The sequence below is a fragment of the Vipera ursinii genome (genome assembly GCF_947247035.1).
Source record: "Vipera ursinii genome assembly, chromosome: 3".
NCBI classification, from domain to species: Eukaryota; Metazoa; Chordata; class Lepidosauria; order Squamata; family Viperidae; genus Vipera; species Vipera ursinii.
In genome coordinates this window covers 167,610,161-167,682,249 of record NC_139516.1, presented here as the reverse complement: position 1 = coordinate 167,682,249, position 72,089 = coordinate 167,610,161, and the positions used below count along the sequence as shown (strand labels likewise).

Genomic DNA, 72,089 nt, shown 5'->3' with positions numbered 1-72,089 from the left:
TCAACTGGGAGACTGTAACCATCCTAGAGCAAGCCAAGTCTAAAAGCACTAGAGAATATCAAAAAGTCTGGCACTCTGACAAATCGGCCGTCAATAGGCACACAGACAAACATCTAAAGGTAAAAGGTAAAGGTTCCCCCGCACATGCGTGATAGTCGTTTCCGACTCTAGGGGCCGGTGCTCATCTCTGTTTCAAAGCCAAAGAGCCAGTGCTTGTCCGAGGACGTCTTCATGGTCATGTGGCCGGCATGACTAGATGCCAAAGGCGCACGGAACGCTGTTACCTTCCCACCGTAGTGGTCCCTATTTTTCTACTTGCATTTTTACGTGCTTTCGAACTGCTAGGTTCGCAGAAGCTGGGACGAGTAACAGGCGCTCACTCTGCTATGCGGCACTCGGGATTCAACCCGCCAAACTGCCGACCATCTGATCGACAAGCTCAGCATCCTAACCCACTGAGCCACCACGTCCCATCTACAACTGTTTAAAAGAGACAATGAACAAGCCAAAAAGGGAACAAAAAGACTAAAACATCTTTCCACCGGCAATCATCACCCAGATGGGCAGAAATTAACACCAAAATTAACATCAGACCAGCAATCAAGAAGTAAATAATACCCCAATCAAGGACCTGCCAAATAAGCTAACGATAAACAGTCCAAATAAAATGCCACTTCCAGCAATGTAAGCCACTAGAATATAAACTGAGAGCAAACCCCACTCCCTACTAGCACTGTTGATGTTACCTAGTTTGGGTAATGAAATGTCTACAATAAACCAAACAAACTCAGAAAGCACCAAGGACACCTCAAAAACAGATTTTAATTTTCAAATATAAAATACTGTTATAACATAGATATATCAACTTATTGCTCCAGAACCTACTAAATAATGATATAAAGGAATTTTTATTAGGACATTGTTAATAGTTACAATTTTTACATATTTCAATTTAACAAATTAGTTATTTTTTTGACAATAAACCAAAAGATCAATTTATACTCTTGTACTCCTCTACCAAAAAAGACCACTATATCAAACCTTACATTTATCTCACATAGACTACAACAAATTGTATAGTCCTTAAAATCATGAGTGAACTATTTATTTGATAATCAAGAAACAACAGTTAAAATAAAGTTTGGGGAAACTGAAAGTTCAGAATTGAGACAGGATGGCATCAAAGCTGTATACAGTCAGCTTTTTTAATGTAACACCAAATTTATTCTGAAAAATGCTGGAGTAGAAGAGATAGAAACTGGATTTAAAATCCTAGGAGAAACTTCAACAATTTCAGATATACTGATAATGCTACCAGTTTGGCTAGAAGTGAAAAATTTAATTGAAAGCGAAAGAAGAGCACATGACAACAATAACTTTAAGTCTTGATTGTGTTAACAGGTAATAGCAACTGACAGAGAATTAACATAGGAGCAGACTTTATTTTTCTAAGCTCACAGGGATGTTATATAATGTACTGCAAAAACTATGATTTTGTAACACATCGCTGTAAAGCTAGACTCTCAGAAAGGGGGGAAGCCTTTGAATTGCAGTGCTGAAAAAATGGTTGACATAGACTACAGCAAAAGTAAATCATACAAAACTAGATGAAGTTTTACTTCATTTACCAGGTTGCACAATGGAAGGTAATAATGAATCTAACACCTGCTTATTTTGAATAGATAATACAAGCAAAAGACAGATATTTGTGAAAAAATAAGTGGCAATAGAAAAGAAGCCAACAGAAGACCTACATTCATACCTTACAAGTTACTTATTGCCTCAAAACTTTGATTTTGCACGTGAAAAATATTGTAATACTTGCAAATATTTGAAAATATTTAAAAATATTTAATAAAAATATACAGTAAATTTGTGTTTCATTCAATAAATCTTATTCTAGATTTAAGAATTAAACTTTTTTGTAATTTTACATTAAACACTGGAAAATGAATCTAAAAGTCTTAAATTCACACCTGGTCTTCCTATTGTTTGGATTTTTGGGAATGAAAGAACATGGTTAGATTATTTTGACATTCACTGAGAACCCTGACTCTTATTTCCAGTATTTCACCGCATCACACACATTTCAAAGGTGACCACTGATCAAGCAATAGATAGGTATGATGTGGATATTTTTTGCTCTGAACAGGTGTACAACATCCAGTACTACAATTAGAAAATGTTGAGAACTCTGTAAAACTGAATTGTCCTACATTTGGGGTATTTTTGAAGATATGCAAAAAGAAAGTCTCTGCCCAAGCAGCCTAAGTAGAATTTAGAGAACTTGGATAAAAATTGGGTGAGTGCAGTTCAGAAGAGAAACGTTAAGTATCCGGATGCTTTCTTCCCCCCCCCCCATCTCAAAAGGCCTAATATTCCTCAAGAAATGGTGAATACAATTTGCTAAATGTGAAATTGACCGTGGAAGTTACAGCTACATTACTCCACACATGGTTTTTTTTAAAAAAAAATGTTCTCAAAGACAGAGCAAAACTTCGCAGCGTATAGCATCATTCGGGTGCTTCAAAATTCCCTGTAACTTTACGACTCCTAGGAAATCAGCCTATGAGGAGGTGCAGAAGAGCCATAATTAAGACGAAATGAACGGTCCAAAAAAGGGAGCTGCTTACCTTGGGGGATTTGAAAATTAGCAGGCAACTGTATTGTCGTTTGGGCGGGTTTGAGTCCTCCCGAGAAAGGGGCTGGCTGCCTCCCACCCATGTTGCTAGACTTGGGGAGCTGCTGAACCGGAGTCGAGGGGGCTAGTTTGATTCCTACTGGAGGAGGCAGCACTCGGGGTTGAGGAGCGAAGGATGGGACGCAACTAAGGGGAAGCTTGGCGCCCACAGGATTCAGGACGAATCTAGCAGGGCTGCCCGTGGGAATCGCCGCACAGGAGGCGGAAGGAATCGTTCTCTGAGCGGGCAGCACGGCCCGGAGCTCCTGGATCCCGTTAGCCGTGCACACGGGGGGATCCGGAGCATGTTCAGGAGGCCCAGGGGCCATGACCCTACCCGGGACGGCTCCTGCCGCCACCGTCGGAGTAGTCATGAAGGAGGAAAAAAGCACCGGAGGGCGCAGAACTAGAGCTTGCGGCGCAATCCAAGCTATTCCACAGCATAGCAGCCGCCCAAGGTACTCCGGGGCTGAGCAAAAGCTCCGCAGTTGGCGGTGCGGCAAAACCAGCAGGAGAGTTCCCAGCTCGCCGGCAAAGAACCACACGGTCACGCATCCGCCGCTGCTGCCGACGAGCCTTTTTCTCCCTCTTCGCAGGCATGCACGTGGGGATGCCCAGGCCGCCAGCCAGAAGGGGAAGGCAGGAGGAGGAAACAAGCGGCACGTGCCGCTGCGGGTGGTGCTATACGGCACCACCCTGCTCACCCTTCCCCAGATTAAATCCCCGCCCCGCCAGAAACTACGGACGCCTTGTCTCTAATTTATACAGCATCGCAGAGCGCAGGCGTGTACTGTGCACGCCTCCGGCTTTCTAGCACATGCACCCAATCGTTAGATTGGGCGGCCTTCATGGGACGTCACGGAAAGGAAGCGTTCCTCCCCGAAAGGCTGCTCTAGGCGGGAAAGTCGGTGGTAAAGCTTTTTTACTTTCGGCTGTGTTATGCTTCAGGGTCCCTTCAAGTTATTTATTGCTTCAGACCTTCTCTTAACAGGTAATGGCAAATTAATCAAGGGAAGCGTTTGCAAAGAACTGTTGATTCGGCGAGAAAAGAAATTGGAACGTTCATTTCATTCCGTGCTATATCCAAGGATAAATAAAACAGGGTCTCCCTTAATTTTAGACGTCCTCTGCTATTGAATGAACTCATGTTTCAAATTTTCACAATGCCATGTACCACAAGTCAATAGAAGCTACAGTAGCCATAACGATTTGTCAAAAATATAAGTTATATGTGCCCTAGGGAATTTTGCCTCCATACAGTTGCCCACTAATTGCTGAACATCCAGGGGCGTTTCTCACATTCCAGGGTCCCTATTAAGAAAGCAATGAAGATGAGCAATGCCTTGATATTATTGTGCCTTCTAGAAGAAACAAGCTCATCCTGGGCCACAAAGCAGCACAACTATAAAAGCTTAGTTCAGCCTGCTAAGGGACTCGGTGGCTCAGTGGGTTAGGACGCTGAGCTTGTCGATCAGAAGGTCAGCAGTTTGGCGGGTTGAATCCGTATCAGAGTGAGCGCCTGTTACTCATCCCAGCTTCTGCCAACCTAGCAGTTCGAAAGCACGTAAAAATGCAAGTAGAAAAATACGGTGGGAAGGTAACAGCGTTCCGTGCGCCTTTGGCGTCTAGTCATGCCAGCCACATGACCACGGAGACGTCCTCGGACAAGCTCTGGCTCTTCGGCTTTGAAGCGGAGATGAGCACCGGCCCCTAGAGTCGGAAACGACTAGCACGCATGTGCGGGGGAACCTTTACCTTTACCTCAGCCAGCTAATGGTCAACTTTTCCCCAACTTTATATTGCAAATGTGTGATTTAGTATGTTAAATTTAATTGGGGGTGAAGAGAGCTAGATACATTTGGCAACCTTATGGATTGTCCATTGAGTTTTCTTGACAACATTTTTAGAAATGATTTGCCGCTGCTTTCTTTCTACAGACAGGCCCAAGGTCAGCCAGCTAGTTGGCTTTGTGCCCAAGGCCATTCTAGAAGTCAGATTTCCCCACTTCTACTTCAGTGCTTCAACTGCTAAGTTAAATGGGCCTTTCTATAAAATTTCAAATTGATATTTTCTTCTCTAACCTTTTTTCATTTTATTATTGTAATACTTGCAAATATTTTGCATGCTACAAGAGTATACAAACATTTTGTGTTTCTTTCAGGCTCACACAAAAATGTATAAATCTGTTTCTACACCTAGCTCAGTTGCTAATTTCTTTTTAAAATTATAATATTGCATTATTTGTAGTCATATTAACAATTCAGCTTATGAAACAATTACACATTTAGTACTGGAAAACATTCTGAGATTTTTTTCTTCTTCAGAAAGGTGTCCATATGTATTTCATCTTCAGAGGTTTTTCTCATAAAAAATCATTTAATATATCTACTACTATAGATTACAACTAGTCTTGTATACAGTAAAAGTAATAGCGATAGCAAAACTCTGGGACTCAGCTTTTTGATCATTGATGAATGCACTTAACATCTGGAGAGGCTGATAATGTGCAGTGGCTGATAATTTGCAATGAGTAGACCATGCAAAGAACAAGACACAAATGGGATTTTGAATAGAATGAATATTTTTAATGATACAGAGAGCATTTTATGACTTACTATAGTTTTGGAGGATGTCAAAATAGAAGCAAATCAAGGTTAATATATCAAAGAATTCTGTAAAAATATGTTGCCTACTACAGACATAGACCCAAAGTGATATTTATCATAAACAGATAAGCAAGTAATGTATATTGCCTTTCCCAACTTCCTAAAAATTTGTAAATCTTCACCTTGATTATATACACCTTTGCAAACAAGACATTGGAGTATCTAAAAACAATAGTTGGTCTTTTACAAAAGAAAGAGCATGGTAAAACCTTTGACACCAAGATCTTATAATTTCCAATGTTATACCCATTTCCAAATCAAATAAAAAACCAAAAGTGTACATTCTTGCTTCCACATTTGAGAAAGCAGTGCTATATATGCACAACACTATATTTGTGTGTATATGGGAGGGTTGGGATATGGGAAAAGGAAAATAAGGCACAAGTATACACTTTAGGGTTGTGTAATGCTTCAGGCTTGATTCCAAAAAGGTGTTTCTGGAAGCATTGGGTTCACAGTGCTAATGTCATTTAACAAAAGATACAGCACTTTTTCAGTTTTTTTCTTTTTATTGTTGTAAATCTTGACATTTTATTGTTTTAGTATAATGATATCTGCATAGTATTAATTAAAAATATTGATATTTTGTTGTTAGATAATTTAGAGTTTTGGAAATAAAGGAGAAAAATATTCTGTCATTATAGTTTATTACAAGCATAAAAATATTTGACTTTATCAAAAATTGATTGTAACAAAAACCTGCAGATTGCATTAAAGTAATTTGTTATACAATAAAGGTTTCAATCTGATTAATGTTGTAGCCTTATATAGTACTGATATATATTACATATACTCTAAATTTATTTTAAAAAATCCCCTCTCATGTGTCTTTCTCAATCTTGGTTCCACTACTAGAGGCCTGGGAGATTGAAGATTCTGTAAAGTACCTTAGCTGTCCCTAATATTACACTCTTTTGGACAGAGAGCTCTGACATTGTTCTTAGGATCTGTTGGGGCCATTCTCCAAGCTTACGGGTTATGACTCTCAGCCCTCCTACCATCACCAGAATCACTTTACTTTACTTTCCACAGCCTCTCTAGTTTCTTCTTCAGGCTTCTCATTCTTCTTCCTGATGTTGCTGTCACCTGGCCTACAATGACCTGCCTGTCAGTGTGGATCTGGATGTCCCACACTATCTTAGCTTTGTTATTCTTCACAACCTTCTGTGGGATCTCCCATCTGGACTTAGTAGGATCAAGCCCATACAGAATGCCAGTTACTTGGTTGCATCTTTGTCACAGCCTCTTTAAAGTATACCAAGTCAGTGGGCTCTAAAACTCAAAATATGGCATGGGTCCGGATTATTTACGGGAGTACCTTTTGCCAGCGTTAACTTCCCATCGTCCTGTGCACTCCCACAGAGAGGGCCTCCTCAGGGTGCCGTCGGTCAGGGAATGTCGACCGGCGGCCCCCAGGGGGAGAGCATTCTCTGTGGGCGCGCCTGCCCTCTGGAATCAGCTCCCTGTTGAGCTCCGGATGGCTCCCGACCTTCGCTCTTTCCGCCGCAACCTGAAGACTTGGCTATTTGAACTTGCCGGCCTGGACTGAGGGACTGGGATTTTAGATTTTAAATTTTAAATTTTACATTTTAGAACGTGTTTTATTGTTTAGGGCTACTTGGTTTAATTTATTTTAATTTTTGTATATTATGTGTTGTATATAGTGTTTTAATTGCCCTGTACACCGCCCCGAGTCCTTCGGGAGAGGGGCAGTATATAAATCCAAATAATAAATAAATAAATAAATAAATAAGCCAATAGCACAACAAAGGTCCCTAGATAACACACATGCACTAGCTTTCACAGAATTCATTGCTCACCAGAACTTTACTCTTCCCCATTGCTACCACACCTCCTACCACTGTTCCTCAAATTAGTACAAATAAGTCCTGATATTGGAGAAAAGTATCTCTTTTTAGATTTTCACCTTAAAATTGAATCTTGAGTTTAAAAAGAACCCTGAAACTTCCTTATATAGTTTTCTTATTAACTTAAATACAGTATACAGTATTAATTAAAAATATGATTTGTGCAGAAGATTTAGGCTGCCTACTTGTACAGCTTTAATGTATAAAGAGAAGTAACTTCACATATTGTTCTTTGCTATTACAATAAACATGAAGGTAGTAGCATGATTTAATCATGGTTTATTGAATAAACATTGCTCAGTCTATGAAATACTGTATGTTAAGGTGTAAAATATGGCTTTGCAATATGGCTTGGCTTTGCAAGGAATAACATTACATTGTTTTAAGGTGAAATTCACACAGGTTTGTGTACGTTTTGTAAGGGTTCTCAATCCATTCATTAACCTTGTTTTTTCTCGCACACTAACACTGGAAATATAAGTGCTTTGTGCAAGCTGTAAATCAGCTAAATCACCTAGTCAGCTAAAGCTGGGGCAGTAACAAAACCAACTCATTGAATCAGTTATATCATGCCAGCTGCTTCCCAAGATAATCATTCATCCATGAACATGGGGGAAGGTGCATGAGCAAGTGAAAACATGCATCATACCAAACGTGGCATCGACGTGAGGTGCAATCTCAGTCTGCTGCAGATGCCCATACATGTTCATAGAGAAAGCAAGGATAGGCAAGGTGTACGTCACCCAGAGTGACTTTCTTGTGAGATCGGCAGCTATACAAGTATGATCGATAAATGAACAATGGAAGTTTGCATCAGAACACAAATCACATGATTTACATATTTGTGCCCGATATCAAGAAGCAATTACAAAAGAATGAAGTTTGTGTTATGATGTTGCAATGCACGTTTTGCCATTTTTGTGTCATCACTATTTGCATTCATTCTTTCCCTATCTGAGACAAAGTGCTAGAATAGCCCTATGAACATTTTAGCATCATACATCAATACATTTTTAAATAAAATATTAAAAGGTCTGAGATAATTATGCTGTGGTTGTGTTTACAGAATGTGCTAAGTCAATATACAGTCTGTTTGGTTTTTCGTTTACATCTTTATTGAAGATGTTATAAAATTATAACATTATTTATTGAGGAAACCACAACTAATTAGATTTGCCTGCTACCCTAAGCAAATGCCAAAGAAACCATGTCACTATTTAGCATATTGTTTGCACAAGTCTTGTATCAGTCTTTCCCAATGTGCTCCCTCCATAACTTAATAAATATGTTTGCTAAGTATTATAGGAGTTCTAATATATTTGGAAGGCACCACACTGGTATAAACATCAGAAAGAACTCTTACAGTTATTATTGTTATATTATTTACTATTAGTAGATTCAGAACGATTTACTCCCAGGTAAGTATGTAAAAGATTACAACTTTAATTAGCAATTGTATTTATGACTCATAAAAAATATTCATCTTCTATCCATTTTTCCCCAAAGTCTATTATATCAGAATGAAAAGTTTTTGAAATCCAATACAAAAACCAAAAGATAATATACTGTATTTTGAGATTAACTGAGGTCAGTGGAATACTCATCAATGATCTTCATGCGGTCCTAAAAATAATTTTTAGACTATTTAATTTTAAAAAATAAATTGGTAAAATCCCATAAGATTATTAAATTTTATAAGATGTTGGTGTTTCTATCTAAAGCTTTGAAGTTTGGAACAGAAATACTGAAATGTCACTAGATTTCAAGCACAAACACCAAAATCTCACACAATTTGATGATCTTCTGAACTTTTGGCCATTTAGAAATATATATTATTTTTAATTGCTGTTGTTGTGTTGATGTGGTATCCCCCTAGGATCAGTTGTATTCTTTCAGACTGAGAATCATTTATGGAGAGCAGAGAAAATGCAAGTCAGTTACTGTGTTTTCACTGCAACAATTTATATCAAAAGAGGATCACGTTTGTCTTACCCCGTTTTACGGTGGTTCTCCTCCTACCTCTCAGGCCGTTCACAGATGGTGTTGGCAGGAGGGCAGAGGTCAACCCTGAGGCCCCTTGATTGTGGGGTGCCCCAGGGGTCGGTCTTCTCTCCCCTCCTGTTCAACATCTATATGAAGCCACTGGGTGAGATCATCCGTGGTTTCGGGGTAAGGTATCATCAATATGCTGATGATACCCAGCTTTTCATCTCTACCCCGAACCAACCCAGTGATGCCCTCGACGTGATGTCCTGTTGCCTGGAAGCAGTACAAATCTGGATGGGGAAGAACAGGCTCCAACTCAACCCGGCCAAGACCGAGTGGCTTTACGTATCGGCATCTCATGTAGTCCAGGATATTCCATCTTTGGTTATGGGGGGAGAGGTGTTACCTCCCATTGATAGGGTGCGCAACTTAGGCATCCTCCTGGATGCACGACTCAGTTTAGAAGATCATATAGGAGTCGTGGCCAGGGCGGCATTTGCCCAGGTTCGCCTGGTGCGCCAGTTGCGCCCCTATCTGGACCGAGATGCTTTACGTACGGTCACTCGTGCTCGTTACCTCCCGTGTTGTTGTTATTATTATTACTATTATTATTATTATTATTATTATTATTATTATTATTATTATTATTATTATTATTATTATTTAGATTTATATACCGCCCTTCTCCCGAGGGACTCAGGGCGGTGTACAGGGCAATTAAAATATAACATACATACAAACATACAAAAGTTAAAAATAGATTAAATTAAATTTAGCCCCAAACAAAATAAGTTAAATTATAAAATTTAAAACCCCAATCCCTCAGTTCAAGCCGGCAAGCTTGAATAACCAGGTTTTCAGGTCATGGCGAAAAGAGCGAAGGCTGGGAGCCATCCGGAGCTCCACAGGCAGCTGATTCCAGAGGGCAGGCGCGCCCTCAGAGAATGCTCTCCCCCTGGGGGCCGCCAGCCGGCACTCCCTGACCGACGGCACCCTGAGGAGACCCTCTCTGTGGGAGCGCACAGGGTGATGGGAAGTTGACGCCGGCAGCAGGTGCTCCCATAATGCTCTCTACATGGGACTGCCCTTGAAGACCACCCGAAGACTTCAGCTGGTGCAGAATGCGGCTGCGTGGGTTGTGATGGGAGCATCCCGATACTCCCATATTACACCCCTCCTGCGTGAGCTGCATTGGTTACCGGTTGCCCTCCAGGTGAGATTTAAGGTGCTGGTTCTTACCTATAAAGCCCTACATGGCTTAGGCCCGGGATACCTGCAGGACCGTCTGCTGCCAGGAATGACTTCCCATCGCCCTGTGCGCTCGCACAGAGAGGGCCTCCTCAGGGTGCCGTCGGCCAGACAATGTTGGCTGGTGAACCCCAGGGGGAGGGCCTTCTCTGTGGGGGCACCTGCCCTGTGGATTCAACTTCCCCTGGAGCTCCGGATGATCCCAGACCTCTGGTCCTTTCGTCATGACCTTAAGATATTTCTTTTCCAACAGGCCGATCTGGACTGATGATAAGGGGTTTTTTAAATATGGTTTTAAGGTTTTATTGGTTGTAGTTGGGGCTATAGATATAGTTTAATTTTTAATATTTGTATTTTTACTTGTATTTTACTGTTGTTAGCCGCCCTGAGTCCTTTGGGAGACGGGGCGGCATATAAGTCCCATTAAATAAATAAATAAACTCTAGAAGCAGACACTTGTTTGGAAATGTACCATATCCAAGTTTATTTACACTACGTAGTATGTTCCTAAGAAAATATGCTTGCTCCACATGTACACATATCTAAATGACTGTTTCAAACCTAATTTTGTCTGCTTTACTCTTTAGAAATATGTGTGATTTAGTTTTCAGAGTGAATAGACTGTCAGGCAGCCTAGCTAGAAGTTGCCTCTTCATTAGCTGCTACAGCAACTAAAGTGGCACCTTATAATAAGCAAGCAGAGCTGTGTAGCAGTTCAAAGCTATAGGAAAATTGATTTCTCTTGATGCCTAGACAGTGTGTTAATTATCATATCAAATGAGAATATTAGGAGTGTTGTTTATTCACTGAAAATGTGGTTATTGCCATTCTTACTGCCTCTCAAAAAGTGCTCTTTTCTTGATTCAGGCCTTTTTCTCCTGTTCTGCAAAGGTTTGCCATTAAACCAGGCATCTGACTAGATATGCATCTCAACTGATATCTTAGGAGAACTATAATTTTGGCAAAGGCACATGGAGTAGAAGTAACCAACCAAACCCTTATCAGAAGGGTTTGGTGTAATCTCACATTAAACTATCTTTTGTGTCTTTATTGTTATGATCGTTGAGGTAATGAATTGGACTTCATGAAGCACTCTTGATTATTTGAATTTAAGAGCACTGCTTTATAGCTAGTCTTTTTGCAAATAACTGACCTAGTCTTTTACTAGTAGTCCTAAACTTCTTGCTTCATCTCATTGGTCCAGGAGTGATCTGAGATTCAACTACATCTAGGCAATTTAGAACAGAATAGAAATTATATTGATTTAGTCATTTGACCATATCAGAAGTATAAAACCAGTACAAATATATAATTAGATCCCCAAAAAGCAATAGAACTTGTTCATAGTAAATCATCATCTATATTGTCCTCTTCAAAATGGTCTTTAATATAAAGAGTGAGGTCTTACCAGTGCTATACAGATTCATTCATCACAAAAATTAACACTTTTTTCATGGGTGTGCCAGTATGTTTTAGTTTTTAAATAAGAATGTAAGTAGGCATCCTTTTCTGCAAAGTAAACTTTACAGTCAAAAAAGAATTTGCCCAATGTCTTCAACAGCTAGTGCTCCACAATTACACAATCTTTCTTCAAATGTAACTCTGTGACACTTCCTGTATCTTATCATGGAGTCTAGTTGTTCAAAATGAGCTCCAGAAAAAGCTTTTCCAAGATGTTGAGGTGTATAAGTTGTTAATACTTTTCCAACTGGGAGGCTAATCTGTGTTCAGCCACTTCAAGGATTTAACATGTTTTAAGTGCTGCAATATTGTGTTGGGCATTCACATCAATGACTTTCTGTTTAAGAGTTTTATAAGTCTACAGATCTGGATTTGCCCAAGAAATGTGGAGAATCCACATTGTGAGATGGCATTTGGAGGTTGGGTGGCCCAGCAGGCATGTTATGCAACTGCTCTTTGAAGCACAGCTTGGGTAATCTGTTGAGTCTAGGCAAGTTTTAAAGGCCGTGAGTAGAAATCAGGGACTAAAAATTGCATAAGAATTAAAGACATACTAGCTGTAGTAGATTTGTTTAGAAGAGTTCTGTTGGATTATATCATTTATCTTTGTTATACGCAACTGTATTCATTTATCTGGGAATTAATATTTCAGGGTCTTACCAGTGTTATACCAATTAATATTTCAGGGGGGGGTTACAGTTAAATAACATTGTGTTGTTCTTGTGCAGGCTTTGCCATAATCTTGTCCTAGGATATTTTCTATAAGATACAGTTGGTGCCAAGGGATTATTTTAAGTATGTGCCATCTTCTTCCTAATGAATGAGTAGAAACCTCTTTGAATTATATATAAATACAATTTTTTCCACCAACTTCAGATATCCTATAAAATAACTGCTCAGTTATTGTGTCCAGGTGATAATGTTTAACCTGTTTTAGTCTCACTGATCTGAAATTTAGGGGTAATTTGCTTTCTATCTGTAGTGCTCAAGAACTACAAATTCACTTGCAGTAATATAAATCCCTTTATCTGAACTACTGAAGAAAATCAATTACAATATAATTGTTTGTATTTCTTTTCTCCACTGGTATGGTACATCAAAATCTTTCATAATGAGAAAAAAATAAGATGTACAGGGTGTTTTTTTTTTGTAGCTCTGGGAACACAGTGAGCATGTTACAATTGCTACCTGATTACTGGAAGTGAAATTGGTTTCAAATAGTGGGTACGCAGAAGTGTAAATAAACCATATTAGCAATATGAGAGTTGCTTTCTCAACTTGTGTAAGAAATAAGCTATTTGCAGTTAGAGTTTATTGTTTTTATTGAATATAAATGCAAGAATGATAATAAATGACTGCTCTTTTGGAAACATGCATAAAAAACTTGCACATGAATATGCAAATCACACATAATCATTTTTTTATGTTATGAATCCTGTTTAGTTTCTTCTGAAAAGACTGAAGATTTATGATATCCATTCAGCTCTGAAGATGTAGAGGTTTTGTCTGGTCCATCAGCTGTTTTCCTGCTGTTGCTTTGCCAGACCCGACCTTGGACCCAAACTTTTCTGATCTGTCCTTGGCATAAAACAGCCAGGGAATCTGCTGTCTATGAATCTCAAAATGAGAGAAGGAATAATTGGGTGACTGCATAACAAAACTCAATTAGCTGGGTTCAGGCAACACAATAAAAATGTTTTGCTCGACAATATATATTGTCTTTTTTCTTTGGTTTTTTTTGCCATGTATGTTATAGCTATACCTCTAAAGCAGACATGTCAAACACAAGGCCCAGGGGCCAGATCCGGCCCGCGAAGTGGTTTCATGTGGCCCACGAAGCCATCCTGGAAACATTGAGGGAACAGCCCCCACTGCCTTGGCCCTGGCCCAGAGACCTCCTTCTGCCAGAGACCCTCAGATCTGTCCCACTCCTGCCAAGGCCCCCATAGGCACCCTTCATGCAAATGATGTAGAGCTGGCCATGCCAACCCAGTAGGCCATACGCACTCTAGCCACGCCCACCCAGTAGGCCACGCCCACCCTGGCCATACCCACCCGGCCCCCTGAGGGCAACTGCAATGCTGATGTGGCCCTCAATGAAATTGAGTTTGACATCCCTGCTCTAAAGTATGCTTTGGCTGTGTGCCATACATTTTGTAATAATGTATCTTCTTTTTTATTTTCTTTTTTAAAAAGAATATATATTGTTAAGGGAAGAATTTAAAAAACTAGAATTAGAACTACAAATAAATCCACAAAAGAAAAGACTGAAAAGACAAATTGGAAATAATAAAACATCTTTATTCATTTTGGTTGTTGGGGTTTTTTTTGTGTTTTTTTGCTTTGAAATGTTTTTAACAATATGTAAACTGCCCCAAATTTCTATGAATAAGGCAGCAGATACATTTAATATGTTATTATTAATTCATTTGTGAATTAGGATAGAAATGTAGTACAGTACTTGTGTTTCAAATTCTCAAATCTTTAGCTCAGATACCACATTAACACACTGTGATCAAACTTAATGACTTTTGTTTAGTTTTAGCCAGAAAATATGGATAAGAATAGGGTATCTTATATATAATTTACCATACTAAATCATATTATAGGCTGAGTTGACACTGACGAGGTCTCTCTGACGACAGTCTTTTTTTATATTTCCAACAACTGGATGACAAAAAAAAAATAGATAAAGGGTTTTTTTCTTTCAAGAAGATAGAGTATGGGAAAAACATGACTTTAAATTCTCAGTGGCATGTATTTATTAGAAACGCACAAGATACTCCTAAAAACTTAAGGGGAAAAAATCTTATAACCCTAGAGATAGAACCTTTACAGTTTGCTTCCAGACTGTGAGAGAAATAATGTAGCACAATAAAAAGCTGAAGGCAGAGACCTCAACAATATATTTTTGTGATGTGAAGGTTTGCCAAGTCTTCTGTAATGCTTTATCTTTTGATAATTATTGTTCTGTTTTTAACATGGCACACCATCACAGCAAAATTGTTTTGAATTGGGCAGCCTTACAAATTCAATATGCTAAAGTTCTAGTTTAGCATTAGATTGTAGGAAAATTACATAAAGCCAATTAATTAACTGATTCTGAAGCATGAATACCTTTGAATATATTTCTATGGGTCTGTCCTGGATTTCTCATAAGATAATATATTGATAGAAAAATAGTGGGTTGGATCCAATCTCTCTCTCTCTTAAAAAAATCCCCTTTAAAGTGACATAGATCCAAAATAAGAAAAAGAAAGACAATTTGTGGAAAACCCAACCAACGAAACAATAAATTTAGAAGTGACATATCTTGTTTATGAAAAATTGCAAAAATGTTTCCCTCTTACTTTTATTCATTATTGCAATATTTAAAAAATGGGAAACAAACACTTTCTTAAATCCATTAAATGAAAATATGAGCCAAAATCTTGTGATACTGAAAATTTCTATTTGTGAGATCATACATTGCACTAACCCATCATATGGCTTGCTTTATTTCCATTTGGCAAAACTGAAACTTATCCATTGTGAGACCATAGTTCAGATATTAAATCCGGTTTGGTTTGGTTTTGCTTCATGTGAATGCATATACTCCACATTTCTATCCTATCAAGCATAGTTCTTTAAATACAGTTGATATTTTTGCAATGCCATAATATGTTGTCTCATACCAGAGCAGTTCTCATTTCCAGTTAAAACCAAGAGGAATTTAAATTCTGGTTTCAGTTCCTATTACTGATATTGGAAAAGACTATTCTTCCAGACTGTGTCATGCATACAAGCCTCCAAAAAAAGATAATGTAATAGAGAAACTAAGCAGAACAACCACTAATCAGCCAGAATGTTTTCATATTGCTTGTTAGCAGCATAGTTATATCAACAAACCATGGTTAAATATTAAAACTCTGGCTTCATTCATTGGGCAGAGGCTGATTTGAATGTGCAATGAAAAAACATTTTAAGCTACCTTTGGAATTATTGGTTCAGAAGGATGACATAAATGTTTTAATTATCTTAAATAAGTGCGATAGGAAACCAGCCATCAAAAGTAAATTATTGAATAGAAATAGAAATAAACAAACATCACCTGTATGGAATTGATATAAATTATTCTAACTAGCAACAGTGCTTTTCAACTGAAAATTCATGAAGTGCACAAGGTGTCCCCTAGCATCTGGTGGTACAACATTATGTGACTTCTGTTATCATTGTCTCTAGACTGACAATGCTGTGAGCTACAGTAATTGATGCTAATTTATAATATACTGTAAGAAGCCCCATATTGAGAACATTACGGATATGAAAGAGTTCTGGGAAAGCATATGAAAACATAATTTTGTGCATTATTTAGGGAGAAATTACCATTATAATTTCCACAGTGTGACAATCAGTTTTGTTAGCATACAATTCTGCAAAATAGATTTTACAATTAATATTTCAGGGAAAACATAGCACAGCTATCGTGATTGCTTCTGTGCATCTGCCACAGAGGGAAAGATATATTCATGGCATTAAAATTAAATAGAAAAATATGGCCCATACGTGGATTTTTAGAGGGAGGTGAGAGCCATTCCTTCACTTGAAGCACGTTAGGAATGCTGAAAGCCATCAGTTTCTATGCAAATATACTTGTCTTTTTAACATTGCCTTTTTTCTTCTTTTTCATAACTTGAAACCAAGTCAGCTATTGATTTATGCCAGGATATAAGAAACCATGGCTTCTGCTCTATATGTGATCCCCAAATCATTTTGGTAACAAAGATGGCATGCTTCAGGCCTATTTATTAAAGAATATAATCTTATGAGATTCGTATGTGACTTTCCTGTCTCTTCTCTCTGAAACAGTAATCCACCTCTGTCCCTCTGTCTCAGCAATCCTTATCTCCTCAACCTGCCTGTCAAGTTTGCTCTGAAGATCAGGCTTTTTCCAAATCTAGTCTAGTCACTAGGCTAGAATGACACATATACCTATCAGTGAGGCTGAGCTGGGTTGTAAATTGTGATTTTCTTCCCAGAGGTGGCCATCCTATTCCAACTTACAAAACTTACTGCTTTTAGTCTTTATTAACCACCCCGAGTTGCATAAGAGCAAGCAGCCACAAAAATTGACACCACTGACATTCATTATCAGGGTATTGTGATCTTTTTTTTTCTTGCATGCCATCCAGAGTTGAATTTCTATTTAACAATAGAAATAGTTAAATAAATAAATGGTCACTCAGCTCTATTGTCTTGTGATCCTTCCTGTGGCAGTCTTAACCTGACAATATACTGATGGTAAAAAAGAAAGAATAATATATATCAGCATGATAATTATGGAAGAATATAAATGTGATTAATAAATAAGACTGTTTAGAAAAAGGCAAGCTAGTCTTAGTAGCTTTTCAGTCTTGAGGGATTAGGCAAGAAGGATAATTTTATTTATCAGTATATTTGTTCATATATGAGATTCCCTTCAGAAAGTAAAGTCAGATTCTTGACTAGGGTTGTGCCACTCGCTCCCATTAGTGTGGGCTACTTAACATGACATGTATTTTTTATTCCAAAAATATCTATTTGTAAACTAACATGACACAGAGCAGAATCAAAATTTAATATTGCTGTGACTGCCTTTTGCTTCATTATTACCTTCTCAGAAAATCTCTGAGGCATGAATATCTTTGCAAATGTGCACTGTTGCTTGGTAGTTTATTTTTTATATTAGGATATTGAGGCTCATATTTCAAGTGCTGCTCTTTAAATATTCCACCCAATATCCAGTGCAAATCATAAATATCAAATCTGAAAAATCCAGCCATGACAAAACAAACCCATAAATGGAATAAAGTCATGGCAACTTTCCTTGTTGATATCCCTTATATACAATAAAATATAGTAAAAAGGAAAGCTGTAGTGCATGTCTCTCTCCACCCCACCCCCCTTGCAACTGTTTTTCTGAATAAGAAGACATTCATAATCTCTTATGCCAGTGACAATACAATCTAAGGAAAGTTGGGCTGGTTTGAACACATTAAAATCTTTTGTATTGTACATAAATTCCAAATCTAATTATACTGCCTTAAAAATAATGTTTAGGGTATGTAATCCCCAGGGATTTCAAAGGATGTTTCTATCTTTCTTTGGAAGACTCAATTTGTGTAATTATTAAAAATAATTCAGTCTTTTTGAAAGAGATGGTATGTGTGGGGAGGAATTGTGTGCATTTCAAGTTGCAAGCTCCTGCTTGGGCTTTTGAGACAATGCTGAAATAGAATTAATAAATATAGTCACCTCTTAATTTAACATTTAATATGTGTATTGTATGTGTTCATTAAAGCCAAATGCCTGTTAATGACAGAATTTGTTGAGTCCAAAAACAGGACTCAAGCTGCAACTGAGGGCTAGAGGCAGCACAAGTTGAGGCATTTGTATGCCATGACTGCAGTCAAAGGCAACTCAGTGTCAGGGCCATGAAACTACTTTGCACACACATGGCAAAGCTGCCTGCTAAAGGCAATCCTCACAGCTGAGAGGCCAGGTGGTGGCTTAAGATCAGACTCTAGGAAACACTGGAGCCTTTAAAACTGGCATTTTCTCACTTGAAACATGTAATCAAAATACAGTTTTTAACAGAGGCTATCAGCATAGTATATTCACATCCAGAGAAGTGTGACACATCATGTCTACATGAACAAGGTGTTATATGGCTTCCAACCACTTTCATGGAGGGGGAAGGAAATTGGAGAGGGAAAAATATCTGATTTTCTCTATATGGCTATCCCAATATTTCAATACTGAATTGCGTCTTCCTGTCCATTTTTGTAATAGATTGGTTTTTTTAATTCATTTTTTATATGATCCAGTTGTTGTGCTTGGCCTATATCCATAAAACGATCCAATCTGTAGGATCCTTCTCAGATCCAGGTCTTGCAATTTGCATAGCATTTATGACTTCCTTTTCACTGAATTCCCCCCACCCCTTTGTGTAGTAACATTTATAGTATTTGTGTCATTTTTACTCATTAACATATCACAGTATCTAAAATATTCCTTCCAGAAGCTTCTTGCTTCAGTTTCCATCCAAATCATTTCATCAGTTTTAATTCTACTCACTCTGATGGGAGTTACTCCTCTCTTCTAGAGTTTGTTGCCCTTCTAAAACCATTTATTTCTATTAAAATGTCTCATTTTTTCAGTGTATTTTAATCTTAACTGTTACTTGCTTTCATTGATTCCATTCTTTGCATCTATCTTTTTCTCTTTATACCTACAATAAATCCACTTTCTTCTATTTGCAGCACCAATTCTCTTCTATGCATAGTTTTTCTTCCATAGCCTTTCATTCTACCATTCTACCAACCATCCTTTTTTTATACCTCCAGTTAGCATAACTGCATTGTGCTGCAATCTGTATTCTTCCACTAACCTCACTGGGACATCATCTTCAAAATACTTTTTACACAGGACTTCTACTTTTTCTTACTGAAGTTCCTTTAACTTCTTTCCTTTTCTTCCATCACCATTTTTTCCCCAAGACCCACTTAATTACCATTTCCCCCCAAGACCCACGACATAATCAAGGATATGGGTAAAATCCTTCCCCATGTTGTCAGCTTAGCAGTTCCACCTAAAACCAACCCTGAGGATTCCACCTCCATTGCAAGAGTTGTGTACACATGACATACTTACATATCTCTATGTAAATATGGAATGGTGGCAAGCTCAGGTTCAGAACATTACTTATTGAATGACTTATACCTTTGATTATAAATAGAGATATGGAGAAAAAAATTCCAACCTGAAACAAACAATTGGATTCCAGAGGTTCTGCCGAACTGTTTCCAGTTAGGCTTGGTTAACTGAAGCAGAGAACAATCTGGTTTTCTGGAATAATATAGTTAATATAAATGGGCAAGTAGGGCAAGGCTGGTGCCCTCTTTCTTCCTGTAATAATTCCCAAGATGCATGAACACACTGGCTAGCCAGCCACCAATCTTCCCAGGATTTTCAACCTTCCCTATCTTCTCTCGGTGGTTTCTGTCTTTGGCCTTTTCCTCCACTTCACATGCCAACACCACTACTTTTGCTTGGATTTTTAAAAAAAATGTCCCATTTTATTCCGTGCATGAAGCAAAACAGCTCCGTTGTGTAAATTAGAAGACTCATAATATGTGTTTTGGTTTGGACACAGACCCAGAAAATAGCTATTCTGTGCCCGGAATGTTCATACAATGGAATGCACCCCTAACTAAGATCAATAATTATAAAATACTCCACTTCTAAAACTGATCCTAATCTGCATTCAGCAACCATTCTCTCTATCATACAGAAGCAGACACAAATTACCATCTTCCAGTGAGATAGCAAAAAAATGAAAAAAGATGGGAGTTGGGGTAAGTAGAAGGGGTAATTCTACTGGAATAAGAAGGAAAGCAAGAAAAGGAGAAAGAAAACTCAAACTGCCCAGGAAAGAAGACAAAACTAAGCTGCATTCAGTTGTCAAAGGACTAGTATTCATTTGTAGTACACATCTTTATCCTTCCCAAATTTCTGTCTGGAAAAGCTAATTTTGAAAGGCATTCTCAGCACGAATATCCATAACCGTTTACATCTCAACAAAGTTTTTTGCTCTTAATAAATGCAATACCCTGCCCCCACCACACCAACCCTATTTTGCAGGTAATTGTTTTGGGAGGGTATACAACTTTTATAAAATGATGTTTTCTTACCTGATAAAACATTTCTCTACTTAGTTTATTGTGGTTCATGTAAACCAACTTTAAATTGTTACTGAGCTCCCAATACAAAAAGAACATTTTCTTTATTAAGCCAACACTATCCCATTTAAAGTCAGCCAGTATGATACAGTACAGTGGTTAAGACACCAGACTAGAAACTAAGAGACTGTGAGTTCTAGTCCTGACAGTCAATCTCTCTCAACTATAGGAGGAAGGCAAAGGCAAGAAAACTGCAGGGCCTAGTCCAGGTGGTCACCAAGAATTAACACCAATTCAAGGGCATCCAAAACAGCAGCAAAAACACCCACTGAGAACTTAATGGTTTGTCACTTGTCAACTTGTGATAGATCTGATCAGAGGAATTTGAGGAGGCGCACTTCCTCTTTGTCACCATCAGCTGCAGCTATTACTCTTCTAGCATTTGCCTCTCCATTTTTCTGAATTTCTTTCATATTTATCACCACCCTCGCCCTTTATAACTCCACACTACCAACCCATTGAGCAGAGTACAGCAGACCTCTGCTAATTAATTTAGAAAGAAGAGGAGCATGCTCATACAATTCTGCTGTAACAGTGTTAGGAAATGACCAGACTAGTCCTCTCTTATTGCATATAGAGAATAAAAAGAGCTGCTTTAGCACAACTCTGCTTTAATAATATTCTGAATTGGTATCAGTGGGTATCTTTATCTTAAGATGCAGCTGTCTCTCTTTTCCTCATTGCAATGTCCAGAAAATAATGAGGATTTTTGTGGCTTAGAATCATAAAGTTGAAAGGGGCCTTTTAGGCCATTGAGCCCAATTCCCTGCTCAGTGCAGGAATCCAAATTAAAGCATCCCAGGCAGATGGTTATATCCTTCATTTAAAGATGTGCAACAAAGGGAAGTCTACTCCCTTTCTGATCAGAGTTCTTACATTAGGAAGCTTCAGAATCTGCTTGCTATAATTTACATTCATTTCCCTGCATCCTGCATTGTAGAATGAAGAAACATGTGTTGACCTTTTTTATATGCAACTTTCCAGATTTTTAAAGTGTTTTGTATCTCTCTTTAGTTTTTTCCTCAAATACTTTGTGCCTGTGTTGTCTGTATATACAATTCAGTTTCTAGTCTTCTGACCATTTGCACTGCCTTTGTCCTAACCTATTACAAGTTATTATGAAACCTCCAAATGTGGTGCCAAGTACTACTCAGTACACACACTCAACTGATACACTGATCAGGCAATAGCGGATACAGCAATCATCATAAATACAAGCCAGTTGCCAAGTACCTGCATTTTGATCATGGGACTGTGGTGATGCTGAGATGGTTGCAAGTATGAGGACTGGTTGTAATTTTGCTGTAGCAAAATTAAAAGAGGTGGTGTTTCATACCTTTCTACCCAAAGGTTGGAAATACAGAATTTAACAAAGTTTGTGGCTTTGATGAGAAGATACCTTTTGAAACCAATGAATTTATAGATTAGAAAAGACTTTACTTGGATAACATATAACTATAACTCTGTTCTCCCTTTCTGCAGGACTTAGCATGTTGCCCTATCATGTCAGGGTCTGTGCCTTCTTGCTCAGAGCTATATCTGCTCTGATGTCTTCTCAGATTTTTGTTTACCAATATTTTGAGAGATGCCCGAACAGTGATGACTGAAAGTACTGGAAAGATTCCTGAAATCAGATTCTCCCCTTTCCTATTCCAGGATGGAAGTGATCCCTACTGGCTGAAAGGAGGCAACAGCAAAGCCAGGGGACAAAAGCGTGACATTTCTGAGAACACTTACAACTTACAAAACTTAATTTTGCAGGAACTAGACATAAAGAGGCAGGATAGGGACTGGCAATGGGTCAGTACATTTTATACTAGGATTGTTTGTTTGTTTGATTGATTGATGCATGTCATCAAGCCACTGTGAACTCTTAGAAATACATAGATTTTTCCATGAATTGGAGAATGTTTTGTCCAAGATAGTTTAATGTTGACTTAAAGTTGAATAGAAGTTTAAGAGCTGCTTCCTACAAACATACTTTCTTGGGCATAATAAATAGAGACTGCAAACAGAAGAAATCCTACCCAAAAAAAGATTTGTAAGCTTACAAATATAACAGCCAATGGAGAAGCTGAAGTAACCAGTCAGCCAGATCTATACTGATTGGCAATTTTTCCCATCTCAGACAGTTTCACATATTGCACTATGTTCAAAGATTTGTACTGTAGTGTATTAAAGCCAACTGAGTGTGAATTTTAACAGTTGGGACTTTGAACAAAGGTAATTCTAATATTAACAAAGCATTCAACCAATCATGGCACAGCACAATCATAATCCAAGTTATGCTAAGGTGTAGTTTATTTGTTTTTAGCTTGGTGTTGCGTCTGTAAGGTTTATAAACCACCATTTACCATGTTGCATACCCAGTCAACTAATGTTTATTTCCTACAAGCAGGCAAGCATACAATAACGCATTGTGTTATGTATGAATTTTGAAAACAGAACTGATTAGCTGGGCTCACAGAATACCCTAGATCAGACATGTCAAACACAAGGCCCGGGGGCCGGATCCGGCCCGTGAAGTGGTTTCATGCGGCCCGCAAAGCCATCCTGAAAACAGTGAGGGAACGGCCCCCCACTGCTTTGGCCCTGGCCCAGAGACCCTTCTTCTGCCAGAGACCCCCCAGATCTGTCCCACTCCTGCCCAGGCCCCCATAGGCACCCTAAATGCGAACAATGTAGAGCTGGCCACGCCCACCCAGTAGGCCATACACACTTTAGCCATGCCCACCCAGTAGGCCACGCCCACCCTGGCCCTACCCACTCGGCCCCTTGAGGGCAACCGCAATGCTGATGCGGCCCTCAGTGAAATTGAGTTTGACACCCCTGCCCTAGATTGAAATGTTGTTGTATTTAACAACCATTAAAATTGTCAAAGATGTATAAAGGAATTTCAAATGTTGGAAATGTAAATGCAAAGAAGAAACTTGTTACCATTTTTTTGATGGACTTGTGATAAAGCAAAAACAATACACGTAGTCCTTGGTTTCTGACTGCAATTGAACCGGGAATTTATGTTGTTAGGTGAGAAATTTGTTAAGTGAGTTTTGCCCCATTTTACGACTTTTCTTGCCACATTTTTAAGTGAATCATTGTAGTTGTTAAGTTAGTAACATGGTTGTTAAGTGAATCAGGTTTCCCCATTGACTTTGCTTGTCAGAAGGCCACAAAAGGGGATCACATGCTCATGAGACACTGCAACCGTCCTAAATATGAACCAATTGTCAAGCATCTGAATGTAAAGTTTGTGACCACGGGGATGCTGGAATGGTCATAAGTGTGAAAAATGGTCATAAGTCACTCTTTTCAGTGCCACTGTAACTTTGAATGGTCACTAAACGAACTGTTGTAAGTTGAGGATTACCTGTACTGAAGTAAGATTCATATTTTAATATAGAAGATTCTCAAAATGAATACAAAAATCAAACCAGAGACTTTTAAGATTTAATGGACAAAGAGCTTGGGAAAAAAATCTGAAACTTTATTGTTATACAATGTTGACAGCAGCAAGAATGCTGCACAAAAAGTGGAAAGAAATTCTAATTCCCACAATGGAGGAATGGAAAAACTGATGGAACTAGCAGAGATGGCCAAATTAAGTAATTAATCAAAAGAAGAATACATCCAAATATGTCTGTATTATGGCTTTTGTGCTTGAGATAGAAAAAAAAATGAAATTTTGATTTTGGTTTTGCTGATTTTTTGTTGTTAGAGAAATGGCTAGAATATATCAAGCATGTAAAAGTAAAAAGTTGAGGCTTGATATTATTTTATTCTCCTGTGCTGAAGAGTTGGAAGTCAATGTATTCTTTTTTTCCCATTTATCCTACATTTCTCTCTTCCCCCTTTTCCTTCTGTTTCCCCATTATTTTCATTTGTATTTTATATTCTGGTAAGTTTAATAAAAAGGTTTGGATCATTAAGTCCCTGAAGTACACTGATAGTCAATCTAAAGCCTTCTGTTGGCGCTTTAATATATACATTCAGTAAATTAACGTAATTAAATAAATTTTCATTTTTCAAAATTGTTATTTTTGTTTCTAGTAATTGGATTCTATGTTAGACAGCTACTATGGCAGCCACTTCCTAGAAAGTTTTAAGTGAAGTAGTAATGTACCAAACAAATTTGATAATTCTTGCTGTTCAAATGCATACGTTAGCTATTTTTGGTCCAGACTGACTGATAACAACGAAAGAAAAGCTTTATTTGTTCTTTTGGCAAGTTTTTATAAAACTAGAATTTTACCAACTACTTTAACTAGTTACGATGTTTTTACAGGCTTTTTTTTTGTAAAACAATCATAGTCAAGGATTTCTTCCTCCTTTTTAAAGACAAGATTAAGTCTCGATCTACCAAAGTACGCAGCAAAAATATGATTTACAGAAAGATGTCAGTCAAGATTTCAACAAAAAATTAGCAAGTATGTATCCGAACTACCAGCCTAAATGTTGGAGGTGTGGTGGTGAAGATGCAACGTATTTTCATATATGGTGGACCTGCAAAAAGGTTAAAGCATTTTGGATTAAAATCTGGTGGAATATGCAGAAGATATTTAAGAAAAGGATAAAGTTTTGTCTGCAATTGTTTTTACTGGGCATTATTACTGATACTACTGTTGTGGACACTAAGTTGATGTTGAACTTAATTACGGCAGCAAGACTTCTAGTAGGGCAATACTGGAAGAAGGAAGAACTGCCGACTATAGAGGAATGGACTTTAAAAGTTTCCAACCTGGCGGAAATGGCAAAGATCTCGGCGTATTTGAAAGACCATTCGCAACAGCGATATATTGTGGAGTGGAAAAAATGGATTGATTACATCCAGAATAAATATGGGACTAAAAAGTTTCATTTAGCATTTGAATAAGTATTGATGTGATATATATATTGCTTGTAGTCATTTTATAAGAGTTAAAGTGCGATAGACCTAATAACTTATTGTTGTTAGCATATGGTAGATTATGATTGTTTTCACTTTTATACCTTGTATTTAGCTCTGGGAAGTCGGGGGGGGGGAAGGGGAGGGAGGGGGGGTTGGGGAGGGTTGGGAAGGGGTGGGTGGGTTGGGAGGGGTTTTGTTTTGTTAAAGATAAAATGTACTGAAAAACTCTTTCAATAAAAAAAAGATTTCAACAAAAAAACAACATTCCTTTGGTACTTGAATACGAAACTTTTTTTTTTTCATTCCGCCCCTCGTGATCTAAAAGGGTAAGAGCGACTCACTTTCTCCCAGAGCAAAAATGGACTGAACCAACGTTGAGAAAAGCGGGGGAACAAACATGAGGCTACGATGAACACCTCTTCCCCGCCGCCCCCTACCTTTTCTGCCAAGCTGTAACATTTGTTGCAGCTCTTAGAGCTCGGAGAAAGTCGGGTAACAGGAATGTACCATTACCGTAGGGGAGAGCGCGCTCATTCTAACATTCTCAGAAAGGCCTTGGATCGTGCAAAAATAATCATTAAAAAAAAAACTCCAAACGATTTGTCAAAGCGTTGAATTAAATAACAGGCTGCCCCCGTTCCATCTGGCGAACATAGCAGGCCCTCCCCCCCACTCGCCCCTCCCCCCCCGCTTTTTAAGGCAGGAAATGGCTCGACCCGACGGGTAACTGCTTCCTGCTTCAAGGGGCCTGTCTTTTCTAGAGATTTTTCTCGGCTGCCGTTGTGTGAGAGGCGCCGAGGAGGGGAGTCGCCGGGCGCGCTAAGGCGTCTTCAGGCGGGACCCAAGATGTCGGTGGCGTTTGCAGCCCCCCGGCAGCGGGGCAAAGGCGAGATAACGCCGGCTGCCATCCAGAAGGTGGGCGGTAGGGCCTAGCCTGAGGGAAATCGAGTGCTTCGGCCCCGTGTAGAAGGGGTGGGGGTGGGAGCGAGAGCGTCGGGCTTCTGCCTCGTCCTTCCTTCCCTGCGCGTGGGCTGAGCCGCAGATGGGTTGAGGCCGGCGCTCGCGACCTGACAAATGATGTCGGACGCAGTCTTCATTCTGTGTCCCCCGCCCCCCCATCTCTCTCTCTCTCTCTCCTCACTGTCGCCTTGCTGGGCGTTTGGAGGCTTTGGGTCACGACTTTGGAACGAAGGGTGGCGAAAACAAGACTTTGGGCCTGTGTTTTCAGGACACGAGAAGATAAGTCTACGTTGTGGTCTAGCCCAGGGGTCGGCAACCTCGGCTCTTTTATGACTCGTGGACTTCAACTCCCAGAATTCCTGAGCCAGCATAGCTGGCTCAGGAATTCTGGGAGTTGAAGTCCACGAGTCATAAAAGAGCCGAGGTTGCCGACCCCTGGTCTAGCCTAACCTGTTGTGCGACCCCTGCTTGTGTGTTAAGCTTGCAGTTCAAACTCAAAACGGGGTTAGGTAAACCTTGGTTTGATAAACCGAGGGGAAATACGCCCTGCGTGTACAGCAAATAGATTTATTTATTTATTTATTTAGTTACATTTATATACCGCCCTTTCCCTGAGGACTCAGGGCGGTTTACAGGGAATTAAAAAATCCACCATACAAAAGTTAAAAAACCAAATTAAAAAATATTAAATTGACCCTGTACACTTAAAACCCCAATTAAAAATTTCTCCTCAGCCTGGGCCCGAGAGCTCAAAGAGCCAGGTCTTCAGGCCCCGGGGGAATGATCGGAGGTCGAGGGAAGTTCTCAGCCCCACCGGCAGCTGGTTCCAGAGGGCAGGCGCTCCCACTGAGAAGGCCCTATCCCTGGGTGTCACCCACCGGCAATCTCTCACCGGCGGAACCCTGAGCAGACCCTCCCTGTGGGAGCGCACTGGGCGAAGGGCGTTTGATGCCGGGGAGGGAATTTTAGTTGTAAATTCAGATGTTCCTAGACCAGGGGTAGGCAACCTCGGCTCTTTTATGACTCGTGGACTTCAACTCCCAGAGCTATGCTGGCTCAGGAATTCTGGGAGTTGAAGTCCACGAGTCATAAAAGAGACGAGGTTGCCTACCCCTGTCCTAGACCAACTATCTAGCCCAGGGGTCTTCAAACTTGGCCCTTTTACGACTTGTGGACTTCAACTCCCAGAATTCCTCAGCCAGGCATGTCTAGCTGAGGAATTCTGGGAGTTGAAGTCCACAAGTCGTAAAAGGGCTAAGTTTGAAGACCCCTGATCTAGCCCGTAAATTTAAGACAGCGACTGTGACTCTTGTAAGGGAGCTCCGGAGGATAGTGAGCTGACTGGAACTCTTTGTTGATTTAATGTGATAGTTGTAATAATATAGCTTATTTTGGTCTTGGCTATGAGTAAGAATAATTCATATAACTGCACCTTGAAGAGTTGAAGAAACCTGGCATAAAGTCAATATTTCTTAGCTTCTAATTGTATTGTAGTTCAGTTGTTTTTAAGGGCTAGGTGGATTTTGGAAGTTTGCATACAACCTCAGGTTGGTGGAAGGCTGATAACAAAGTGTTGAACAAGATTTTAGTGAGACAGGCTATGGTTTCACAGAGTTGCATGTTTCTACTTCATTTTCAGAATTCAGTGGTTGTGATCCATAAAGCATGAATTTTGGTTTATTTCATTGGGAATTAGCTAGTTGGTTACTGAGTAAACCAAAGTGGAGCAAGCCATAACTAGTGTACTTCATAAACATAGCCACATATCTAAAACAAAAAGTAGACAGAAGTAACTTAAAAGAGATCAGATGTAATAGAAAAGAAACACAGGTAATGTTTTGGTTTGTTGATGGGGGCATTCCTGACATATATAACAGCATGTTAGTGTTAACTTGGCAATTACTAGTGAAACAAGTAATGAGAACAACAGCCAGCATCATACGAATTCATATATCTTTGGACTCTAAAATACCTTTGAGGGAGCTAGTGCTTGTAAGTACAGGATTTTAAGGCCAACCAAGGTCACTTAGGTGCTACACCTGCTGAGACACATTAATAAAGTTTAATCAAATAGGTAAGGTAAGATTAGTTTTAAACCTTCGGGGTTCAAGAGCTACACTACTTTCATCTGAAGATGTATTCAAATATTTTTGTTGCAAGTTAAGCAGGATAGTCACCATAACATATTTGTTGTTATTAGTTGTGAAGTCGTGTCCGACCCATCGTGACCCCATGGACAATGTTCCTCCAGGCCTTCCTGTCCTCTACCATCTTCTGGAGTCCATTTAGGCTCACGCCTACTGCTTCAGTGACTCCATCCAGCCACCTCATTCTCTGTCGTCCCTTTCTTCTCTTGCCCTCAACCTTTCCCAGCATTAGGCTCTTCTCCAGTGAGTCCTTTCTTTTAATTAGGTGGCCAAAGTATTTGAGTTTCAACTTCAGGATCTGGCCTTCTAAAGAGCAGTCAGGGTTGATCTCATCTAGGACTGACTGGTTTGATCGCCTTGCAGTCCAAGGGACTTGCAGGAGTCTTCTCCAACACCATAGTTCAAAAGCCTCAATTCTTTGGTTCTCAGCCTTTCTTATGGTCCAACTTTCACAGCCATACATTGCAACTGGGAAGACCATAGCCTTGACTATACGCACTTTTGTTGACAGGGTGATGTCTCTGCTTTTTAGTGTGCTGTGTAGATTTGCCATGGCTTTCCTCCCCAGGAGCAAGTGTCTTTTTAATTTCTTTACTCCAGTCCCCGTCTGCGGTGATCTTGGAGCCTAGGAAAATAAAATCTGTCACTACCTCCATTTCTTCTCCATCTATTTGCCAAGAATTGAGAGGGCCGGATGCCATGATCTTGGTTTTCTTAATGTTTTTCTTAACCACATAAGATCAATATATATAAAAAAGTTGGAAGATAGGGAACAGGCAATAATGTGTGTATTTTTGTTTCTTTTAATAGGACAAAAAGATGTAATTAAAAAGTGAGCATATGATTTGTGCTGAGTGCTATGAAAAATGTTAATAGAGTTTATCCAGTTCTGTGATTTAAAACTGCTGTTGAAAAATGTTTCTGTAGTTGTAGGACTAGAAAAACTGCTCTGGGAATCTGGTTATTACAGCTGCTCATACTATATGTAGCCTTAAAGAAAAATGTGAAATTCTTGTTGGTGCATGTTACAACATATCGGAAGGCTTAGATCACTGACACTGTTCACAAACTATAGCAGCTAAAACAAGCTAAAAATATGAGGTCTTGGATCAGTCATTGATTTCTGCTCAGACTACTTCCTTTGTTTATTCATTCATTAATCAAATTCATATAGTCACCTGTCTCACAAAAAGTGATTCTGGGTGGCATAAAACAATCAGCAATCAAAACAACAAATATAAAAATATATAAAATATAAAACTCCACACTAAAAGGTAAATATCATAAAAACCAATATACAAAATATACGCAAAGAGGATAAGAATGGCCAGCTCAGCAATGAAGCCACTGAAGCATGACTCCAGTTCTCTGGGTGCTCTGGGCCTGATAACACAACCAGGAATATCAAAGGGATGGAGCTAATCTAACTTTTGCGGGGAAGAATGTTCATCAGGTGGGTGCCGCGGCAGAGAGGGCATGTTTCCTGGAACCCACCTGGCTGATGGTACACACAGTATGCTTTCTGCCAGATTTAAAGGGAGGGCTGATATAACGGGTGAGTATCCCTCAGTCCAGTCCCATGGCATGGAGAGCTTGAAAGGTTAAAACCAGCACCTTGAATTGGACCTGAAAGTAAACTGGCAATCAGTGCAGCTCACAGAGGTATAACATGCACTGTTCTAGGAGCAGTTATAACTGTCCTGCTATTGCATTCTGTGCCAGCTGAACCTTCTGGATACTCTTCAAGGACAACCTCATGCAGAGCCCATTGCAGTGGTTCAGTTTGGAGTGATTCTAAACTTGCCAATCCAAGAAGTAGGCACAAGTGGTGCAAAATAAAAAGCTGTCTGAAGCTCTTCTAGTCGTGACTGCTACCTGTTTACTGGTTGTGAGTCCTGTGTCGACTCCCAGATTGCATACTGGGTCTATGTTAGGCAGTGCAATCCCATCCAGAAGCAAAGATGGCATAGTCCTGGAAACAGTTGGGCCCAAAAGCCAGAGCCCCTCAGTCTTGTCAGGATTCAGCTGAAGCTTCTTGTTCCTCATGTGGACTCTTCACAGCCTCCAAACACTAGGATAAAACACAGTATCACTTAATTTGCCAGGGGTAGAAATATATAATTAGGTATCATCAGCATGCTGTCATCAACACATGATAACATGGGCTCACCTAGCAGCCTTGTATAGATGCTGAACAGAAGAGAGAAAGTACCAAACCCTTTGGTATCCCACATAATAGGGGATGAGGGAAGGACCTCACTTTCCCAGTCATCACAGAGTGAAACCGACCGGAAAGAAAAGAGGTGAACCGGAACACCGTACTGCCCACCCCCATCTTCTAAGCTGATTCAGAAGGATACTATACTTCCTTACCTATAACATTAGACTATAATTTCAGTCTAAAAGTTGGTTAACTTTTAATTAAAATCAATGTGAAACATTGAGGGTTCCAAAAAGAAATACTGATGCCAGGTAATTGGGGTGATTTCCATTAAATCAAATAAAATACAAAAGTACCTTGCATGAACAAAGCAATTTTAATTCACTTGTGAACTCATTTAGTTACTTCCAATAAAAATAAAAAGATGCTTTAAATAACTAAAGTAATATCATTTAGTAGATATATTAAAACCAATCTGTTCTGTCTGTTGCAACTGATACCCCTTTGGAGAACTTAGGATTTTTCTTCCTGAAACCTAGCCATGAAATGTGCTTGACGAAATGAAACAAAAGTCATTTATTTAAGAGTAGCAAAAGAGGGTAATATAAGATGATTATTGTTAAATGTTTACTATCTTTAAGTGAATTTTTTTGTGCTCTAATTTTGTATGACTGACTCATCCTTTTCTGATATTATTTTTTCCTCCCAAAGCTAAATGTATCTACTTTGAAAGAAATGTTCTTTTTCATACAAAATAATTGATTAGATGTGTGAGAGACTGGTATGATGAAATAGTTTTCATTGTTAAAAAAATCTAGAAAGGTTATTCCTTGGTTTTTGTACCTTTCTATTAACTAGAAGAAAAACTGTAGCCCTACAAGAATTGGGAGGAATAACTTATAACTAAGGGAGTCTTTTTTATGTAGTTTTATTACAATTGGTTGCATAGTCAGCTAGATATTTACTCTGAATTTGGCATTTTTAGCGAGACCTATCTGTTGTTCGATGACATTAAAGGTTTATAAACTGTTCCAAATAAAACTGTCTTTGCAGTTGACTAATAGTGATTTTGTCAATGCCAATGCTTTCTTTTGCCACATTCGTCCTACTCTATTTGCGAATCGTTGTATTATGTGATTTTTCTCCAGTTCTCTTCTGCTCTGCACCATTTACTGTCCAAACTTTTTGGCTTTATTATCAACAATTATTGAATCTGTAGTGTTATAATTATTGTTTATTCCATTTGTATGCCACCCAACCCCTATCAACTCTGGGTGGACTCTTATGCCACCGAAGGTCTGATTTTATGTTTTTGTGCCACAGGACTGTACTGTATGCAAAGGTGTGGAAGTACAACAAAGGAACAGAGCAAGAGTTCATCCCTGCTATTTCTCTCTTACATTCTGATCACTTAAGTTTTTGGTAAAAAGTAATACTGCAGAATGTATGATCGTATCAGAATGGGAAAAATGATGAATTATAACTACAGCTTGGCTACAATTTTGTCACAATTAACCTTAGGGAAGTAATCAGTCTTTTGCCAAACTTTCAGAAATAGTGCATGGCTTAAAATGCAATTGTTAAGCAACATGTTGGCAACCTAAAGTTACTAGTGCTTTTTTCAGCTTTGTCTTGACATCTGTATTTAAGGTAAAACAGCAAGGTAGGTTAGAGCTCAGTCAGTACTAGTTTATCTCATTCTAAAAATCTGTTCTGTTATTTCAGATGTTGGATGAAAATAATCACCTGATTCAGTGTATAATGGACTACCAGAATAAAGGCAAAACTTTGGAATGCTCTCAGTAAGTTAATGTTAACTTAAGTATACCAGCCTGGACTCCTAGTGGCTATATGAATATGTCCACACACTTTTCATGGCAACAGCACAGAAGTAGTTTGCCATTATTTTCCTTGAATATCTTTTTTATAAATTTCTCTGATTTACTGTATATCACAGTAATCTTCAAGTTTTAGAAAGCTTGGGAAAGAGTTTTTTCTGCTGTATAAGAAGGGTTGACCAAGCTATAGGTAGTTCCTGTTTAATGACCACAGTTGGGACCAGTCCTGGTTGTTGAGTGAAACGGTCATTCAGCAAAACATCCATGTCACATTTTACTCAATGACTATGATTCCAGTACTCCCTGTTGCAGTTGTTATGTTGTATCATGGGTTAAGAGAACAGAGTCCCTTTCCATGCCGGCAAAGTTATAGAGAGGGTGTGATTTGGGGACTCTGTTCATGCTTAGATTTCTCTGCAGAGATACAAGCAGCATGGAGCTTGGGGTCCTCTTCTGTCCACCTCTGTGGAGAGCTTCACAAGAGAAGGAAATTAAACTCTGTGCACGGCTGAACCTTGACTGCTGAAATCCAAGCATGCACAGAGCCTCAAATCTCTCTCCCTCTGCCTCTCCACAGAGGTGGGAAGAAAAGGACCCCTCAGCTGCTGAAATTCAGGCAGGCACAGAACTTGAAATCTTTCTCTGCCTGCCTTGGAGAGCTCGATGGACGCAAGGAGAGGACTTTAAGCTCTGTGCCTGCTTGGATTTGGGCAGCTGAGGTCCAGGCATGCACTGAGCTTGACCATGGAGGTCTGTAAGCTGCATTTTGCAGTGGTCAAAAGGGCTTTATACTTCTTTCTGAAACCGCCATAACTTCAAATGGTTGTTAAGCAAGTACGACCTATAGTGCATAGCAGATGTAAGGCCACACTTGGAATACTGCATCCAGTTTTGGTCACTATGATGTAAAAAAGATGTTGAGACTCTAGAAAGAATATAGAGAAGAGCAACAAAGATGATTAGGGGACTGGAGGCTAAAACATATAAGGAACGGTTGCTGGAATTGGGTATGTCTAGTTTAATGAAAAGAAGGACTAGGGGTGACATGATAGCAGTGTTCCAATGTCTCTGGGGTTGCCACAAAGAAGAGGGAGTCAAGCTATTCTCAAAGCGCCTGAAGGCAGGAAGGAAGCAACGGATGGAAACTAATCAAGGAGAGAAGCAGCCTAGAACTAAGGAGAAACTTCCTGACAGTTAGAACAATAAATTAGTGGAACAACCTGCCTCCAGAAGCAGTGAATGCTCAACACAAAGTTTTTAAGAAGAGACTGGACAGCAATTTGTCTGAAATGGTATAGGGTTTCCTGCCTGAGCAGGGGGTTGGACTAGATGACCTCCAAGGTCCCTTCCAACATAACAACAACAACAACAATAATAATAATAATTTCGTGATGTATTTTGCAAAGTTTTTGGGAACTATGTCCATATAACTCCAGCAAAGCTACAAAAAACTGCGCTATTTTGGAACATCTTACATTTTAAGGAGATACCTGGTTGATACCTAGGATGCTGGCAGCAACCTGTGTCAACCATTAGTGCCAGTCAATTTGAGTGTTCAGTTGACTGAGTTTCATGTTTAATGAATAAAAGTTATATAATAATGATGATGATACCACCCAGCTGTCCCAAATAAGCAGAGCTGGGCCAGCTGCACTTAGCTGGCCACGCCTACCCAGCCATGCCCACCTGTCCATACTGAGTCTGCCGCACCGAGTGAGCCACGTCTAGCTGACCATGTCCTCCCTGCTACGCTCACCGAGTTGTGGTGATCCAGGTATGATCACCCAGCCACGCATACCCAGCCATGCTCATCTAGTCCTTTGAGGGCAACCACAATGCTGATGCGTCCCTCAATGAAATTAAGCTTGACACCCATGCTCTAAAAGCTTAGAGGAAAGCCAAACAGACCTTGGTTGAATGTTCTGAAAAGAATACGGATGCAGAGGCTTCTTATATTTCTTCTCGAATTTGGCTTTTCATAATGGTAGCATACCGATACTTCCAAGTAGTGTGAATTTCAAGTCACAGAACTCTCATCGACGCCGATATGTTTGGGATTTCTGGGATTGAAGTTAGGATGAGCTTATTATGAAGGAGCTCATTGGGATAAGGCTACCTGATAGGATCTTATTACAGTAGTCCTCGACTTAATAACAGTTCATTTATTGATCATTTGAAGTTACAACGGCACTGAAAAAATTGACTTATGACCATTTTTCACACTTAATGACTGTTGCAGCATCCCCATGATCATGGAGTTTACATTCGGATGCTTGACAGAGGTTCATATTTATGACAGTTGCAGTGTTCCAGGGTCATGTGATCCCCTTTTGCGACCTTCTGACAAGCAAAGTCAATGGGGAAGGCAGATTCACTTAACCGTGTTACTAATTTAACAACTACAGTGATTCACTTAACAAATGTGGCAAGAAAAGTCGTAAAATGGGGCAAAATTCACTTATCAAATTTCTCACTTAACATAAATTCTCGGCTCAATTGTCGTAAATTGAGAACTACGTGTATTCAAAATCAACATAATATTAAGCCTTTGTTTATGGCTTGGATGAGAAAACCCAAACAGTGTGGCTTACAAGCCATGAAATTTTTGCCACTATGATATACTCACACACTATATACACGGTTTATTCCCTCCAACATTTGTCTTATGGTATAGGTATGTTTGTCAACCATACTTGTCAATCTTTTGAACAAAAAGATAATATGGAAAATATTATAATTGATCTCAAGGCTGGTAGTGAGTGATTTAAATGTGAAAGACCATACTTTGAAATAAGCTTTACCAGTAATAATAGCAAAAATGATCTTATTACAGTGCAATTTACCTTGTTGATAGTAATTCTTGAAATATTTTATCATTGCAGTACTTTTTTCCAATTATACAGTTGAAAATTATAGAAGTATACAAATATTATAACTTATGTGTTAGTGGAAAATGATCATATGGGAATTGTTTTAATTTTTATTTTTTTCTTTACAATTAGGTACCAGCAGTTGTTGCATACAAATTTGGTCTACTTAGCCACAATAGCAGATTCCAATCAAAATATGCAGTCTATGTTGCCACCAGTAAGTACCATGCAAAAACAATTGCATTGTCTGAGAAACAAAGATACCGTATTTTCCGGCACATAAGGCGACCCGGCGTATAAGGCGACTCCCTACTTTTCATGTTAAATTATAGGGTTTGGGCTAATAACTCAATATTTCACTTCCTGGCACACAATCTGCATATTAACAACTCGTTTAGCGTTAGTACCCTTTTTTTATAAGTGCCACGATGTTGCTAAAATAAAAGAGGTAAACTTCGTGACCCTCCCAGCCCGTGCATAAAACAGAAATGAAAAGGCTTAAGCCTTTCCGTTCCCAAATACCAAGGTTTTTCCCGAGTTTTGCGTGGTTAAACAAACGGTATTTGCGTATTAATGTTTCTCCACGGAGCACAAAATTCGCCCGAATTAAGGAAAGTGGGGAGCTAAAGAATCTGGGGCTACAGGGAATACCTCTGGCACGACAGGCAACCCTGGGAAACACGAGGACTGTAACGGCATGCTCAGTTTGCACAATCCGATCCAGAAAGTGCCCGGAGGCTCCTTCGTTACTTCTAACTGCAGAACGTCTCCACGTCCTGCCCGCCTTGCCTTTTAAACCCCGCCCCCTTTTCCCCTGTAACGTTTCTCTGCTCCGCCTGCTCTGTGATTTGCCCAGCTTTGCTCCTTCCCCGCCAAATGGGCGCCTCGCCTTCTTTTCTCTGAGCTCTCTCGCCTGGTGCACTGCTGCTCTCAATTCCGCACTCTGTGACCAGGCAAGCAATTCTTCTGGTCGGCGCGAGTCAGGCGGTGCCTCGGCGGGAGCAAAGGTGCTCCCTTCCTATGGTCGAGCAGGGCGCCTCTGGGGACTGCCTGCCCCTCCTCTCATCGGGGACCTGACAGCCAGCATTGGAGGCGCTAGCATGGCCAGTCCTAGAGAGAGCAACGGCGGCAGCTGCAGTAGCCGCCCCAGAAGCTAACGAGAGTTTGCCCTCCATCACCCATTCGCCGTTCGCCGTCAGCCGCTTTACCACGGGTCGCCATGCCTACCTCCATTCACTCAGCGATCCCGCCGCCCAGCAGAAAAGAGAAAAGATCCGAGAGGTATTTTTCCGGCATATAAGACGACTCGGCGTATAAGACGACACCCCAACTTTTGAGGTGATTTTCATGGGTTAAAAAGTTGTCTTATACGCCGGAAAATACGGTATATTGCACAGAAAAGTGCTATAATGCATATAGCATTTAATATACACTTTGAGTATTGTATTTTACAACTATAATTTTTTAAATGTAAAATTATATTATTAAACCTCATGCATATTTAGATATATATCTTTGAGAATTATATCCATCTTTGTTTTAGGTCCTTATAATTTTTTTCATTTGGAATTTTTTAATTCCAGGTTACCTCTTGAACATTCAAGTAGTTCTTATCCAGTTGTTTTATGAATTCAATCAAAACTTTGTTTTTATTAAAATATTTTTATGGTGATATCTTAAAATCCTAAATTCAAACATTTTGAATGTTTGGAATTACTTAATGATTACCTTCTATGAGAAATATTTTATGTGGAAGTCTGAACATTATTTTAATAAAATGTACTGACATATTCCAAAGGTATATAAAACTAGTTCAGCATAGAGAAATTGTGTTAGAAAAACAGAATTACAGAAAGTGTCACTCTGCTTATTCAAGGAATTATATAACTTGTAATGCAATGTTTGAACCCAATTTATATGAAAACTATCCTTTTTAACAACATTACCTCTGGATAGATTTCTACTATCTATATTTTTGAGCTGTGATATAAAGACTAGTGTCCTTTCTGTCAGGTCCATTTCGAACAGTAACCAAGGCTTTGCAGTTTAAATATATGTTTTACCATTTAAGGCTGCTTTAGAGCAGAGTAGAATGAATTCATCTGTATTACTGGATTTTTCCGTATTTGTTTTGAGGCAGTTGCAAAGTGCTGTGGTTTTGAAGAACATTGTCATTGGTTCTTCAAAATTCATTGCCATGGTCTGATGACCCTCAGGTTGCTATTTGACTAGCTAGTGCCACCCCCACACAATGGGGAAAAAGTGGCTGTTTGATTTGCCTACCTCATTTTCCCCCACCATCTGCGATTGGATTCAAGACTTTCTCAAGGACCGGTTACAAACAGTGAGGGTTGGGTCTGTTTTATCCACCCCTGTGAAGCTTTGCACCGGCTCGCCACAGGGCTGCGTGCTTAGCCCCTACCTGTACTCATTGTACACATGATTGTGTATCATCCGATCCATCTACTGCAATAATTAAGTTCGCAGATGATACCACCATAGTGGGTCTTATTACAGGTGGAGATGAGACAGCATACAGGGTGGAGGTACAAAAACTATCCATATGGTGTTTCAACAACAACAACAACTTGCACCTGAACATTGGCAAGACGAAGGAGATGGTGCTAGACTTCTGGAGGAAAAAAGAGAAACCTGCCGGACTTTACATTGGGGGAGAGGGCTGTGTGGAGAGAGTTTCCTCCTTTAAATTTCTGGGAGTCTCTGTGAAGATCTTACCTGGAAAGTTAATACAACCCAGGTGGCCAGAAAGGCCCAACAGAGACTCCACTTTCTCAGGGTCTTGCGGAAGAATAGGGTAGAACAACGGCTAATGACCCTCTTTTACCGGTCTACTATAGAGAGCGTCCTCTCGTACTGTATTGTGGTTTGGTATGCTGGTCTGACAGCCGTGGATAGGAAAGCATTACAGAGGGTGGTGAGCACAGCACAAGACATTGTGGGCTGTCCCCTGACACCACTGGATGACATTGCCAGGGCTCGCTGCCTTGGAAGAGTGAGGAAAATTCTAAGGGACGACTCACACCCTGGTCGGTATCTCTTTACTCTCCTACCATCGGGTAGGAGATATAGCCAGCCATACCAACAGGCTGAAGAACAGCTTTTATCCATGGGCTGTTAGGCTCTTGAATGGGAAATAATTTTATAAACTTTATGTATGATTGACTTGCGAGGCCGGTGTGTTGTGCAGTTAGCTCACATGGTGTAATAAGATGGAGGGTTTGTTGTCACTGTGAGTTGGAGGTGCACGAAGTGAGGCTCAGCCAATCTCAGTGTATACATGGTTGTACTTTGACAATAAAGTTCCATTCTCATTTGGGTTTCAGAGGGAGTTTGGAGCTTTTCCTGAGGATCTGGTAAGGTCAGATATCCTCATATGCAAATGATTCATCCTGACCTCAGAGAGACCAAGTATTGTTGTTAAAAGTCATGACCTAGTGCCTGACTCAGACTCAGACTCAGTCCTGAGAAGGCCAAGTAGCTTTATTTGTTTGAACCTCTGGTTCCAGAAACCTTCCATCTTTGGTTTTTAATAGGTTGCAGTTCCCCATGTGAACCTAGTGCACATTATATAATGCTTGGAATTTTGGATTCACAGCTACTACTCTTAACAGGTGGCAACTGTACCCAACTAAACCTTTGTGCAGGTTCTTCTTTTGTCGGTGGTGCCTGTTCTTTCTTTTATTTCTAATAGTCTTAATCTTGGTTTACCATTGGTCTTCTTTTTTAATTTTTGAAACTTCAAGTTTCTTTTGTATTGTGTCCTACAGTAGGTTATCCTTTTCCAAATTATTCTCTTAGTCTGTCATTTGCATTTCCACTTTGGTACTTTTATCTTGTCAGATAATTTTTTTCCTCCATTTTCATTAACAGTTTTGGACATAGGCTAATCCTTACAAGCAGACATTATTACTGACCATGTTGATACTATAGTTACTAATTTCAGGCTCCATTTTTCAAGTATCTCCTTTAAACTTTCCAGTGTTATAAATGTTTCATATTATTTTTTAAATCCCAGTGTTAGGTGTCATTCAGAACCAGCTTGCATTTTTTTCCCTTCTGCTTAGAATCTTTATTCTCTTTAGTTTCTAAAACCAGACTATCACTTTCTAAATGACTAGGCTGCTCCAGAATGTTGTAAAAGAGGTTCTGATAGCTGAGAAGCAACTTCTGATAGCAAGGCTGCATAGAGAAGGATTATTGGAAGTGTAGATTGCAGTACTCTAGGCCCGTTTTCATTCCATATTACTTCAGTGGATCGTCCTGCCAGTTTATGATCAGAGCACCAACAGGGCATGCTTAAGCATAAAGATTCATTCTAGAGAGGGTGACTAAACAATCTGCCAAGGGGACTCCTGCTCAGAGAGTCACTCAAAGGCCAAATCCATCTGATGAACTGCTTGATCCTAGTTTGATGGTTCCCGTACACACTGACACTGCCCATTAATTGGCTAGAACTGAGAGAAGTATGCTTGCCGCTAAGTGCATCTGGGAAGCAGACAGACCACGTTGCTATAAAGGCCTATATCAGCTACTAGGAAAATACTAAATTGAAGGTTCCCTAGAGTGTCATGCCTGATCATTTGGTTAGAAATACATCTGGCCTCCTGGGCTAAGCTAATAAAACCTATTACAGAGACAGCAGTAACTGCACTCCCATGTTTTTACAAAAAATTCAGAAGGATAGATGACCTTGGTACCGTCATTGTATGCTCTATTAGAGACTCTGTGGCTCTCATAGCAGAGATTCTGTTGGGAAATATTGCAGTGTACAGTTTAGTGGAGATTACTTCCTTTTAGGAAACATTACAAGGTAGATGAATTTCCTCAAAAGCAGTCTTTGGGTGCTCTGTATGATACAGAATACTGCCCTCACCCTTATGCCAGGATATTGCTATTATGTACTCCTTTCTGGTCAATGTCATCTTCAGCAGTCAAGAGATATACTACCGTGTTTCCCTGAAAATAAGACTGGGTCTTATTTATTTATTTATTTTGCCTCCAAAAGAGGCACCAGCCTTATGGGGGGGGGGGGACAGGAGGGTGTCTTTTATACTCACCTCCACCACCGACAGCCCCACCCAGCAGTCCACTTCTTCTGGGGCTGAAGGAGCAGCTTCATTCTGCATCTGCATTCCAGCCTGCATTTTGCAGTCAGGCCTTTCCAGAAGGCCTATGCAGCTGAGTACTGAGCTATGGATTCAATCCATAGCTTGGTCCTCAGTGCAAAGGTCTTGCAGAACCCAGCTCGGTTCTTGGCAGCACAGGCCTTCTGGAAAGGGCTGTGACTTGAGAAATGCAGGCCTGGCTCCAGAAGACGCTGCAGAAGAAGTGGGCTGGTGAGAGGAGGCCTGGCTGCAAGGTAAGTGGGTGTGGGGCGCATGGGGCAGATCTACACCTCCACCCCTGCCTGAGGTTGATTTTTTAGGTGTGTGCCTCGTCCCAAAACTAGGGCTTATTTTGGGGGTAGGGCTTATATTATGCCCAAATAAGCTAGGGCTTATTTTCAGGGTAGGCCTTACTTTTGAGGAAACATGGTAGCAATCATATAATTTGTTCACCAGAAGATGGATGCGACCATCAAAGAACTATAATAGTAAACATGGGTTTTTTTCCCCCCTGGTTGTTTTCACTGGACCATGTGGTAATTACTTGAAAATGCTTTGTAAAGTACTGTTTTTGGCAAAGAATAAAGATCTTGATAGGTTGATTCTTAGCTGAATAAAATACAGGTAACTGGAGAGTTTTTCCCTCCAGATATAAAAGTCTAAGCCAGGGGTCTTCAAACTTGGCCCTTTAATGACTTGTGGACTTCAACTCCCAGAATTCCTCAGCCAGCATGCCTGGCTGAGGAATTCTGGGAGTTGAAGTCCACAAGTCATCAAAGGGCCAAGTTTGGAGACCCCTGGTCTAAGCCTTACATTCTTACTAGAAGAGGTGAAATTAACCCTTTTCTTCTGGTCCATCTTCCAATGAGCAGAATGGTAGTTCATAGTAAGTGGTAATTTTTCAGATTATCAGGGATGTTTGTTGTGCAGGAGTAGGACCTGCATTTTTGAAAGAGTGATGAATTGAACTTAAACATTAGGTTTGTCAAAGAAAGATTTAAAGCTATTATACTATATAATACTCAAGTGTGAACATAGTATTTTTAACATTAAAAATGGTAATTGCTTACTTTTACCTAGTATCTAGGCTAACTTTCAGTACAACTTTTCCATGTAAGATCAAGTTTAATACCTTCTGAAGCCCTAATTCTAAGTTAATTTTTTTTGTAAAACAGGCAGTTATTTCAACTCAAAGATATTTGAGTTTTGATGAAGAGTCCTTGAACCCTTTCTAATACTTTCTTATTGGAAATAGATCAAGATGAATTTTGATTAAACAGTAATATATAATTAGTATAAAAGGAAGAAGAAAACTAAGGTTTAGACTTCTTATTGTAATTGTTTGAATTTACTGTAACGTAGCAGTAAATTTTGTAATGATATTAGTCTTCTACCTCTAGTGGCGTACTTTTAATTATAGCAGTTAATTGATGTGATAAATTCTCATTGTTAATGCTAATAAGATATTAGATCGGCTATTGATAACCTATAAGGTGGTATGAAGGTGACATTTTATCATTTACAAATATATCACTTCAGAAATCAACCTCTCTTATTTAACAACTTCATTTATGCTTCTTGACTATAAGAGTCTTTCCTCTCAGATGGGAGAGATATTTATGGAAAGTTGGTTTGGGCTTTGGAAGTTTATCACCAGGTGAAGTTCTTAAGCAAATTTTTAATTCCTAAAAATTATCTCTATATTCAACTATCATAGAATAGAATTTACTGTATCTGACAGGTTTTGTTTGATTGTGTAATCTTTCAGAGTTACTCAACTTTTCTCTTGTTACTTCTTTAGTCTGATACCAAGAAAGGCTGTTGCCAGGGATTTGATGTTGGACCTGAAACATCTGGTAGTAGTGAGCTTCTAATAAAACAGAAGCTGACTAGAAGTATTATTTTATATGTATGGTCAGTGGCATAGTGTCGGGCTACCCCAGGGGTCGGCAACCTAAAAAAGAAAAAGAGCCACTGGGAACCGGTTCCATCACAAATTAAAAAAAGAGGGAGCCGCGTGCGTGTGTCCATGCACGCGCATGCGCAAAAAGGTTTTTTGCGCATGCGCAGACGCACGCGGCTGCCATTTTTTTAAAAATGAGATGGAACCGGTTCCCGGTTGCCCGATGGCGACGGCCCGTCTGCAAAGCTGCCGCTTTCGGCAGCTTAGCAGACGGGCCGCGGCAGCTTCCGCAAAGAGCGGTGCCCCTGCCCATTCCGAGAGGTGCGCGCGCACCTCTCCGAACGACCGGAGGTGCGCGCGTACCTCCGCGCGAATGGGCAGCGGTGCCGCTCTTTCAGGAAGCCCGCCGCGGCCCGTCTGTGAAGCTGCCGAAAGTGTCAGCTTAGCAGACGGGCCGCGGCAGCTTCCGCAAAGAGCGGCGCCCCTGCCCATTCCGAGAGGTGCGCGCGCACCTCTCCGAACGACCGGAGGTGCGCGCGTACCTCCGTGCGAATGGGCAGCGGTGCCGCTCTTTCAGGAAGCCCGCCGCGGCCCGTCTGTGAAGCTGCCGAAAGCGGCAGCTTAGCAGACAGGCCGCGGCAGCTTCCGCAAAGAGCGGCGCCCCTGCCCATTCCGAGAGGTGCGCGCGCACCTCTCCAAACGACCGGAGTTGCGCGCGCAGCTTCCTGAAAGAGCGGCACCGCTGCCCGTTCACGCGGAGGTTTGGGGAGGTGCGCGCGCACCTCCGGTCGTTCGGAGAGGTGCGCGCACACCTCTCGGAATGGGCAGGGGTGCCGCTCTTTGCGGAAGCTGCCGCGGCCCGTCTGCTAAGCTGCCGCTTTCGGCAGCTTCACAGACTGGCCGCGGCGGGCTTCCTGAAAGAGCGGCACCGCTGCCCATTCGCGCGGAGGTACGCGCGCACCTCTCCAAAGGTTTGGGGAGGTGCGCGCGCACCTCCGCCCATTCGGGGAGGTGCGCGTGCACCTCTCCAAACGGGCGGTGCCACTCTCCATTTGGAGAGGTGCGCGCGCACCACTGCCCGTTGGAAGAGGTGCGCGCGCACCGGGCGGCTGGGAGCCGCAAGAGACGGCTCAAAGAGCCGCATGCGGCTCCGGAGCCGCAGGTTGCCGACCTGTGGGCTACCCAATAGACCATCTGTCTGTGGTAGTTTTTTCCTGTCTTGCAAAAATAGAGTTGGCATGTAGTAGTATCATCTGACAGGAGCGAGGAAGTGAGTCTTCTTTGTCACAGCACCTGCCTTCTGGAACATCTCCTCTCCTCCCTCCCCCAAGATTTGTATAGCTCCTAACCTGCCCTTATTCCAGGGGTCAGCAACCTGAAACAGTGAAAGAGCCACTCGGAACCGGTTCCCTCACAAAAGGAAAAATTGGGAGCTGCAAAAACTGTGTGCGCATGTGTGTACGTGCGCGCATGCACAGAACAGGGTTTGACTGAAGAGTGGAGCCAAGGCGAGATATGCACCTATCCTGCATATTTGAATTGATTGGTTGAACTTTTTTAGTCCCACTTTTTTTTTGGACTGCACATGGCAGAGGACTGGGAGCCGCAGGGGGCGGCTGAAAGAGCCACATGCGGCTCCGGAGCCGCGGGTTGCAGACCTGTGCCTTATTCAATCTTTAAGATCATGGTGTTTTCTTCAGGCCTTGGGCTTAGGTTAGGTGAGCGTGTATGCTAAGTAGTATGCTTTCTATCCAGATAGCATCATTCATTCATTCATTCTTTATTATATGCGACCAGAGTCATTACGGAGTCAGGTGGCTCTATAAATTTGATAAATAAAAAGATCATTCTTTTATCCCTTGCAGCATAATTAATAAAAAGGAGACCAAATGACTGAAGCTATCAGTTAAATAACCATTGAGTGAATTGTCATTCAGAAACATAGCACTGTTCTTTAAAACAGAATAGAAGGAAGATTAAGTAGGTTAAAAAAAACAAGGACCATGATATAGTTGTAGATACGGATATGAAGAAACGCTGTATATTTGTTGGATTATAACTTGCTTTTTTATTAAATTATTTTCAGCCACCCACACAGAATATGCCAATAGGTCCTGGAGGAATGAATCAGAGTGGCCCTCCCCCACCTCCACGTTCTCACAATATGAGTTCAGATGGTATGGTAGGTGGGGGCCCTCCCGCTCCACACATGCAGAACCAGATGAACGGCCAGATGCCTGGTAAGTTTTTTTTCTAGAGATATTAACACCAGGTTGCTCAGCAACTGAAACAACATGTGTGCTCAAGGGATTGAAGATTGTTGATGACAAAAGTGCTTTGAATGCTCTTGAGTACAAGTTCTCTTAGAGTTTGTTAGTTACAGAGTTACGTGACCTGTATTCTATGTTTATCAGACTGCCCCTGGGCATTCCTTTGAATAGAACCAGCTAAATTTAGTGTGTCTGAAACCATACAGTATAGCTTCATTAGAAGCTTGCCAAAGAAAGATACTGACTTATGGATGAATGCATTTTCATTGGAATAAATTATTTAAAATAATTACTGTTAAATTAGTTTGATAAATGAAATGAACTTAGTAAAATTTTGATTATCTTTCTAAGTTATATTTCTGCTAATCTTCTGCATGACAAAACAGATGGAAATGATGAGCTATTCCTTGTGGAGTTCACATGAAAAAATATCTTAGAAGAATTATTTCAGACCTTAAAACAGCTTTTTAACAGAATAAAAAGGTATAAGCTATTGGTGTTTTTTCATAGCAGTCTATATTTTACTATACCTATAGACAAATTTGCTTTTTAAGCATACATTTTCCAACAAGGTAGAATTTTTCTTTGTTGAAAGACACTTTCTCAGGATATTTATTAAAATGCTGTGGGTTTTTTTTTAGTTTCTTCTAAAATTGTTCTTTTATCATATTTGTTCTAGTTGTTTCATATCACCATGCTCTTAACTCTTGTTTTATTTCCTTAAGCGGGAAAAGTTGTAATCAGAATTCCTATAAAATTTCAACAGCAAATTAAATTCCTATGCTATAAATCTAAGCATAGTTTCAGAAGAATTAATTCTCAAACATAGTGAGTCTTCTGAATAAACTGGCTTAACATTTCTTATAATATTCATGTCCAGCTAATGAGCCCCAGATTTCTGTCGGTTACATTTTTTTTCAACCCAAAAAGGAAAATTTTAGTTTCATCATAGGAAGCATTTTAAAATATATGTATATCCAATTTAGAACACGTGCACAAAAAATAGGGTTCTTGTAATTTTAATCTTTGTGCAGCCAAGAAACAGATGTAGAAGGAAGAAAAGCTGTGTGTTTGTCATGTCAACCAAGCAGCTAATTTAAGTTATTCTATATAGTCATTTATATAGTTATAGTTGGTTAGTTTTTACCAATTATAAGTTTTACCAATTATAAGATGACATATGCATAGTATAAAAATGTATCTGAAATCATACCTTCAAAACTTTAAGATATTTTTGCATTGGTTTCTGTTATTCTTGTTTGCTTGCAATATTATCACTTTGTAAAAGGATGCAGTCCAAGAAAAACCTAGTGAATTACTGATTATCATATTTATTTTTTGTTAAATTTCTAGTCCTAGATTGATTGAATCTTCTGTAAGGCAGAAAGACAGGTAGTCTTTGTCAGTTGTCATGGTGATGAAAAAGTAACTTAACAATAAATTTATAGGTCTGTAAAGCAAAGGAAAACTGAAGTAAGATCATAAATAGATTTAGTGACAGTTTCCCTAACAAGTTGCCAGTCACAGTTGCAATTGCTAAATGAGGACTACTTGTAGTAGTTAAGTATAGTTTTACCCTAAAAAAAGAAATATCCAAAAATGTGTTCAGGTAATATTCTAATTTCTCTTTGAAATAAGCAACATATTATTGAACAATGTACTGATTATTCCCACTTGTTCTTCCTATCACTGTTTTAAGATTAACAAGTAAGGGGAGCTATGTCATCCAAATCAAAGGCTTGTTCTCAGAACAAATTAGGGATAGAAACTATGGTTTGTTTTCTGATTTTTCTGACTTGTTCACTAACTTAAATTAATTCCAATTTGCCATATTCTCTGAACCATACTTTGATTTCATTCAAGTTCTTAAAAATTCAGTATAGAAATAAAGATAATCCTAACTGAGACCAGAATTTTCATCACTAAGCTAAATGGTCGTTAGGTGAAACATGACATGACACATCACTTAGTGAAAATAGTTTTGGTAGTCCTGGTTGCATTTGTTAGACCACAACCATGCTATCGTTAGCTAAGGACCTTCCGCTTCTCCTTCAACCCCCCACCTGCCTGTTTTCCCCTATTCTATCCTTTTGACTGCCCTGCTACACCCAGCTGACCACCTCCATCTTCTTTCTTCGGCTGCTGCTGAGGTGTGCCTGGCAGAGGGCCTCACAAATGGCCAGGAGCTACCTTGGCTCTGTGTACCTTCTCACAGAAGACAGAGAAGGTCAGCTGGAGGCAGCAATGGAGTTGAAAGCAGCCAAACAGATAGAGATGTTGGGACGGAGGGAAATAGGCTAGTGGGGGGGAATTGAGGCACACGCTGTGAAAATAATTGCAAGCAGGCTTCCAAGCACCAAAATTTTGATCACATGATTATTGTAACTTCTAATGGTCACTGAACAAAGGGTTAGGTGAGGACCATCTGTATCACTAATTTGCACTTAGAAATAAAATGGCCTCACCAGCATAATTTCCATTTATATTTCTTCCAGAAACAAACTTGTTGTTAAGCTAGTTGTTTCTGATGTAAACAACTCTGTTTTGAGTTTGATGAACTCAAAATGGGGTCGTTTTGAGCTTGAAATGCTTCCAAAATGTTTGAGGTAATCAATTTCAGATTTAACATAGAATGTTTGAACTCAGATCATGTTTGAGATACATACTTCTCTAGCAGTGCGTATATGAAAACATAGTATTGGACATTAAAGTTTCAGGGTAAACAGCCAAATATTCTTCAGGTATTTTGTCATAATTCTTGGCCAGTTGTCATGTGTATGAAGTTGGCAGGCTACAAGTTTGAAACCCTGGAAGACAATAGTATATGAGTCATGGTATATAATTTTGTTCAGTTTTATTTGATCAACTCTTGTTGTTAAAACACCAAACTATTAACTAAAGAGTATTCTTTTGTTTCCTAACCTGATTAGGAGATTGGGATGTTCATATTGTACCAGGTTAATAGTATAGCATAGAGAGTAAAAATGATAACATTCAATATAAAAATTGTTAGCTGTATATTTATGACCTACAGTTAAATTATTTGTACCTATTATTGCAGCTGCAATCTAGTTCACTTTCTCTGAGCAGTTTTCTGAGCAGTTTTAAAACTTCAAAATAGATATACTATCCATTCTGTAAATTTACTACTTTTTAGAATGGACCTAGTGTGAAAGGAGAATCTATTACTATTATATTACTATTGTAAATAACAGGCGTTGGGTTGAAAATTTATTATGATTATTCATGACGTTTTTGAAGTATGAAATATTTTTTAGTTTTTAGTATTTATTTTAAAGATACCTTTCATTTTTTTGTTTTTTAAAGGACCTAACCATATGCCCATACAGGGACCTGGACCAAGCCAGCTTAGCATGACAAACAACTCCATGAGCATACCTTCAAGTAATCATGGGTCAATGGGAGCTTATAATCATTCAGTGCCATCTTCACAAAGTATACAAGGACAGAGTCAGATGACAATAAGCCAAGGACAACCTATGGCCAGCTATGGTCCCAGACCAAATATAAACATGGCACCAAATCAAGGTAAAGAAATAGATTGTTGGCTTTCCACTAAAAGTAGAATTATCACAAGAGGTAATGCTTTAACATTATTAAATTATTAAAAATATTTCTAAAGAGGTGGTTTATTTGCACTGATTTTACTCACTGAATGTTAACAGGTTAGCTTTTATAGTCAAGAAAAAAATAGGATGATTCTTAATTTTTTTCTATGGTTTTTGTTATAAAATTTATCAATGATTTTTACTTATTAATGCCCCAAAAGTCTAGCATGTCCTTTGTAAGTGTTTCTGAGTGCTCAGAAAAAGTCTACATCTGCTTATCAGAAGTTTTATTGGTGGTTATGACAAAGATGGCCTTCTCTCTAGTTACTATCTTTGAGCAATCATTCCTTCTATCATATGTTTTCTGATTCTCTGGAGTTTTATTTTGATGTTAGTGGTATTCACTGTGATGATTGTAAGCTTCTGAGTGTTTCTATGTATGCTGTGTAAAGTAAAGATACAAATGTTATTAATAGATATACACTATATAGAATTTAATTTTTGACAAGTCCCTTGTATATGTTATAGAACAAATTTTTAAATGTTTCTTTTTTCTCACTTTTACCCCCAACACACTTAATTCTGCAAACAATTGTAAATATGGCAAGTAAGGAAATGAGAGAACTTGAAGTCTTATGTCCATTTTTTTTGCACTCAGTGATTTTTTTATGAAATACAATTATAATTATAAAAATTATGAGAGCTTTGAATTAAGTCATAGAGTGATACAGCCATTATACAACATAAATTGGATATTATGTTAGATACAACAAATTTTCAAAAGGTTTCTTCCAAAACAGTTATGCTTAACGGGATAATACTTATATGTGGTCCAAAGGAGACTGAAACAATGATTAGTTTAGGTAAATAAAAAGTTGTGAAAAGCAGAGTGAACAACTGGGGTATTAGTTACTAAGAATTTAGAAACCACTCAAGCATTGAGATCAAAATCCAGTGATTCTATGAATATTATATGTCATAATACTTTTCTTTGTCATAAGAACATTTCAGATTTTTAACTTAATCTATACAGAATAAAGTAAATTGTTCATGTCATACATTTTGAATGTGCTTGCAAAAATGCACATTTATTAAATAAGAGGTTTTAAAAGCAAAATAAACCAGATAGTTTTATGTGAATCTCATAACCTCATGTTTCACAACAAAAACAAAACATGGATTTTGTAAATATGTGTGTATGTATTTAGCTTGGGACACATAAAAATGGCTTATTGTTTATTACTAAGGGAAAAGATATCCGTGATTATAGATTGGTAAATTATGTGCATTTTTCATGCAGAGAATCCTATGGCATATTTTCAGAGCTGGTTAAAACATAATAAATTTGGGTGCTATTGATAGAAATTAATATTGCAGAATTGAAGAAAAACATTAAACATTGCTGTGTTTCTTCTCATTGTAGGTCCCTTGATGCACCAGCAGCCGCCATCTCAACAGTATAATATGCCCCAGGGAGCAGGACAGCATTATCAGGGACAACAGCCACCAATGGGAATGATGACCCAAGTTAATCAAGGAAATCATATGATGGGACAGAGGCAGATTCCTCCATATAGACCTCCACAGCAAGGTAAGGTTTAAAAGTTGAACATTTTTTTTACTCTGTCCATTCAGTTTCTCTTAGTTGTTGCAGGCATAGAAACCCCCTTTGTCTCATTGCTTTGAGGCAAGTTTTGCTTGCTATAAGCATGCCAACTTCTAGCCATTGTCAAATGTGTCATATTACATTCCCCTTCAAATAAATTGAGACTAAACTAATCACCACATTGCCAATAAATGTTGAAATCTATATTTCTGTCACAGAGGCCAGCTTAAATATATATTTTCTATATGTTTTGTGAAATGTAAATTCACATTTAGTGTATCATACTGTCAAGGTGCTCTCTACAGTACGTACATGTATTAAACACAAAGCATTAAGTAAACTTTCTGAAACACAGTGCTATGGGTGGGGGAAGTCTGTAGGCGAGACATTGAGAAATTAGTGAGCGTGTTAACATAAAAAATAAATTATTTACATATTGACTGGTTGTGGTTTTTCAGGCCCACCACAGCAGTACTCAGGCCAGGAAGACTATTATGGGGACCAATACAGTCATGGTGGACAGGGTCCTCCAGAAGGCATGAACCAGCAATATTACCCTGATGGTAATCTCTCATAATGTTAACTTTCCCATTTTATATACCTGCCCATTATTAGTGATACATACATAAAACCACGGTTGAGCAAAATTTTAGTTGTTAATCACTAGAATACTTTTATTTATTAACGTTTTCAAGTCGTTTGGATACCCAAAGGATAATATTAATTTATTGCTTTCTCAAAATATTTGTAGTTTAATTCAAATACCACAATACATATTTTTATAATAAGTCCCTTATTTTGCTAGAGACTCAAGGTTTTTTTTCACACAGATGGTGGTTATATAATAGTATTTCACTTATAGAAAGTTGTTTTAAAATAAGATTTAACAGAAACGTGTCTACTAAAATAGATTTCATCCTAAAATCCTTAAAGGAGAAATTCTCTTTCAAAAGTATATTTTTTCTGCATATTTTTTAAAAAAGGAAAATTATCCCAAATTTATTCATTTATAAGATGTTTAACTGCACTTTTCATTCAGGGATTTGAAGTATTATACAAAGCACTTCTTTGTAAACCTCTAGATTGGACTGAGAGAATGATTTGCCCTAAACTACATAATAAAATTTTGTAGCTGAGTCTTGTTCATTATCTAGATTTCCAAATCCAAATTCAACACTTTAATCTAGTAAACCACATTGTTTTGAAATGTATTACACTAAAAAGCACTACAAAGCAGTTAGAAATCTGATTCTTTTTATATCTTGATGATATACGAATGAGTTTTTGCTTAAGAATTCAAAATTTTAAATTACATGTTTAAATAGTATGATTAATTACAAACTGAATAGATATGGGCTGCAGTTGTAAGAGATAGAATGACACTTTTATGTATTAAAATTCATGGTGGATAGTAGACTATTTTTTCAATGCAATTGAATGTAGTGGGTTCTGTCTGACTGTTTATAAAGTAAAATGTAGTAGCATAATTTTAATCAACTGAGGATGTTACATAAATAATTGTAAAAGGTATCCTAAGCTTTATTTGCAGCTAGGTAAGTTGAGGCAAGGTTGTGCGACTTGTGTCATCTCAGAGGTCACAACAGGCTTTGTCAAGGTCTATTTCCAAAAGTAAGAAGACATTGGGCTGTTGAAGATAGGATTGGGGATTTTAAGAGATAAAATGGCTAATTTAAGCATCTGCATCAGTTAAGGCAGCCATTTTTGCTCTCAAAGCCCGTGAAGTGTAAATTAAGTCCCAGGTTTACAGAGCCATTCAGTCTGGGAGAGTTTGGGGGCTATAAAAGGAATGTTGGCAAGCTATAGGTACTCTCTGGGGCATACTTTTTGCACTTGCGAGCTCTGTTATATTTGAAATATGTGCAACACATAATGTATGAGTATAAAATATTGTTTATAAATAGCCCTTTCGTTGAGAAGCTCTTGAGAAGATACACTACAAAAGAAACACAAATTGCTGTATAGCTGAATTAAATTTGTGATGCCCATCACAAAAAATTAAAAACAAAATACCTTAGCATAGGCTTTCAAGAAATGTCTTTTTTCCCCCAAAGCGATTATTGTTTTCAATAGTACAAATGAACTAGATTCTTACAGGAAGGTATCTGATTTGAATGAAAATGTCAAGCAATTCCTATTGGTAGATGACTGTATGGTATAGGATAGCCTCTTTTTTCTTTTTTAATTAGATTTTAGTTAATGTATTAGTATCTTAATGTGTCATGTAAAATCATAAAGGTTATTTAAAAGTTTATTGAACATTATATATTATAGTTCACATTGCTTTTAATAGCATACATTTTTGAATTGAAGATAAGTAGAACAGTGTTCAACAAAGTATGGTAATTGAATTCTTTGTTCATTGTAATTAAATATTTCTGTAAAGCATAAATTATTTCATAAAAACATTTTTTACCCTTTATCAGAAGCTGTAAGGCCATTCCTTGCTGTGATGTTAGTAAAACTACTTCATTAGCTGATTTTTTTTCCTTTTGTCACATGTTCATTTAGTAAGAAAGGAAATCCTATTGGTGAATCCTTCTAATTTAATTTGAAGGTTTTTTTTAATGTATTTTCAGCTGACACTGATTTTTCAGTAAAATGAAATATTCATAGGGTTTTCACTCAGGGGCCATTAACGTTTCTTCCTGTCTCTTGTCGAATTGATGTAGGTCATAGTGATTACGGTTATCAGCAACCGTCGTATCCTGAACAAGGCTACGATAGGCCTTATGAGGATTCCTCCCAACATTACTACGAAGGAGGTATCTATATACCTTCACACACACATGCGCACATACATTCCTTTTCCTCTCCCCTTCCACAAAAGAGCAAACATTTCTTGCACAACATTAACTTGTTTCCTGCCCATGCAAAGCTCTTGTAGTCTTTTAGTTGCTGGCTGTTAAGAATTGCAGGGAACCAGTTTCTTGCAAACTTCTAAAGTTACAATTTTAAATTTGTTATTCTAACAGCAGTAAAATTATTATAACACTATTAGTTGATTTTTCAATAACATTTTTATTTGAACATAATAAACTCATTGGTCCAATTTATATTTTGTGTATATGTACACATACAAATATAGTGCCACTAGGAAACAGCTTGCTGATTTGTGTAGCTAGTTTGTGCTCTGTAGCTGTCTTTAATTTTGTCTTTTTTTGTTTGTTTGTTTGTTTAGCATAGTCATGGCCTTATCGAGTCATGACATCACGTTCCAGTAAAAGTAATACTCGTTTGGCAGAGATGTGAAAATACTGCAGTTTAGCCTTGCAAATTTGGCTTTAACTGCAGTTTGGCTGAATATCTTCTGTTTTGGTTTGTTTTCTTTGTTTTTGATACAAAACTGCATTTTCATTTTGTTTTTTTGTGGTGTTTGCTGTGCATTTAAAAAATACACGCACATGCAGAAGAAACAGCATTTAACTGTTTCTGCTTCATTTCCTATTTCAGGTAATGCTCAGTATAGCCAGCAGCAAGATGCATACCAAGCCCCACCTCAACAATCAGGTTATCAACAGCAACAATACCCAGGTCAGCAGGGTTATCCTGGACAACAGCAAGGTTATGGTAAGTAAGAGGATACACTTTGATAGGGAATCTTGAGTATCAAGCAGGGCTTTGGTCAACCTTTGTTTATACTCTTAGTTCCCTGTGTTAATGAAAGAGATACACAAACACATGCAGTAGTAGCAGTGGTTGGTAAGTCATTGTTTAGTTATATTCCATAGTTTTGTTTTGGTCCTTTAAATGTCAATTTACCAGTAACTTATATATTTGTAAAATAATAAAACAATTCTGCATGTATGCAAAATAGAATTCTAAAGAGGAATTATAAAAATAAAAAAGAGTTCCCGTGTGTTGAGGATAGAAATGTGAAACTCCAGAGGAGAAAATGGGGAGATTGGATTTTTCCCCCCCTATTCTCTCCTACCTTTTTCATATTTTTATGAGAAAGAATTGAAAATTTTGAGAAAGAATTAAACGCTTTCTGAAATCTTTTCTTTTAGAACAATAAATGCAACAAGATGAGATATCCTTATACAGTGGTACTTTGGTAGTCAGCTGCTTTGAAATTCATCACATTTGTTCGTCAACACATTTTGATGCAAAAATTTGGTCCTGATATTCATTGTTTGGTACTCAACGCACATGCTAGAACTTGTTGTTGGCTGCCTTGTGACTCACTACATTATTCCTTATGGGAAAAATTTGTTTGATTCTCATCATTTTTGATAGTCATCATGCCTCCCAGAACCAATTAACAATGAGTAACAAGATACCACAGTATAACTATCTTAATTTCCTCAAATGTTTTATAATAAATTGCAATAGGATTTTTATAGCATATTAGAACAGAAGAGAAGAGAAGAAGTTCTAAAATGGAAGAACAAGATTCCTTCAAAGAGTACATGTAATTATTTTCTAATTAGATTGTATTCTTACTTTTAACAAATGCCAAACAAGGCATTGTAAGAATAATAAACCAAGCTATATACAAGTAGTTTTACTTATCAACCACTCTTTCAGTGACTATTTAAAGTTGCAAAGGCTCTGAACAGGTGGTACTTACAATTGTTTCTTGAACTGCTGAAGGGCCTGAATCATGATCACAGTTCCCTTGTGGCCATCTGATCATGATTCAGGTACTTGGCAAAACTTGCACTTTATGAAGGTTGCAGTGTCATGTGATCACCTGTGCAACCTTTCTTGTGAAAAGCCAATGGAGAAGCTGACGGGAAAGGTTGTAAATGGTAAGTCACACTCCTTCATACACACCCGGTCTTCTTGCATTCACACCGTTCACCCGTTAGTCTTGCTTTGTTCACATAATTCACCCCCAGCGTTCTGCACTTGTGCCAACTACCCCCCAGTCTTTCTTTACTCACACTGTGCCATCCACACCCCTGGCCTTCCTAGTCTGCACTTGGCCTCCCGAAGTCTTCTCTAGCTTCCCCCAATTCCAGCATGACTCGCTTCAGGTCTCCCAGGTCCTCCCCAGGCTTCCTCCCTCAGCAGCATCTCACATTTCTTACTTGGTGCTCCCTCCACTTCCCACTTAATGAATTGGGTGTGCATTGGGATTAAAGGCAACAACTGGGATTGTCCTCATCAAGCAATATTGTCACGTGATGTCATGCTCTATCTCCACATCATTTAGTGATGGCACTCCCAGTCCTAATTGCCATTGTAACTTGAGGACTACCTATATCCTTTAATGTATGTTCTTAAAATTCCAAAGTCAACTTAGATCCAGAAGAGGTGATATCAGAATGATTATTGCATATATTAAAACTTAAGGAAAAATGGAGGATTTTTTCCCCCGCAAGACTTCAAAATTTCTAGAAAGTTTATAAGAATCCATATTTGCATAATGTACATTTCTATCTGCATGCAGGTAGTCTTTGACTTAAAACCACTATTTGGGACCAGAATTTCTGTCACTAAGCAGTACAGTTGTTAAATGAGTCATGCCTAATTTTACAACCTTTTTTGCCACAATTGTTAAGCGAATCATGTAGTCATTAAACAAATCCAGCTTCCCCACCATTGACATTGCTTGTCAGAATACTATAAATGGTGATTGTGTGGCCCTAGGACACTTCAACTATTATAAATATGTGCCAGTTGCCAAGCACACAAATTTTGATTATATGTGCAAGGACCAGTTGTCAGTTTCTTCAGCACTGTCATAGCTTAAAATGGTTGTTAAATGAATGGTTGTAAATTGAGGACTATAGCTAAATTCAGAATCTAGAGAAATAAAAATATAAAAAAGTTGTGTTTTAATGACTGAATTGCAGCAATTTCTGTATCAAATATTGTAGGTCCTTCCCAAAGTGCTCCAGGCCCTCAATATTCCAATTATCCTCAAGGACAAAGTCAGCAGTACGGAGGATATAGACCTACACAGCCTGGTCCTCCCCAGCCTCCACAACAAAGGCCTTATGGATATGACCAGGTACAGTTCTTGGAGTTACATTTTTTAATGAGTATTTAAAGTTTTACAGTTCAAATTCAAATGCTACTCTATATGAATGTATAAACATTTAAAACAGTTTTAAACAGGTAAAATTAAGCATCACAAATATACCATTGTACAAGTTCTCTTTATTTTTCAGGTAACCAGTTGAACACTAAAATCAGTCTTCAGAGCTAATAGGCATTACTGTTCATCTGCATGAGCTGATGAATTGTAATGGGTCCAAAGCAAAGATTCTGAGCAGTAGATCAGATTGTTGATAGTGCCATCACTGCTTATATGATTTATAATTTACTTTTGGTTTATTTCACTGTTAGCTGTGGGCAAAAATTTCATGCATGAGTAAAGGATCCCTGAGAAAAACGGCTCAGCCATCAACTTTCACCCGCAGCCAGTCTACCTCACAAGCCAGCATCCAAGTTGCTCCCTTGTCCTTCCAAGCCACCTATCACTGTTAAGAGATTTCAGATCTCAGCCTCAGTTCCAAATCAACCAATCACAGCTCACCTGTTGGCTTTGCCGCCAGGTTATTGAGTGAGGCAGGGATGTCAAACACCAGGGGTGTCAAACTCACAATGTCACGTGATGTGTTGCAACACATCACAACTTTTTTTCCATTGCCGGCAATGGGGTGGGCGCGGTTTCGCTATGACACATCTGGCCCACAGGCCGGTAGTTTGACAACCCTGCCCTACACCATGCAACTTATAGTTTTCAGAGAAGTGTACTTGGAAAGCACAGTGGTGTTGAAGCATCCACAATTTCTCAAAGTTTCATTCCTGTGCGGGGTAATGGGTCCCACCATTCTCTAAACTTGTCCATTTGAATTACCTTGGTTCAATAGTTATTGCCCTGTACCTTCCAATTTTGCCCAATTTTAGGTTACAAACAGTAAGAATATTAGTTGTATATAGATTGATTCTAAAAAAAATTCCTGTACCAAGAGGGTATTGTGTCGGTAATAATGGGCTGTATATGGGCACATCTAATACTTTATATAAGTGAGCCAATGTTCAAAATTTCATCCTAGAACTTACAATATCAGTGTCCTAAATACTATTTATGCTTATTCTACCTGACAACAGAGATAAAAAAAATCTATTTTTGAAGAGACTTATACTTACATACTCAAATTAAAAAGCAGACACAAAGAATAAATGCAATTTGTATTTAAAATGTTTTATAAAAAGCTGTTTTGGAAACCATATTTTGCTTTTTGGGGGTATTCTTTAATATTCATTTTTTTATATTCAAAGCAAGATATTTTTAAGAAATTTCCAGGATACAAAGAACAAAACAATGGAATTATGGAATTGTTTTTGAATAGTTGCCATTGAAATCAAATACCAATATATTGCTGAAGGTATAATTCCAATATCTTCACATGTGAAATAAAAATAATCCTATTTTAAAAGAAATCAGTGCTAAGAATGTATATGTTTTACTTTTAGATTTTTGTCCTTTACTTACTATCCTCCTTTTTCAATTTATTTATAGGGGCAGTATGGAAATTACCAGCAGTGAAAACATAATTTAATAAGCAGTACCTGTTAGCACCCTCATGGTCTCTTTGGCATTGTCAACATCTTTTGAAGAAAATCTTCAATTGCATCTAATTTTAGAAAGAAAATGACAACCTTGCCTTGTTAATTTATGGCTGTATTGGAGTATATTGCCTATCTAGGTTAGCTTTTCTCAGCTAATTATAAACAAAAGTAATTGTCCTTATGGAAAAAAAATACATCTGTACTCTAGATGGCAATATTGGACAGAAAATACACTCACAAACAATTTGCGGTGAGCTTAGAACTGTATATCAAAGAGTTACAGACTGAAGTATGTGAGCAGTACTGTATGTTTATGAAGGTTAAGGGAATTTAGTATTTTTCCAGAGATTCTTTTGTAAGAGAGAGGGGAAAATTTTTACAGCAGCAATATTTTATATATTTTTTTTTCATGTGGAATATGCAAGGCAGTACACTACAGGCTGGCAAGGTCAGAAACCCAAGTAGATGAGAAATACAAACTGCGAAGTGATAAATTTGTGGGTGTGTATGCTGGCCTCAGTGTTGGATGAGAAGGCAACCATGTACTTGGCAGATCCTGATAAGAAGACTGCGTATCCCAACTACTGAAATGATGGAATTATCATGAAACCTAAAGCACTGTCTACTATAAAATAATTTTAGAACTCTTCATGGAAAACTGTCAAATGGTTGTACCAGCGGAAGTTCACTTTACCTTTTCCTCTAATAACTCAAAACAATATGAATTTTTAATGGCCTTGTAATGGTTTCAAATAAACGAGCTGTGATCTTTTTTTGATTGCAGTAACAATGACTTTGAAAAAGTGTTCATTTAGCCTGATTTAAATTTACAAAGTATTTATAAACAAATTATAGATAGGCTGACATGTATTTTATTTCACAAGTGTATTTAACTTGTAGTACAATAATTACTATGTAACAAAGATAGTATAGCAGCTTTTGTAAAACTTGTCTAAACTTTCTCATTCAAGAGTGAATATCTTTAAGAGAAAATACAATTGTGTTTATGTCAATGTTTGTATTGGTTATTATGAGACCAAAAGTAAATTTTAATGTGTTTTTTTTAATATCAGTTCCCTTGTAAACTATAAATTCTGACCAATACCACATTAAAGAAATTTGCTATCTGGATCAAACAGATTCAGCAGGGAACACAAAATTCTTTAAGACTCTTCTACTGTATTTGAGGTGCTTTACTGAATTCTGTGTTGCAGAAGCATATATACATTCAGACAGACATTTGAAAATTTTATAAAATCAGTCATGTGTCGGTATATTTTGATAGGAAAATAGCAGGAAGTACCTGAATTAAGACATAAAAATACATTCTTCCATAATTTTAAATAGAGAATATTTTTATGTCAATTAAAATCAAGTTTTGAACTGAAAATATGAGATTGATATGAAAAACATGCTTTTAGATTCAGTGCCAATTTTCCACCACTGTACTTCATTGCTATTTAAAATTGTATTGCATCAACTCTTAACAGAAGAATAAATTATTTGTGATTTAATATCCTAATTGCTCTTTTAAATTTACTATTTAAATTTTTAATGAATTTCTATTTTATTTTTAGTGCTTTGTACTATAGGATAACTAAATTACATTTTTATTCTAGAATTTTATCACAATTGTCTCTGAGAATCATGATCTGTGAAGCTATAATCAAGATGACTGAATTAGATAAATGAGTTGAGACAAAATGTGTTGAATTCAATATGTTATAGATATGGCTTCTTGTTTAGAATATGTTTAACTGACATTAGGAAATAATTTCTTTCTAAACCATCTTTTGTTGTCTTAAAATTGCACTTTTAATAAGCAGAATTTCCTCTGGGATTTCTCTCCCAGGGAATAATGCATTTTTGAGATTTAATTGTTTTATAAACAGTCCTATTTTCTTAAAAGTGTTTAATTGGTGACAAACATCTTATTCTAATAGGTTTAAAATAAGTTAAGAGATAGCTCCATTTTATCTTATGTTTTAATTTAATTTGAAATCTGAACAAAGTGTAATATTTACTGTGTGATGCAAGTGGTATCCCCCAGAAATGGAAATTTGAGCATCAAAATCTTACCTAAATTAAGTCATTCTAGTTAGAAGCAATCAGAAATAGGAAATAATGCAAGAGAAAAAAAATGACAGTCTGTTTTCCTAGAAAAAAATATATATTCTTATTTCTTAAAAATAAGAGCATTATGGCAATTAATGCCATGTGTTTATATGCATGCACATATGTATATACTTGGACAAAACACTCTTGAAGGTTTAAATCACTTGATCATGATTACAAAAGTAATTCTTCAAATTAATCCAGAAATTACTGCATTATTATATTAAGGAATGATGTTAATTTCAACCAAATTCTGGTTTTCGCACCAATAAATTGATGGCTACAGAAAAAGTCCATGCCAAGTAAAACAAATCCAACTAGTACATTTTTGGTATATGAGAATAATGCACAAATGGTTTTGTTTTCAAAGAAAATTACAAATCCTGATTTTATAAAAAAAATAGACATGACTTATTAACCATACAAAGTTGCATCTAAATAGAATATTTAGAGTAAAATAGAATAGAATAAAATAGAATAAAATAAATTGGCCCTTGGTCTTTTTTAATTTTTCCTATTTTTCCAATTACAATGTAATATTTGTTTTCATGAATAGAAATCCAAATACACTAATATTGGAAATGTCCATTTTTGTGCATTACATTTTGGACCAGCAGTCTATCTCAGACAGTATAGCAAATGTTTAATCCAATTGGGTTTTCTTATTCCCTAGATATACTCTACAATTTCTTAGCATGGTGTTTTGCATAACAAAATTCTTAATTTGAATAGAAACACTTGTACCTATAGCATTTTCTTGTATGGAGGTAGTATGGGGAAGTTGCCTGTTTTAAATGAAGACCAAAGCAACTGGAGATAACTGGAGTTGCTTAGATGCATCTTCATCAGCACACAAACTACAGTGATTAGGTGATGCAAACTGGAAAGAGTGTGGAGAAGAGCAATAAAGATGAGTTTGGGCTGAAATAGGAATGGTCACAGGAACTGGGTATATCTAGTCTAACAAAAAGAAGGACTAGGGATGACATGATAGCAGTCTTCCAGTATTTAAGAGGCTGTCAAAAAGGAGAGGGACAACTATTTTCTAAAGCACCTGAGGGCAAGACAAGTAACAAATGGAAACTTAAAGACAAATCCTAAATAGAATTGAGAAATTTCTTGACAGAACAAATAATCAATGGAATGGAACAGCTTGCCTTCAGAAGTCCCGAGTGCTCCAACACTGGAGGTTGGTGGCTAAGAAGAGACTGGATAGTCGTTTGTCCAGAATGATATTGGGATTCCTACTTGGGCAGAGGCTGGACTTGAAGACTCCAAGATCCCTTCTCTTCTATATTTTGATCAACTGAGCCTACCACCATAAGTATGTTCTATAAACAATAGCACTTATTATATCTGCATATGTACTCCTTTCACACCTTTGCATTCATATGCTAAAGAATGATAGTTTTCTGGTTTCCATTATCTGTCTCCAGAATCGTAGTGCTAGTTTTTATTTCAATGAACAATTTTATTGCAGCTCTGCTTTCAATCATAAATGGGCTATTTCTAAAATGAGAATAAAATGAATTTAGCCACCACAGTATGACAGTCTCTTACAGATGAAGAAAAAACTGAATAAATGTTTTGGTGTCAGATGGGCTTATTGTCACATTAAAATAGTAAATATGGTGTACACCCATTGAATAGGATTCTGAGAAATTATTACAATTGGATTTAATGTGCTGTGTAAGCATGAAAGCAGAAACGTGATGCCTGAGTTGACTTACATCATCTTAACTCAGAATTTATTTTATGTAATTTTAGCTTGACCTTTTGCCAGAGTTTTGCCTTTAGGTTTAGGATTCCTTAAGGCCATAGCAGAATTTAGATTTTGCAGGCTTCACAATATTTGAGGTTGGAAAACTTGAAAGAAGTCTATTTAAACTTCAGGTAGGACATGTCTCTTTGCTAACAAGAGAATGGTTTGGTATTCTATACAAAATAATTACATGGATTATATAAAAATGTTAAATAATTGCTGCTTTATTGGGCTATAGAGTTCTTTTTGTTCTATTTATGTTGTACTATCAGTCTGCTTAATATTTCAAAGTATTAAGCAAGAATGATCCACAGCCCTAGCAAGTACATTCTGTATTTTAACTGGTGTGAGACAATAGAAGGCAGAGAAGGCATAACAAAGGGCCAAATACAGAAATCACAAGTGGACAGTGTAGATACTGTAACTAATGCTCATTCCAAAGCTATCAATGTAATTACAAAAGTATAATTTAAATCATCCTGCTTTCCTGGTTTGCCTCAAAAAAAAGTAAGCTAGCTATGCAATTACAATACTTGCACGTTTATCCGTAACTTAAATCTATAGAGACAGCAACACCAGATTTCATGATATTTATACATACGTGATACAGTGATAAATGATAAGAGGGCAAGGAGGGTGCATCTGGATTTTATATTTTTCAAAACTGTTAACTTTGCTGGTGTGTGTGTGTATATGTACATGCACAGATTTACTATAGTGACATTGCTCTCTTGAATTTAATGTGACTCACTTCTGATGAAACAAAGACTTACGGTAAGTTTTCTATGGCAAAGGGGAAAAAAAAGCATTGACTTCTTAATGTTTTACTGCAGCAGAATAAAATAACATTACAACCTGAACTTTTTACTTTTACATCTTCCCACTATTTTCATTTTCATTTCTGTTTTACACTTTGATGTGTTTAATAAAAATGTTTTAAAAAGTTTTCTATGGCACATGTGTCCAGGTCTAAACATTCTGAGGATGCTTATGATATCTCTTCTTCACTTTATAAAAAACAGTTAACTTTATATTGCTAAAAGCTTTGGAGTCTGCACTTTTAGAGCTTTTGAAATATATTCTTTTCTATGTGCAGATTTTTTAAAGAAAAAAAGTACCATTCAACCCTTATGAAGTGGATTTGGTAAAATACATTTTAATGAAAAGCACCTAAGTTAAGTCCCAGTTTCAGAGCATACCATGACTCTTTACCTTTTGAAAGAAATAAAAAAATCTTACCATCATCTACATTTTATTCTATATTTCCTTTGTCATCACCTCCACAACAGGTGCTTATTTTAATCCATACAAGCTGGTACTTAGTCTTCACTCCTGCATAAACACAATCATTTTGCAAACATGTTCTAATATTAATTATCCCCTTGGCACCAAAAGTTAGGATTTCTTGATGCAGCCCACTAATGCAAAATGCATTAGTGCAGTTGTTAGCTTCAAGAATTCAGATTCAGATTCTCTAAATAGGGGTGTGGCGAGTAAGCTGTGCTACTAACTACTGTGATGTATGTGCTTTTTCTTGGGAGGGGGAGATTTCAACCAGTCATATTTTGATACAATTAACATTTATTTTGGAATTAAATGACTTGATCAAAATTATACTTAAATAATATTCATATAGTAATTTCATATAGCTTTGGTTTGTTTCTACATGAAACTTAGCCTGTTGGGTTGCTGTGAGAATAAAAATAACCTCTTAAAGAAGAAATACATATACAATCAATCTAGCCCAAGTTGATAAATATCCATTCAAAACTTGGTTTTAAATGGTAGGGTGAGATAGTTGGAATGGGGGCAGGGAGGGATAGTACCGTCTGCAAAACAGAATTTCTACTTTAAGTTTTTAGATTGTGCACCTATCAGTTTTCCAATGGTAAAGTTTCATGTAGAAACAAACCAAAGCTATATGAAATTACTATATGAATATTATTTAAGTATAATTTTGATCAAGTCATTTAATTCCAAAATAAATGTTAATTGTATCAGAATATGACTGGTTGAAATCTCCCCCTCCCAAGAAAAAGCACATACATCACAGTAGTTAGTAGCACAGCTTACTCGCCACACCCCTATTTAGAGAATCTGAATCTGAATTCTTGAAGCTAACAACTGCACTAATGCATTTTGCATTAGTGGGCTGCATCAAGAAATCCTAACTTTTGGTAATTAATCCAAAATCATCCCAGGAACTTCATGGCTAAGTGGGGATTTGATCTGAAATCTCCATAGTTTTGTTCTGTAACATATTATATTTTTGTTCTGTAACATATTATATTTTTGAGACAGGTGGGAAGCATAATCATGGCATTTTTGTAATGTTTAATCGTAATTTCTGGTATGTGTTAAATAAATAATAGAAATGGATTCTATGGAAAGTGAGACAAATTATACAACACCAAAAATGTATAAAATCAATGGAAAGAATTCTCAAGAATTCATTATTTGGACATCTTTTTTTCCTGCAAAACATAATAGTATTGATAAGTTATTTAACTGATTATTAGATAATACAAATACTTGTTTACTATAATATTATTTATTCTGTCAGTTTCATTTATTTTTTCTTTATGGTCAATGTGCCATACAACTTCCATTTAAACAATTACTCTCTTTTTTGCCTTTCTCATTTAAAAATTGTTTAGAGGTTCTTTATAACCTAAGTGATTCATCAGTCAATACTAAGGATGTGACCAAAGGATCAGAGAAGGTGTTTTTTTTTTTGAGATCCAGTAATGACATATTCAAAGATTCTCAAAAGAATAAAAGAAATTGGCAATTTTGCCTGCAACATAACAAACTAAATCATGTTTTTTTTCTTTTCCTAGATACATTTTAAAGGCTCTTCAAGTAAGGATATAGTGTTTTAATGCCTTAATGTGAATAGTCAAATACAATATTAAGAAAAATATTAAGAAAATGGTCTAAGTATTTTTCTTGACAGATTTTATGTAGAATGAGAATTGAACAATATTCAGTTAATAGGTAGAAAAAATCTTCTACATGTATAAAATTAACCTAAAGAGTTGAAATATTCCCCCCCCCCCCAAGCCATCCTGTATGTTTTATTTTTAGGCTGATCAGGCACAGGAGAGGGAGCAGATAGTGCCAAAGCTCAGATTAGAAATGAAAGCAAACCCAGAAAAGCTTTGAAAATCAGTAGGTGCTCAGTTTCTACTGTGCTGAGTGTCACAGAAATACCTATTAAGGCACCATCTTCAAGCTTAGAAGAGCAGAATGAAGCAGTTAAAACCTTGGGCTCTGCCTATTCTTCCTACTTCTCTCATTCTTGTAGGAAGATAATCTTTGAGTTGGGTACATAGTTTCTGCCTTTACTTCTTTTTGTATAAGCAATGCCAATGTTGGCAACACTTTGCTATTGATCTGAAGGACAGAATAGAGCAACTAGCTCTACAAATGTGGCAACTCTGTTCTGAGACAGAGAACCCAATGCCAGATAAAGAGTTATTTATTTAAAAGTTTTATATAGCCATTCTTATGTGTCATAACTTTGAGTGGCTTGCAAACAATGATCTGACCTGGTAGGAAAAAGGTTTAGCCTTCTCTTTTAGCCTTCATGAAAAAACCCCTTAAAACCTGGTTATGCTAATTGGTATGGGATCCTGAAAGAGAAACCGCTGGCTGGAGATGGTTAGTACTAACAGACAAGGCACCCCACCTCTCCCCTCCATTTCCCCCCTTTTTAGCTTGTTTTAATTTTTGTATTTTGAATCCATTTTTATATTTATAATTGTTGAATGTTTGTTTTATCTTGATGTATGCCACTCAGAGTCACCTGGTCTGCAAGAAGGACAGCAAACAAATTTGAAAAATAAAAAATAATAAAATAATATAATAAAATAAAATTCCAATTTTGCTTAGATCATGAGTTCTTCCTTATGCCTGCTGATGACTCGCCCTTCAAGAACAGATACTTTACTGAATTACAAGTAACAGTCAATTTACTTGAACATAAATCTAATTAACTGTATTTGGCTATAAAATCAACCCTGATTCAATTTGAATTGGACGTTCCAGAGTCAAAGAAATCAGAATTTATATTTCAAAATTTGATGGCAACCTGATTCAGTTCAGGCCTCTTTGAGTTTCAAGATTGAATCTGGAAAGAAAAATTGAGTAAGGACATTGATTAAACCTAGATTGCTCTTCATGGGATGCTGTCTCTGATCATGGGTTTCTTGAAGTCATATTGCTGATTAGCAAGTATGGTTGTTCTGGGAAACTCTCATCTTGGATGCTAAAGTATGAGGAATACATTGGCAAGTTTGGACTCTTCTCAGCATGAGTAGAAAGAATGAAACCTTGTGGTAGCCATGTGCTAAAATGCATTGATTTGACAATGGAATAACTTGCAAAAATGCAGTATACTTTGCCTTCCTCTCTGAAACATACCAAACCATGTTCTGGAATTTACCAAATTAGTCTTCCATGGCAAACTATATCTGTTTGAAAAACATCATCTGAAATAGAATCGCTGCTGAACACTGTCTGCATATATAGCCAAGATATTTCAATGGAGTTTGGCTTGGACAAATGTGCCACATTTACTCTTAAACAAGGGAAAATAATGAAAACGGAAGGAATCAAGATGTCCTATGAAAATAACATTAAAAGTCTGGATAAGGAAGATTACTACAAATACTTGGGTATCCTTCAAGCTGACAACATCAAGCACATTGAAGTCAAGAAAAAGATTAGAAGTGAATACATCAAGAGAGTGAAGAAGATCTTAAAGTCCAAACTCTATGGAGGCAATACCATGAAGGCAATTTTCTATTCCTGAATTGACAAATTGCTCACGCCTCTACTTTTTCCCCTGATTAAATAGATTTCTAGATGAGGGGTGTGGCTTGTTAGCTATAATTTGCATTGATTGAGGGACCAAAAGCAGAATGGCAAAAAGAGATACAATGTCACAGAGATAGGAAATCTACAGAGAACTTTTACCACTCATCCATATTTTTAAAGCAGTACCTGGCATCCACTCGTTTCCAAAGGCTTAAATGTGCCTCATACTTACAGAATTTTAAAGTAAGAAACTCTGAACCCATATTTAAAGTGTTGAGAATTACGGTGAAATCCAGTTGTGTTAACAGGGGCATCATAGAAATATTATATATATTAACATGTGAATTAGCAAAATTGGGGCTTATGAGTGGGCAGATTGATTAATTTGAGAACTAAAAATGAATTGATCCTCAAACAATGTTAGCATTGCCATTCCTGGAAAGCTTGGCTGAGCAGAGTTTACTCAGATAGAAATTTTAATTGACCAGTTGGCTCAAGTCAATATCATAAAACACATCAAGCCACTCAACCTACCCTCACAGCATTTTTCATATAAAGAACCTAAGTTGCAATATTTCTATCACCTGTAAATACTCCAAAAACCAAAATACTTTGGAAGGCTGTAAAATGCTTGGAGCTGTTCAATTGTTTTAAGGCATGCCTCCATTTTGATGTATAAATATACTTCAGAGAAGTAATTGTTGGAGGTGTGAATTTAGAGGCATTGACTATTCAACATTTCATGAAATACAGGCCACAAGGGTGCAGTGAGGTACAGGGAGAGTTAAGGATTTAATCTATGTCCCTTCTACCTGCTTTTTTGTCTAAAACATTGCATATTTCAGGTCATTTCCTTCTGCCTTTGTTCCAAGGTGCCCAGATAAAGCCCATGCTGTTTGACTGTATTCCTGGTAGGATGTAGTTAGCTAGATGCTAGGCTTCTACAATGTAGAAGTAAGCAATTTTTAAAATAAATATCCCATTATAGTAATAAAATTGGCTTTATTAATCATTGTTCACATTCTCAGGAATGTTCACACAGAGAGAAAGAATGGGTCTGCTTCCAACAATTCAATCAAAGCTTCATCAAACTAAAAAAATTCATCAGAAGCTCTGTGAAGCCCTAAAATTTATGTTTTGCTTGTAAGAAGGAAGTAGGGTTGTGCAAATGGTTTGAAAGTTCTGGAATGTATGGGAAGAGAAACAAGACACTTTTATCTGAATTACTGAAGCTGCTGCATTTTTTTACAGGCTCTCATACTTTGGGACCTATTTCCATCTGACTTCTACGTACATCTATAGTGACTTTGCTTTACAATTTTAACAAATTGAAAAACACTTCTTTCAAAGGATATGTATAACCCTAAAAGCTGGCTAAAAGAAGCAGGACGGGGAAAATTGGATGAACAGTAAGTCTGCCCTTGCTTTCTCTGGCAGACAGTAGACTCAAAAGCTTTTTAAAATCATGATGGTGTTATCCAAATAACACTAAGCTTCAGCCTGATTTTAAGGATTAGGAACATCATTCTTTGAATTGCCATTAATGCAAATGGAAGTTGATGTGGAACCTTGTTAAAATAAGGCAGACAATCTTGTGCATTAAATGCTATGAAGTCTCTTATATTCGTGTGGTATATCCTGGTAATACTCAGGCTCAAAATCAACAGAAGAAAATGTTTCCTTTATTCATAAAATAAAGCAAATATTTCTATAAATGAAACTGAATTGCTGTTAACCACAATGGGGCTGAATTCATTTCTCCAAAGTATTCTGAATGCAAAGTCCTCAACATTTTTTAAAGTTCATTAGTGTAGACAAAATTTATTCAGGCAAACTAGTCATTTCAAGAAAGGGGTTTTTTAATTTAAAAAAATGCATTCTTAGCATCTTCTCTTATAGGCGTCTTTCCTTTCTAATGCTGAGTGATATGATGTGATTTCATTTTAAAGTGTTATATTGCCTTGTTTTTTAAACACTGGGCAAATCCCCTCTGCATAGATGTATTTTATTCTAAAAAAGGCCTGAGATTTGGCTTGACTGCTACATAACTACAAAAGATTAAGGTTTCATTCAATGAAGCAAATTTCTGACCAAATTAGAAATGTCTTGATGGATACATTAAAACATTTCATATATGTGATGAATGCAAGCCATAGTGTAATTCCTAGACCTTAAGGTGCCACAAGATTCTGTTTTGTCTGCAGCAGACAAACAATGACTATCCACTTGCAAACCAATGGTCAATACAGAAGTTTACTTCCAAAATCCATATTCATATGCAGACAAACATATACAGGATTTTTTAAAAAATAACTTGTTTATTTAATAGGTACCGCAGAATGAAAATCACTACAGTTAATAAAACTATGCTGTAGAGAAATAGTTAAACGGGTTGCTGACATTAATTTAATAATCTCTTACTTGAATCTGTGTCTAAATATATGAACAGTATACATAATTTTCACCATCCAATATATGTAGGGCTATTTTTTCCTATAGTCTTCTTATACATACTTTTCTTATGTGAATAACATCCTTCTCTGTAATTCTATGTACTTTTATACTGTAACCATTGATGCTTATAGTTTAGCTCTGCACCCAGTCTTCTAGCTTTCAGTGATAGGTCTGAGCTATTTTGAAGAGAAACAGTGTCTTATTTTCTTGTTGAAAATCATGGCAATACATGTTCTTTAGGTTTGCTGGGTATGTGGTTTTTCATCTGCAACTATTTGTCTCATATTGAAGTTTCTGCAGCATCTCCAGAATTATTTTGTAGCTTAGTTCAGAGCTTTTTATTTCTAGCTGACTCAGTTTGGCTTTGACTTTTTCTGGTGATTCTAGAACATGAGCTGTCTTATGTGAGTCATTGTGTTTTCTCAATACACTGATCTCTAATCATCTCATCTGCCATATTTCCAAATTCACATGTAACGATTAGTTCCCTCAGAGCAGCAATATAGTATAATGATGATTCCCTTGGTTTCTGCTCATGCTGGCAAAATGTGTAGCAATTAGCTATCACTTTGGGCACCAAAAATCATTTAATGCAGTGAGTGTCAACTCATATTTAGCATATCTTAAGAAGAGAATAGAATATTCTTGTCCCTTTTGCACAATGGCATTGAAAACTCATTATAAGATTGGATTTTAGAAACATTTCCATTGCTTATTTATTTTAATTATTGCACTTAAACACTACATTTTCAACAGCAGCAACAACAAAAGGTCAAGATAGCATATATAATTCTTCACTCCACTCCTTTGCCTTCAAGCATCACTTTCAGGAATGTTATGCTGAGACCTAGTCATTAACCTAAATTCTCATAGTCAGATGTGTGGACTGGAGATGATACTTAAGTCCTTTTTTAAATAGTCTTTATTGAAACTCTATTTAAAAAGAAGATAAAAACTAATGTAAAGTAAGAAAGAAGAAAGAAAAAAAGTAGCATGAAATAAAAAAGTTGAAAAATAGAAAAGAAAAAAAAGATACGAAGAATTGACTTCTGATAGTCTTTACAACAGTTATAAATACAATTATATTTTAACCTTTCTAAAGTTAAACCATAATATTCTTCTTACTGTCATCTATCCTGTTTAATCATCAAAGCTATAAATCCCCCCCAAAAATTTTCATTTTAATGCAAAAAGTCCATTAGAGGTTTCCAGTCGCCAATAAATGTAGATAGTGTATTTTCTCTAATCAAAGAAATTAATTTATCCATCTCAGCAAGATCTATCCATTCTACCAACTGTCCCTCCATAATGGGAATTGTCAAATCTTTCTTTTGAGTTCATATCAGATGAGTCCTGAGATGACTATTAAGATGATACCTAGAGCTACCAACTACCAGGGCCAAGGATGGTAAAAGATGTTGAGAATTGTGTTTTAGCAGCATTCAGAAAATTCCATGAGAAAATATTTAATTGAAATGCCATATCTATTACTCTCAGATAATGCAAGAATACCAGGTTTATATATCACACTATACTATAATGTATGTACTATAATGTATGTTTATATATCACACTATACTATAATGTGCAGGGACGCGGTGGCTCAGTGGGTTAGGACAGTGAGCTTGTCGATCAGAAGGTTGGCAGTTTGCCGGGTCGAATCCCGAGTGCCGCGTAACAGAGTGAGCGCCTGTTACTCATTCCAGCTTCTGCCAACCTAGCAGTTCGAAAGCACGTAAAAATGCAAGTAGAAAAATAGGGACCACTATGGTGGGAAGGTAACAGCGTTCCGTGTGCCTTTGGCATCTAGTCATGCCGGCCACATGACCACAGAGACGTCCTCGGACAAGCGCTGGCTCTTCAGCTTTGAAATGGAGATGAGCACTGACCCCTAGAGTCGGAAACGACTAGCACGCATGTGCGGGGGAACCTTTACCTTTACTATACTATAATGTGGTTTGCCTGTTTACGATTTAGTGCATTAAGTGAAACTAACCACAGAAACATATAAACTATATTTTAAGTGCTGCTTTTACATTGGAAATGTCAAAATTGTTGGAGCTACAAAGTTTGGTAGAGCAGAGTTGGAAGGAATTTGAGATATTTTTTTTACTGTTTTATGCCACATTTTTACTTTTCAACAATTGCTTGTAACCTGGCTGTTCTGCCAAATGTCCTGTGCCTAATGGTATATAACTTGCATACACCATTGTATAGATTGCTGTGTGTCTGGTGTCCCAATTTTTATTTTTTGAATTTTCTATTTATGTAAACTGCCTTGAGTTTTATGGAAATGGATGTCATATAAAATTTTGTAAAGAAATATACAACAAAATAACTTCTATGATTGATCAATTGATTGATTACATGGCATCAAGTTCTTGCCAACTTTTAGGGACCATAGAGATATATTTTTGCCATGATGATCTATCCCAATCTACAGTATATATTTAGGTGTATGTAAATGCCTAGGTCTCAAAATGTACTACAGAAAGTAGTTTCAGCATAATGTTGCTGAGTGAGGTGCTTAGCATCTACTATGTAAAAGGTAGACAGAAGAGAAGCCTTCTATCTAAGTTTGTTTTTTGGCAGGATCTGACCATATTTCAACCATATCTATGACCAGCATAGCTTTGCTTGTACTTAGTTCCTATTTCTCAGCAAAAGTTTCCTTCTATGAAGTTGTCCTCCTTTTTAAAAAAAAGTGTTGAGGCACACTGTTTAATTTTCTTTGTTTTCTCCTTTCCCTCTAGCTTTTGTCACTATGGAAAGACAGATCATTGTTACTTATGGGCTATTGCAGAGTGGAAGTAGTTGTAAAACACACATCTCTATTGCCCATTTTCACTGCTTTAGATGCATAACAAACAGATTAAGCAAGGCAATGTGGCTGCTGCCTGTACTTATTTCAGGCTAAAATGCCATGTTACAAAAATTATGAACTTAAAATAAAACTTTTCCTACCTTTCATATGCCGAATAAAGATCTCAGTTCAATGTCTTTCTTTCCTTGGCACAGAGCTGTAGTTAGATCTTAATTCCCTCTCAAGTGACTTAATGGTACTGTATTGCTTAATTATAGCAGTTGCTAACTCCATCCGCTAAGATGTAACACTGGGACCCAAACATCTGCAAGATTTAGAAAGAACAGAGGATGCTGCATAATAAGACATCATTTTTGCTTTTATTTTGTTTTTTACTTAATGTATCAGATACTGAGCAAGTAAGTATTGCTCGAGTTATGCAACTTTGTATATGGGTGTTATATGATACTGTAGGTCATTGACAACATGCATATTTCTAGGTATGCTTCTCTCTCTGTGTGTAGGAGTATTGTCAGAAGCAAAGGATTACATAATGCAAATCTATTCTTGTTTATTAATATAA

The 72,089-nt window shown here is 37.7% G+C and overlaps 1 protein-coding gene across 4 annotated transcripts; it reads left to right on the top strand.

Annotated features, from left to right (window-relative positions):
* Positions 1 to 26,276: 26,276 nt before the first annotated feature.
* On the top strand, positions 26,277 to 58,710 carry SS18 (SS18 subunit of BAF chromatin remodeling complex). Of its 4 annotated transcripts, XM_083357872.1 has the most exons (11): positions 26,277 to 26,468; positions 32,547 to 32,623; positions 35,662 to 35,746; positions 44,645 to 44,798; positions 48,156 to 48,377; positions 49,821 to 49,988; positions 50,462 to 50,566; positions 52,694 to 52,786; positions 53,475 to 53,591; positions 55,850 to 55,983; positions 57,502 to 58,710. In XM_083357872.1, exons 1-11 carry the CDS (start codon positions 26,400 to 26,402, stop codon positions 57,526 to 57,528), a joined length of 1,251 nt encoding a protein of 416 aa, XP_083213998.1. In that variant the 5' UTR covers positions 26,277 to 26,399; the 3' UTR covers positions 57,529 to 58,710. The 4 variants fall into 4 exon arrangements, with proteins under 4 accessions (XP_083213998.1, XP_083214000.1, XP_083213999.1 ...); XM_083357874.1 differs by lacking the exon at positions 50,462 to 50,566; XM_083357873.1 differs by lacking the exon at positions 52,694 to 52,786.
* Positions 58,711 to 72,089: the final 13,379 nt, after the last annotated feature.

What these genes read in the sequence shown, in the direction of transcription:
- SS18 (XM_083357872.1), top strand. Translation starts at nt 26,400, where the DNA reads ATGTCGGTGGCGTTTGCAGCCCCCCGGCAGCGGGGCAAAGGCGAGATA. An exon ending in AAAACTTTGGAATGCTCTCA is followed by an intron (nt 32,624 to 35,661) that starts GTAAGTTAATGT and finishes CTTTACAATTAG; the next exon opens with GTACCAGCAGTTGTTGCATA. An exon ending in GGCCTTATGGATATGACCAG is followed by an intron (nt 55,984 to 57,501) that starts GTACAGTTCTTG and finishes ATTTATTTATAG; the next exon opens with GGGCAGTATGGAAATTACCA.